General features: G+C 51.3%; 1 protein-coding gene across 4 annotated transcripts; it reads right to left on the bottom strand.

Annotated features, from left to right (window-relative positions):
* Positions 1–34,646: 34,646 nt before the first annotated feature.
* On the bottom strand, positions 34,647–59,469 carry KCNC4 (potassium voltage-gated channel subfamily C member 4). Of its 4 annotated transcripts, none has more exons than XM_036916718.2 (4): positions 58,438–59,469; positions 46,967–47,903; positions 44,662–44,865; positions 34,647–37,324 (listed from the first exon to the last, which is right to left on the bottom strand). In XM_036916718.2, the coding sequence occupies exons 1-4, from the start codon at positions 59,101–59,103 to the stop codon at positions 37,248–37,250; spliced, it is 1,884 nt and encodes a 627-aa protein (XP_036772613.2). In that variant the 5' UTR covers positions 59,104–59,469; the 3' UTR covers positions 34,647–37,247. The 4 variants fall into 4 exon arrangements, with proteins under 4 accessions (XP_036772613.2, XP_036772614.2, XP_036772616.2 ...); XM_036916719.2 differs by lacking the exon at positions 34,647–37,324 and adding an exon at positions 37,654–38,788; XM_036916721.2 differs by lacking the exon at positions 34,647–37,324 and adding an exon at positions 37,654–38,850.
* Between the last annotated feature and the right edge of the window lie 3,635 nt (positions 59,470–63,104).

Genomic DNA, 63,104 nt, shown 5'->3' on the forward strand with positions numbered 1-63,104 from the left:
GGGGACTGAAGCCACGTCTCTGCCCCCAGGAGGTTATAGTCAGGTGGGGACACCAAACTCCTAGACCTTTATAGGCCAGGCCTAAGAGCTTCTAGTCCTAAATATTACAGACGCGCACACTGCAGCCTAGACAGGGAAGCAACTGGCTCACCTGAAGCGGCAGACAAGGCTTAAGAACCAGCGTCCCAACTTCTGTGCCACGAGCATGCATGTGTGTGGACATTTATGGGGCAGGGGTACAGAAAGCACAGCTCCTCTAATTATTCCTCCTTCCTGTGGCCCCTTCTTCCTGTCTTCCTCAATTTCTGGGGTTCCTGCCCAAAGGCCAAGTCCTTCCCCATCTCTATGGCTATATCTAAAGGGAGGTGTGGGAGCACCCCCCAAACCCTCCACCCCCACCCCCAGGCAGTGAGCTTCCAGGTCCATGAACTCCAAGCCTGGAGCTTTACACCCTTGGGGAACAGGCCCCAGGGGGCAGCCCCGCACCATTTCCTGGGTGAATTCTACCTACACAGCTCATTAACCTGCCCTACCTGCAGTTGGCAAGTCTGGGGGACAAACAGCAAACATGACTCCTTTCAACCACATTGTCGGAACACCTGAAATGATGGCTTTGGCTCAGAGCCAGAGAAAATTATGAAGTTTTCCAAACCTCAAGGTACCATCTCTTGACTCATTAGCTTCATAACTTTGTAGGCCAGAAGCCCCTCATCACCCGAGGGCCGAGGGAGGACCTGAGCACGCTGAGCAAGGATGGTTCGAGGCCTATCCTCAGGGCTGCAGCATTTGCATCAAGGAGGGTGCCGGAGAGGCTAAGCTGGGTAAAGACTGCCAGCAGCTCTGCGCAGAGAAGGTGACACAGGGACTCAGGGGCCTCTGTGGGGCCAGGCGTTTCCCCTGGGGATAGCAGGGCAATGGAGCAGAGGGTGGTAGGCCAGTAGACTAGGTGATGGTGGGGCAGTAAACAGGGGATGGGGTAGCAGACAAGAAATATACCCATCTGGCACCTCTAAGGATCCCCCACCCCAATCCTTGCACTAAGTTGTTTCCTAAACTTGGGTGCTGAGAACCTGTATCCAAGCCAAGTCCATGGGAATTTTTCAGCCTTCCCTATTTTTTTCAAGCCTTCAGCTGCTCCCCTACCACCTCCTCTCTTGGGGCTCCTCAAAGTTGCCGGAGAGATGGAGCGCACATCTCCTCCCACTCTGTAGCCACTAAGCACAAGCACCCAGACTCTTCTGTCTGAAGGGTTTGTGAATACCGGCTTTGGAGGCACACTGGCCTGTGTGTGAATCTGAGCTGAGTCACCCACTAGCTGTGCATCTGGGCATGTAATTAACCACTCTGAGCCTCAGCTTCTGAGAAATGGAGGTAAAAAGAGAGCCAATCTATTGTGATCATCTAGTGGGTTAATGTTAATACAGTTGTCAGATCATAGTACTTCATAAATGATAGCTTAAAATGCCTAAAGCCCTCTGATCACCACAGGAACCAGGCAAGGGATAATAAAAAATAAAAAATGTGGAAAAATTCCACAAGTACCAAATTCTTTCAAAGTTCTCAGTCACAGACAACACCCCTCTTTTAGAAATAATGGAAACCATCATTCTCATGGTCTCCTTTTATTACTAAAAGTACAGCTCACAAAATCACCTTTCCTTCTTCCTTCCCTGCCTTCCCTGGGACTACTGTATCCTGCATTAGCCCAGAAGATGAGCCCATTTACCCCTTGCAGCCAAATAGGTGTGGACATCTTGAGGAGACCACAAGCTTGGAGGCTCTTCATTCATTCAACAACCATATATTGAGCCTCTCCTGTGTAAATGGGAATACACTAGTGAGTGAAACATTCCTTGTCTTTGCCCTCATGAAATTTATAAACCAGTTGAGGGTCTTATCTCCTTGCCTCTCCCAACCACCACCATCTTCACTTGAATAGTACAGAAACTAGGATGGCAAATTGGTTAAAATTAGAATGTCTTTTCCAATCATTTAGAAGGGGCCCTGCTGTGTCGAGATGCTCCAGTTCAATGGAGAAAAGTTTTGTGATTGATTAGTGATGTCTGCCATGGGTGCAGGAGGGAGAAGTGGTACCACATGTGCCACTGATATGCACATTGAATATTTCCCTGAATTCCAAATTCTGGGCTACAACCTTACAGCTCGAATCCTGCTATCCTCTTCAGGACTTCAAATCTATGTCTCCAGAGGGAAGGGAAGAGCTTGAGTCTTCAGCTCAAGGGAAGGTGAATCCAGAGCTGGCAGACCGAAGTCCCAAAGGAGGAAAGCAATGGACAATGAAGTAAGATCACACTCTTGGGTGCCTGACAGGCATGGCTGACAGACAGGAATAGAGTTTGCCAAGTAATGAGAGAAATCTGGCAGCAAGAAAAGTCCAGTGACAAGTGATAGCCTAGCCAATTGATGGAGTGAGATCATCACAGACTCCGTCCCAATCCCCATGAGGCTTCTCTAACTGGAAATGCTGTTCTTGATCATGAATGGTCTGCTGATGCAAGGGATGACAGATAAGGTGGCTGCAGATGGCCCTGGGTCCTGGCATGGAAGATGGGTCTTAAGGAGGTAGGGACAAAAGCAGGTTCTCTCCTGGTTCCTGAGACAAGTGCCTCGGAGCTTGCCATCAAAACTCAGGAGGTCCCAGTTATACACGCTCATGTGGGTTTTAAATACCCATGCAAAAGGGCAGATATTCTTATAGCTTGAAGGGAATTTAGAGAGCATCTACTCCAGAGGTTCACAATTTGGGCACTATTGACATTTTAGTCCAAATAATTGTTTGTTGTGCGGCCGTCCTGTGTGGTGTGGTATGTTCAGCAGGATCCCCAAATGCCGATGGCACCATATGCTCCCCCATACTAGTACAGCCCAAAGTATCTCCAGGCGATATCAAATGTCCCCAGGGAGCAAAGTCACCCCTGGTTGAAAACCACCAACTCAAATCATCTCAATTTATGGATAAAGAAACCGAGGTCCAGAGATGTGGCCTGCCTAAGGGAACTTGCGTTTGCTCATTGGTGATTCTCCCTGGAGGAGACATCTGTGACACCTCATGCAGAGAAAGGGTCTTATAGATACATACCTAGGTAATCATATAACTTAGAAAACAGCTATATAAAAACTTGTAGAGTTGTAGCCTACATTTAATCAGAAGAGAGCCCTGCTCCTGTACCTTCTCCTGGGGTTGCTGGGGCTGGGGCTTCTTACACTATTGCTTCCTACTCAGACCTTCCTGGAAATCCAGTTTAGAACAAAATGTACCAGGCTTTAGAGATGGAAACACTGCCACTCTCATATTGCATGGCAGTACCACTCACTTGAATGTCAGACCTTACTGGCATTCATGGTAAGGCTCCAGATTTCATCAGGAAGGGAACAACTCCAAGACTAGACTTAGATGGGCTATTTCAGTGGAGGGTGAAGTGACTGAATAAGAAATGTGGCGGACTATCCATTTCACCAGCAAATATTATTTTCCTTTTCTTAAAGAAAAGAACATCCCACTGTTAATTTGCTGGAGCACAGAGTTGCCCAGGGCATTAAAAGTGGCACAGGGGATAATATTACATTTCTTTTATCTTCCTAATGCAGGCATCCAGGCATGCTCCTGCTATGTTGTTTCACATTTCCAGCTAAAAGCAAGCAATTTCAAAGGCATGTTGCTGGCCCTGAACATTTTTAATGATGCATTCTTTCTGGACTTCATTTATAATATCACCCCTGTCAAGCGAGTCTAATCCTCTGTGAGGCTGTGCACTGATGACAGGAGACAGCTAAATGTAGATCTTGCCAGGTATGGAGTGGTAGGTAGTGCTGAAAGCAGAGGCTTCAGAAAAAAAGGACAGCATACAAGTCCTTTGCAATTTTGCTAAACTTGAGTCTCTAACTAATTGAAAATGTGTGAGCTACACTGGTAGATTGTATGATCCAGATCTCAGCACCGTGAAGAACTTCTTGGGGGATCTGCCCGCTATCAATTTGCTTTGGCAACTTTCCCCCTGCAGTTCCATGTTTGCCAATCTTTAGTTTGTTTTTGGCTTGGTGACACAATGCACTGTTTCTGCATGAGATATTAAGCTGTTAGGGCTGTTAGGACCTGTTTTCATGCTATGTTGAATACAAAACGTCCTGCTCTCTCTGTCTGAAGATTATGCTCTTGCATTTAGATACACAAGGGATTAACTCATGCCAACTAACCTCCTAAGAGATTGATGATAAATCAGAATTGTCTTGAGAACAGTCACTCTCAAACAGCTTGGAACCCGGAGTTGCTTGGATGGGACTGAGGCAGAATGTGGCGGCAGGTAGTTGGCCTATGTTTCTAATGGCAGTGTATCATGCCACCTCAGGAGCCAGAAACATCCATCCCCACTCTACAGGAATTCCTGCAAGGAGACCAGGTACCCAGGCTGCTGGTCAAGGCTCCCTCGCCTTCTGACAAAGCTTGAGACACTGATTTTCATTGGCCTTGTTTGCCTGGACACCAGGAAAACTGCTCCATCTCTATGAGTTTCTATGAGTTTACCCCATTTGAACTCATTCTTCATGTCAGCTATACAGGTCACAAAGCACGCATTCAGTTCTTGATGATATTTTAGTTCTGGGAATATTCAGGTCCTCTCTACAACTGGTTGGACTCTCAAGTCTGGGTGACTCCATTAGAAAACTTAGAGCACCCAGTGAACTTTAGGACAGCCAGTGGGTTTTGCCACTGGTTCTCAGCCCAGATGAGTGGCTATATCTGTAAGTCCTGGGGCATCTCTCTATAGACATCACTCACCCACACCTAGAAGGCATGTGCTCTGAGTTCTTTCCCCAATATGGATTTGAGAGCTTTCACCCACATTCCTCACCCCTCCTTGATCTCCTTTTGTGACCCAGCAGCACATATTTCCAAGATCTTTGGGTCAGGGCCAGGGTGGCCATCAGTGGACACTGAGGAGCAACACAGTTCAGACCCACCATCCACTCATTATAGAATGAACGAAGAAACCAGTTGAGGAAACACAGAGCACTTCCTCCCTAGGGACCAGGCCAGGTCAATGAAAGACTTTCTTACTCTAACTAGATGCCCTCTTCCAGCTTCTGGGCTCATTTTCTTCAGGAAATTTTCTACACAGCTGTAGAAGTGGAGCTCCCCTCCCTCCTCACCTTACTCAGTTTCTTAACAGTCTTTCATCCTACCAAGGCAATTGGCCCAGGAACTGTGGAGACAGACACCACCGCCAACTCCCAGGCTATCCCTTGGAGATTTGGAAATGATAGTTTTTATATTACATGAAGATAAGGGCATTTAAAATGGATTTATTGGATGTGAAGGACAGAAAAGCAGTCATGCAAGCCAAAGCCAAGGAGGTAGTGACTGTAAGGGTACAGGGTAGCTCATGGAAATAAAGAACACCTCAGTCTCTCGGAAACCAGATCTGGGGAATCTGAACTCTTAGGGCTTGAGGCAGACGTTCTCTTTGATTCATTCTCTGGGGCCTCCTTGGTGTCTCACCTATTTACATGCATGTGCCATTTTCCTCTCTTTACCTTACTCAAGAAGCTTCTTGGCCTACTGATAACTTCAGCCTGTTCACAGGTTTGGTTTGTGGGCAAAGTCCCCAATTCTCCATAGCCTTTAATTCTGATTCAGTTTAGGCTCTGCAGCACTAACTTAACATTTTCGAGGAGGTGAATCTGATTGGTCACCGACCAGCAATAGGTTGTTCAACACTGAGACAGAATGAGATTCGGGTCCAATCAGCTGTAGCTGAGGAGCTCATGGAACAAATACGGCAGCTTGGGTCTGTCCCTTCAGCAGCATTTATAGCCTAAGATCTTAGAGCACGAGAGGTCCAGTTATCTCAGAACAAAATTACTATGTTAGGTTGGTTTTGAAATCATCAAAGGTCCCCAACTTTAGGCAAAATTGTGGCAGGAAGGGGGGAATCTGTCCTGGTCATGGCATTGATAAGTTAGAGGAATGTAGGGTGATTATGGGTGACTCTGTGTAAGCATCAGGTCACTGTTAGTCTTTTATGTGTAAGGCAGAGCCTCCTCCACCACCACCAGCTGCCTCCCTGAGTCACTGTACTGTTGTCAGCAAAAGGGAAGATTCCCGAAGCATGTGGTGGGGACAATCTCCTCCCCCACTTCATAGCCCACCCCCTTCTGCCATACCCTAAACTAGAAACAGCCCCACATGGCTGTCTGCTTCCTGGCAAAACTGGGCCTTAATACTTCCAGGAGCAGCCAGCTCACTTTTTGTTGCAATGGTCTTCTAAAGGAGAAAGGTGTCCATATGCACCCCACTCTCAGGCTTAATCCTATAGCCAGAGCTGCAGGTATTTTGGATAGAAATGAACCAGTCCAAACAGGTCTGGGCTCAAACGAGTCTTGTTTACCGTTTTTAGCTCTCTGCTCTTTAAGGGAAATTTTCTTGTCTAGATTTTCCTGATGACCTGCCAGGATTCTCTATTCAAAACTGCTCTTGAAAAAGTCCGGAGACCTGGGTTCCAGTTTTATTTCTACTACTTTAGCGGGGTGACGACTGGTAAGTCTCTTCCCAACCCTAGGCCTCATGTTTCTCACCTGTAGGAATAGGGAATTTAGAGTAGGTGATCACTACGGTTCTTTTCTTCTTGACCATCTCTTACCCAGCCTTTACCAGGACTGTGCATCAGCGCTCAGCCATCCCCACCTCTGTGGGTACATGTCCTGAGCCCACAGCCACCCCACCTCTGAAGGTTTAACTTCTCCTCTTTGTTCAATTTCACCAGGGCCTAGGTGGCCTCTGGCCCTTGCCAGCCTGCACAAGGGGAAACGAATACCTTTGACTCTGGAGTGTTATTCACTGTTGTGTTTTCCTGCCTCTTTCCCTCCTCCAGGATGGTAGTCCTCAGCCTCCCTCCACTTGCCCCCAAACTGGCCTGGAAAGGACAGTTCTGGTCAGCCCCCTAGTGTCTAAATCTGGTGGGCTGACCTACCACATCAAAAGCCTCCTCCCTTGTCTCAGAATGTGTAACTCTGAACTGAGGTCACCACAGAGCCAGTCTCCAGGGCAGGGAATGGAAGATGCATTGTGACCGCCAGACTCGATCAGGCACCCTGTGGTCCTGCCCTGAGGGACTGATTGGCTGCACCCTCTGATACTGTGTGTCTGGGTCAGAGGACCCAGGCTCACTCTGGCAGGCAATCCGTCCCACCCTCCAGCCTTGTGTCCCCCATCGCATAGTGCCTCTGCTTGTCTTCCTCCTCCCAAGCTTCCCGGAAGCCATTTCTCCCAGAGTCCATTTGCTCACCCTCCAGTTCATGTTCACACCTCAGTGAGCAGCTGATCTCACCAAAGAAGCCCAGTAGCCCCACTGTGGGGGCACTCATGGCACTCCCCATAGATATGTGGACTCAGGGTCCCCAGGCTGCAGTGCTGTCCCTCTCTGTCCACCCTGAGCTATCAGTGTAGTCTTGCATAACTGCTTGGCTTTGGCTTGAACTTTCCAGCCAATAGACACTGTCCTTCATAACAGTTCCCTCTTCATCCCGCATTATTAACATCTCCCTGCTTGCTCATCCTCTGGAGGATCAGCTGGCACTGGAGGGGAAGGCCCTCTCTGCAAGTTTATTTTTAAAGGAATGAGACTAATGCAGCTGGCAGCACCCTAAGAGAACAGGGCCAGAGACAAAATGCTGAGGGCTGCATCAAGGAGTGAGCACAGAGGTGGCCCAGGCACTGAGCAGCAGGGTCTCTCACGCATCACGGGTGGAAATGCAAATTAATCCAGGCACTTTGGAAAACAGTTTGGCAGTTTTTTTTAAGTTAAATATATACTTACCTTACAGCTCAGAAATCCCATTCCTAGGTATTTACCCAAGAGAAATGAAAACATATGTCCACATAAAACATCTACACAAATGTTTACAGCAGCTTTATTTATAATTGCCAAAAACTGGAAACAACCCAAATGTCCTTCAACTGGTGAGTGGCTAAACAAACTACTGTAATCCATACTTTGGAATACAACTTTCATTAAAAGGGAATGAACTAATGATCCACACAAGAACAGGAATGAATCACAAAAGGATTACACGGAGTCAGAGAAGCCAGGCTCCAGATTCCATGTATGTGACATTCTGGAAAAGACAAAACTGGGGGAGAAAAATGAATCCCACCCAAATTAGAGAGGCTGTGGGTGGGGAGGACGTATGGCTGACTACAAAGAGAATCTTTCAGGGTGAACCTTCTCTAACTTGACTGTGGTGGTGGTTATATGACCTTAGGTTTTTGTCAAAAATCATAGAACTGTATGCTAAAGAGGGCATATTTTAGTTCATGTAAATTATACCTGAATAAAACTGACTGGAAAAAAAAATACTGTGTGGTTTAGATATTATGCTATAGGAAGGCCTAGGAGGCACTTGCTTTCTCAGAAGGTGGCCCTATCCTGGGGGTGAGGTTTATGGAAAGTGTAGCAAGGAGGGTTAAAAATGGCAATGGAGCCAGCGTCCTGCTAAAGGGAGAGAAGACCGTGGCTAAGGGTATGGCCTGACCCTAAGAGAAGCTGAAGTGAAGTTTCACTGGCCAAGGCAAGAAGCAGGAGCCAGATTCTAAATGTATTTATGATTCTTTGTGGGGGCATATGGGTGGGGGGATTGTCTTGAGATGGACAGATTCAGGAAGGACATTGGAGGCAGTGGGGGAGGAGGCATAGGCCTTGTATGAGCAGAGCCGGTGTATGTGAGCACAGCAGTAAGCCAGGAACGTGCTTATATGCCTCGCAGCTTGCTTACCAGTTTGCTTCCAAGAAAACCCCTAGACAGCCACTGCAGTATAAATAGCAAACAAGCACACAGGACGCTGTTCTGCATCAGAATAGAGCAAAGAGGTCCCTGAAGCAGCCTAAAGGCCTGATGTGGGCTCTGACCTCATCGTCACTTGTCCCCCACCCTCCCAGCTGCCCCCTCAGCTCCCCACCAGCGAGGGCTCCTCTCCCCAGTGAAGTTCACCCTGCACCAGAGCCTGAGCCACAACTGCAGCCAAAGCCAACTGCTCCCCAAGGGCACCACCTGCAGAGGTTCGCGGGCTGCCTGCTGAAGGGAAGCTCCAGACCTCTGGGGCTGCTGCAGTTTGTTTTGCCACAGGCCCCTTGGCAGACACTATTCACTCAGCCTGCCCAGCAAGCCAAGGAGAGAAAGTGGGGTGCCCCGGGGGAACTACCCAGGAGATGGTGAGGGACCTCAAAAAGAGCAAACACCCAAGGACGATAATGCATCAAGGCCCGGGGTCTGCAGAGGTCTAGGGACCCCCTGATTTCAGGGATCTCCTGGCATTGTCCTTTGGGGTACAAATGCCAAGGACTTTGGGGGGAAAATTGGGGCCCTTCACCATCAGTGAATGTTAGAAAAAGGGTCCGTCAGGGCCAGGAATGGCAACAACAGCCGTGGCAGTCACAGAGCTAGGACCAGGGGCTGGATGGAGTCAGATGCTTGGGTTCAAATCCCAGCCCTGCCACTTAGGGGTTCTGTGGCCCTAGTTACATGGTTTAACCTGAGTCTCCATTTCCTCATTTGCAAAATCGGGATAGTCATGGTGCCAACCTGCCAGGGCTAGGGAGACAGATGAGTTATCCACATAAATTGCTCAGAGCAAGCCTAGCCAATAAGGACTCAGTAAGGGTCATCAGCAATGAAATATTGTGGAGGATCTTACGCTTCTGGAGGATCTCCAAGGAGTGCAAGCTGTCTGGGGCCCAACTTATTTGTGGGACATGGTTCTTCTGTACTTCAGCCCTACCCTCCTTACTCAGCCCCACCGTCTCCAGTTTCAGCCCTGTGGATACGAACACTTCTCCTCCTGCCCCACAGCAGTATGGGTATCTAGAGACACAAAGCCTGTGCTTGCATCCCTGATTGGCCATTTAGCTTACTTTCTTGCTCATAACTTCTGCCCCTATTCCATGGGCTATTAGTGGGGACTGAATGAATTAAGCATAAGAGTGCCTATAGCCAGTAGGTGCTCAGTGGTGGAGCTCAGGTAGGGCTGTCCTCATGTGGAGCTTCTGCTCTCACGTGGAGCTCAGGAGCCCAACCCCACTGTGCCTCTAGCTAATACCTCTTCACCACTGGCCTAGTATCTCCATGTTCTTCAGAGGAGAGGGTCTAGTTCTGGGCAGAACTTAGCCTGTCCTACCCACCTCTCAGGGCCTCTTTCCTACCTCTGAGTTCTTTGGGAACCAGAAGAGGCTCCCTTATGCTGAATGGAAGATGGTGTCTACATGGGCTCTCTCCTTAAACCAATGAGGGTTAATATTTTGACATAAGTACTGTTGTAGTCCAAGGAACTCAAGCAGCTAGGAGATCAGTGCAGGGGGATCATGCCCAGTGCTGCCTGGGGAGAAGGGCCTGGATGATCCTCTTGGGCAGCCCCCTCTGAAAGCACCTTTGGATTCTGGCTACAGTTCTCTTTCAGCAGCCTTGGTCCCTATGGCTAAGGCCTGTCCTCTGGGTGGGGATGGCTTTTTTTGTCCTACCACTGCTGGAGACCCAGGAAGCCTGAGAGTTCTACAGTTCATTCATTGGCCATTTGTAAACCTGTTTCCAAGGCTTCTAGCTTAGGAACTGCCTAAATGCTATAAAGGAGAGATTTTCTTAAGGATCTTCAGAGAGTGTGGGGGAAGGGGCAGGTAAAAGAAGGGTGGTATAGCATCAATAAATTACATTTTGATATTGCAACTGTTTGTGTACTTTATTTTCTTTTGATGTCAAGTCCCTATTAGAATTCCAATCTGCCTTAATTTTACTAAGGGCAACTTAGTAAAGAGACTCTTTTATTCCCAACTCAACTGATTAGAGAGAAGGAGGGGCTTTGTACTCAAATGGGAGACAAAGCCCAGGGGTAAAAAATGTTTGCAAGTGGCCCTCTTCAGATGAAAACCCCCTCCCAAACCTCCTCACTCAAAACTTGGAAGAGTATGGCTCTGTTTTAGGAAAGGGGACTGTAGCCTGACAGGCCTTAACTTGGTTCCCAAAGTGGTCTACCCCATTGGAAGAACTCTTTCTTATTTTATGTGTAAAATCAGATTTTTGAACCATCAGTCCACCACATGAAAAGTCCCTCTCTAACTGGACTTCTTTATATTATAGCCACTTCAAGCCCCAGAAACAATTGTGGGTCAGGTGACATACTGTTTAGAGTGGTCCACATATTTCTGGGAGTCTGTCTGTCTATGTGACCCAGACATGCTCCTACTTACCTTGGTAATGCTTTCTGGACCAAGAGTGCCGAAGTAAATATGAGTCATTCTATCTCCAGCAACAATATTAGATGGCCAATGAAATGTCAGCCACGGGAAATAAACAGCCCTAATATTAGCCCAGACATGTGGACATGTTCCCCGAGCAGGTGTGGGGAAAAACCCTTAAATTTTCATGTATTTTTAAAGCATACCTCATGCACCCAAATCTCCCAAGATGTCACTAAATGTTTCTTGACCCAGAAACAGCAGTTACTACCGTAACACTGATTCAAGGGATGAGCTGGCATCCAGCCCTCAGTTCCTGGGCTCAGCCTAGCTGGCTGTCCCCAGAACAGGCTGAGCACCCCCATGCCTCCTGATCCCGTGTCCCCTCTGCCACCAGGCAGATGGTGATTCTAGCATCACAACACATGGCCACTCCCTTCACCACAGAAAAATGTACATGTGACAGATACAGACAGACATGCAGATCCCCATGTCACACTGTCATCAATGGGCATTTACTGGACACAGCAGAAGTACCATACAGTAAGTCATGAGGCCTGTGTACCACCCACTCCATTGCTCCCAGGGCTCTGTTCTTGATGCTGTAGCTACATGGAGGTTCTGAGCCTGGTGTTCCCAGGTTTGGGAGTCTGGAGAGACAGGTCATTCTCATCAGGATGAGTGTGGATGCTGTCCAACTGCTCAGATGATGCTGTGGAGAAGTTTGCAGGGGAGGAACAGCCAGAGGGGACTGCAGAGGCCAGGGCCAAAGAAGTGCAAGAAGGAAGGGGATCTGAGCAGGGTCTTGGTGCAAACCTAGACCTCAAATAAGTAGGAAGGAGGAAGGCTCCTGCAGAAGAATCAGGAAACGTAGGTTTGATGTGGCAGAAGCACAGCTGGACTGCATAGAAATCAGGGTTTCTCCTTTAGCCACTGGGGAACCAGGGTAGGTCAAAGAAAGAGGCCTCAAACTGAAGGCTACAAGACTTGGGGAGTCCCAGCTGGCCTGAACTTTACATTCCCATTAACAAATGCAGCACCTGCAGGGCCACGATAGGCAGTGTGACAAGGCTGGTGGGGGTGCGGGGGGCGGAGTGAGGGGAGAGGAGAAGCAGGGGAAGGGGAAAAAGAAAGTCACTGAGCTCCCAGCCACATCAGAGACAAGGTGCCCTCGGGCGGTGGCCTGAGACAGCCAGCAGCACCTGACAGTCTATCAAAAACCTCACATAATTGCTCTAACACCCAAAGTCTGTGTTTGTAAGCAAACAAACCTTTCAATAATTCTTTATCATATATATTATATAATTATTATATTTTTATAATTTTAATAAAATGGAGTCAAAACCTATGGAGACCTCTCATTTAAAAGATTTTAAAACAAGTTAGAGAATTCTGTTTCCAATTTCTTTTTAAGCATACAGATATAAGAGATTTAAAAGTATTACAAGCATGGCTTTGTGTAAAATTGTGTGACAATAGAAATATCCAAACACATGTTCTCAAGTGCTCTTTCCTTAGCATGAGTTTATTTTTTAAGAGATGATGAAGCATCACCTTTACCTTAAAGGGACAGATCAAGAGTGCTTATTCAAAAACCCTGACAGCCATTTGTCATCACAGAGAAGGGCAATAAAAATGAAACATTTGTCTATTTAAGAAAAACAAAGGATTTATCTCTAAATTTGATAACTCTTTTAAGTACTTGCTGTGAGTCAAATAGAAAACATTTATGCGATAGGAAAGATCTTTCTGGTCATCCCATATTCCATTACAAAGTGGTATAAAGACTCTCTTATGCTTTAAAGACCTTCTGTTTTATAAAATTAACAACATCAATGACAACACTTAACATTTTATGCACATCTGGCTTTAACTTCTTTGCTGTCAGTTGAATGAATTTCAAGTGTGTTTCTATCTTTATATCCTCCCCGCCAGGTTCCTCTTTTTATTCCATTCAAAAGTTTTCCCATACAATATTTTTTAAGGAAGTCATTTATTCTTCTCCCACACATCTTTCCCTTGGTCGTTCAAAAATATTTCTTCCTCCTTTGTTTCTAGTATTTAAACAAAATCTAGCAAACCCAATTAACTGAGAAATCTCTATATTTTTAATCAAATGTAAAGCACACTTTCTATAAGGCACACTTTGTCCTAATATTCACTTCTAAAAATTTTCAGCAATGTTCTCTATGCATCTTTCAATACTGTCTGCTGACAAAGGATTGCGTTTTTTATTGCCATATTTTTTTGTGTGTATTATTTCCACCATTTTTCATGGTAGAAAAAGCAAGTGTTTCCCTAAGGTCATGTGGCTTTTTGTGTTTTGCACTGTTAAGAAACATCCAAAGACTCTTTTATATGTTCATAATTACATTTAATGAAGTTTTGTTAAATCCTGGGGTAAGTATTGTAATAACTTCAGGCATCAATGAAATAATTGAGTAAGTTTATGTTCATGTACTCTATGCTTAATTTTTAAATGTCTTACCAATTGGGAGGCTTCCTGCTTTTATTAGCTAGTCTCTCAAGGCAAAAACTCTTAGGCCAATAACTTTCATTGACAATAATAAATGTCAACCATATTTCAGGGAATTATCTTGAAAATGTTAAATTTCTGTCAACTTCTTTTCAGATCCAATTAAATTGTCATTGCTTTTGCCTTATAATATGGGGATAAAGAACTTACCCAGGAGGAGAAAGGTCATTCCAGTATCTCCTTAATATTTCTTACATTTGCATGATTGATAATATATCTAACCTAGGTTTGTTTGCAAAAATCTTTTAGAGCCATTTGCTCATTTTGTGATTATTTTATAGATACACAGTAAGCACTCAAAAATAAGTTGGTTGAACTGAGAAAAATCTGATAGATGATACAGTCATCATTTTTTCCTTACAAAGCCCTAAATCTTATGTTCCCAAAGGATTGAGATTCAGAGTCTATGGAGCCATCAGTAGGGAACAATCTTATAGACTCCATGGTTTGAAATGGAGGAGAAGATTCTATTCCTGAATTCGGGAGGATCAAGTTTCTAATTCTCAGGGACATCTCGGCCAAGAAGCATTTTCCTGTATGCCATATTCCCTCTTAGGAGGAGTAAAAGCTATCCATGGGACTTAAGTCTTCACTCTCCCCCAGAGTGAGACCTACAGATGAACAACCAAGGAAGGGCTCAGCATGCCCAGGCCTGTGGGAGTTCTGCTGGGAGAATTCAGCCACAGTTTCCTTCCTAGATAAACGCAGTGGTTTGATCCAGCTGGCCTGGTTCTAACCTCAGAGGATGTGAGCCTGGGGACTGAACCAGGCCAGGAACTGCTTGTTGGTTGGTAAATCCATGATCACACAAAAAGGCATAACCTTTGGCAATCTAAGCATCAGTTAGGATTACATTTCAAGTCCCATAACAGAAACCCAACCTGGCTCATCCCTTTGTCATATAACAGGTAGTCCAGGGACGTTGTCAATAAAGTCATTACAGACTGCAGATCCTTCTAGATTCCTGCTCTGCCAGCCCAGCATGAGGCTTTTCTTTTCAGGACTGGGAGACAGTAGCTTCATTCCCAGGCATCTCTTTTTCACTCCAGGCTGGAGAAAGGGGAAGAGTGAGGCCAAAATGGTCTTCTCCTCTTGAGCCTTCTCCTTCCTTAAGGGATAGATAGCCTTCCCAGAGATGGTTACCTATATTTTATTGTCCTGCCCTGTGGACATACACAAGGGAGCCTAAGATACCAGATATTTCAACTGAGCACCAAACTAAACTTGCGTTCACTTAGAAAAGATTAAAGGGAGAATGGATTCTAAGATACACTAGGCGTGGCTGGGCTATTTCATGAGTGAACCACCCATGCTTCAATTCTATGTTGAATAGACTGACCCTTGCTTTTCCACAGCCCCCTTTCAAAAGCCTTTTCATCATGCCCTGGACAACTTATTACTTTAAAATATTGTCAAGAACCACCACATTGGGACCAAGTCTTGCAGTGGGTTCCCTGTGGGCTCAGCCATGCCCCTGCGCTGGCCTGCAAGTCACTCCTGAAATATTTCTTCTGGTATGGCAGGAGTCAGGAGGCCTGGGCCCAGACTCCAGTTTCCTGTGGGGCTCCTCCATGTCCTTGACCTACCTTCCAGGTACTTGAGGAGGACAGCTCCAATTCATAACCAAGCAGAGCCATCTGTGTGAGGCCATGCAAAGGCGTGCCTCCGTGGGGAACCAATGGCACTCCCACCCCCCTTCTGTTCGGCTTGACTCCAGGCGAGCTTGCAGCCCAGCAGCCCTGGAAGGAGGACGCTGGATTTCAGCATCCAGGAAGACTGTGTGGGAGGTGATCCCAGACAAGATGAGCTGGGGGCTGGAGGCAGGGGATGCTCAGGGCTAGGGAGCTGGCTTTGCATGAAACTATGATATTCTCCAGCTCCTTGGTGGATTCGCCCCCTGCTCCAAGCTTCTTCCAAGGGTGATATCTACCAGGTCAGTAGATTTCCTTCAAACCAAATTGAATGGTCATCAAGTGTGTTCGATCCCTGTTTTAAGAATTTTTATGCTGTCCTTATGAAAGTAGCAAAACACAGATGACTCTGAGCAGGACCATTGGTTGATAAGGAGGAGTAAGGATGGGTAATTTTGCTTTTTATTCTCATTGTCAAGTAAATATAGACACATCAGAAAATTTAGAAATACAAAAAAGCTTTAAGAAGCAGGAAACAAAACCCTCATAAAACTTGGGGCCCATTTGTAACATATAAGTTCATAATATCTCTATACAGTACCTAGCTAAGTGTCTATGGCAGAAATTACTGTTTGCTCCCAATATCATTCTCCCACTCTTCACTGCCACCATGACCCAAATTTTTAGGGTAGCAATGTGCCTGGGTAAAAGATGACATTTCCTCACCTCCCTTGCAATTGGCAAGTGCAAATGGGTTATAAGTGGAACCGAGATGGGCTTTCAGGAAGACTCCTAAAGGAGGGGGGGGCAGACAGACAGGGCAGAGAAGCATGCTTTTTTGTTCCTTTCTCTTCTTCCTTTTCCTGCCTGGAATGTGGATGTGATGGGTAGGACTCCAGCAACCATCTTGTGTATTTTAGAATTGAACATGTGTGCTGAAGACAGGGATGCAGAAAACTAGAAGGAAACTACATCACTAATTACTTTGTCGACTGTAATACGGCACAGTGATGCCTGCCTCTGGACTTCTTTTATGAGAAAGAATAAACCCCTAGTTTGTTTCAAGTCACTGTGGTCACATCTTTGTTACAACAACTAAAGGTAATTCTAAACTGACCCAGTGCCTGACACAGAGCGAATGTCCGGTAGAAGTTTGAAGCAGCACATTTCTCTGCAAAGGGCTTTGGGTGATAAGAGAAGACTGAGCTAAAGAATCTGGCTCTGCTCTGTCACCAACTCCCTGAGTGACCAAGTTCTGTGCTCTCTCAGGGCCTCAGTTTACTTTCTGTCAAGTGTGAGGGTCAGGCTATGTGCTAAGAGCTTCTTTGGGCTCTTATCCCTCTGGACCTATGGACTGGACAGACCTGGGTGCTCTTCTGGTTTCACCTCTTATTAGCTTTGTAACTGTAGGTGGGTCACTGAGCCTCTTGCAGTCTTGGATTTTTTTTTTTATCTCAGTTGCCTATCATATTAGGAATGCAGGAAACGTTTGTTGAATAAATGAGGCAAGTGGGGAAACATGCCACCTGTCTTGGCTGCCTCCCCAGATGACAGCAAGGATAAAATAAGAGAATCCTGCACAGTGCCATCCAGAAGAGTAGAGTATTATAATTCAGATGGCTCCAAGATTAGGTTGACTAGGCCTCTCCAGCCCCTCACAGAGCTTCGTTTGTAGGTATTTGCCAGGCCTGGCCTCTACTACAAAATGGCCCTGTCATCTTCCTCCCCAAGCAGCTTCCAGACTGCTACTTGGATGGCCAAAGTCCTTAGGCAAAGAAACAGGGAGAGAACTAAACCAGTCCTACGGCAGGTATAAGGGAGAAATAGAATCAATCCCTCCCTGACTGAAGTTCCAGGGACGGGGTGCTCCATCTCCCAGCTGACCACCTTCTGAGGATACCAGGGACTTCGGCCATCATTTGCCTTCAGAAGAGGAAGCTGTGGCCATCCAAGGAGCTCCTCAATTCCTATTGGCTCAGAGCTCTACCTGTGCTGCTGTTTCCTGACAGGAAGTTCAGTTGCCCTGGCACTCAATCTCCATGGCAACCCTTGCTTTTGAGACACTGAATGGAGACTGTTGGTGTGGGGAGGCCAGTAGCAGAATACTGATTTGCCTGGGTGTCTGTAACACCGACTGCATCTCAATACCTTTCCAGATACCCAAAGAACTAAAAATACATGTGGCTCTGTCTAGGGCTCTCCAGCCAGGCTAAGCATCTTCAAGTGCATCTGTGCTGACCCTGACCTGCTAATATTAGTTGTCTTAGGCAAGTTGGGCTTGGGGGCCATGAAGTGAGGCAAATGAAAGTAAACACAAAATTTCAGAGCACGGTCTGGAGAGGTATGCTGGAGAGAATGTCGAAAAGTAAGGAGGATTTCCTGAGAGGAAGCCGAGGGCTTCTGGGGAGACAGCCAGCAGAGAGCACATTGAATCCTAACTCTCTACAGAGCTCCAGTGAACTTGCTGGTCCAACTCATAATCCAGGCATTTATTCATTGGCTCATTCAACAAACATGTATTAAGCCCCTACTCTGTTCCAGACTCTGTGCCAGGCATTATGAATAAGGGAGTGTCTATGTTCCCTGGTTTACAGAATGCTTGCAACTGGAATTATCCCTGAAAATGCAGGCATACTATGCATATTCCTGGGTATCTTCTCTTCTATGCAGTGAGCAGCCTGACCTGGAGATTATTTTACTTATAACCCTGGCAGTGTTTTCAGCCCAAAGTTGGTGGTGAGCTGACATGGGATTAACTGTAGTGGCATGGAAGTGAATGGCATTGCTGCTGTGTCTGGGGCCTGTTCCACCCTGCTGCTGCAGCCCTCTCCGTGGGCCTCCCAGAGGCTCTGGCCAGCTCTGCAAAGTGCGTGCTTGGGCTGTGAGGTACTGTATTCAGGATAGATTAGATGACCGCTCCACTGACACCTGCTGAGGGACCTCTGTATAAAATGACAGGTTGAATTAATTCCTAGTCTGCTTGGCGGGATCTCTGGACAGACAGTCCTCCCCTCACCCCATCTCCCTCTTCCCGTAATCACTGCACATGTCATTCAATTAATTCTGTATTTCCCAGAGCGGGAAGCTATGCAGAATTTAGAACAAGCAGTCTGTGACAGGGCTGCTCTCAAAAAACAGGTGTTACACACTCAGCCCCATCCCCAGCTCCAACCCCAGCCCCTCCATGAGGCAGAGAAGCCACACAGCAGAGACATGCAAAGTGACCATGGCTCTTTGGGATTATTCTTGGATACGCTGCAGGTGCTGCACGGGCTCATGAGAATCCCACAAATGGTGCGCCAGGTCACGGGAGGATGCTGCCACGACCCCGGCTGCTCTCCTGAGCCCCAGGGGTTCAGATCCTGCATCTGGCTGGTTGGCTTGGAACAGAGAGAGGAGCTAGGCCCCTGGACGTACCCCAAATCCTTTGGACCGTCTGCCTGAGAATGAGAATGGTTCCATACAACCTAATCCTCCTTTCTGGCAAAGCCGGTCTAGATAGGCCCACCAGGGGCACTGGCTGCTTGAGGGAAGCTGCTCTGCTTCCGGTTCCCTCCTGCAAATCTGTGAGCAAAGTAACATGGACTTCCGCCCTCATTATCTGCTCCTCCACCGAAGGCAGTGGTAGGTCTTGTGGTTTTCCTGTCCCCTCCTGCTGAAGGAAAACTCCTGGGGCTACCTGGGGATTGGTCTGTAATTGATCACCTGTCCCTACAGGGCCATGGGGTGGCACAGGGACCCAAGACCCGGCATGAACCCTTTGGGGGGCACTGGGAGGGTCCTCTCCTGGACCAGGACCTCTCTGCCAGGTGCTGGCCTCATTCAGGGCTTCACCTGAGATGCTTCCTACAACCCCCACCCTCTGAACTCAATCAAGCTGCCCTCAGAGCCAGTCTGAAGACAACTTCAACAGGACGTTTCTCATGGCTCTGTAGAGGGAGAAATAATGGAGAAAATCAGCTGCTCAGGCACACCATTCCATGAAACAGCTGATCATGCATCTGTGGCCCAGACAGAGAAAAGAGCCCTCCCTACATGTGGGATCAAAAAATCTGGGTCCCAGTCATCTCTTCCATTAACCAGCTGGTCACCTCTACTATGGGGTACCCATCAGAACCTGCACACCCACTTCACCGGATTCTCAGGAAGATTTGTCAAGATAATGGCTATTCAAACACTTTGGACAATATTATACAAATGTGTGAAATTTGTTCAGCACCTACTTTGTGGCTGGCACTGTGCCAGCTCATGAGGCAGATACAGAAGTGGTGGCCTCCACCCTGAGGCAGCTTGTATAATCTGGGCTGTAGGCTACATGACATGTCAGATGATTGGTTGTTCTTGAGGAAAGGCAAGAGGGTGGCCAGAACCAAGTCCACACATGTGAAACAAGCCAAGTGCCCTTATGTTTGGTAAATGCAATGTGAGATAGGGAAGGAAGGTTGGGGGCATCGGCAGGCCCAAAGGGGCCAGGAGGGCTTTGTGCAGAAGCCCATTTGAAGTTGGACTGCATAGATGGACAGTGAGGATTGTCAGGGGTGGCCTCAGAGAGTTGGCTGAGAGGGTGGGGGTGGGAGAAGGTTGTTGAGGGTGGAAGGGACCTGGTAAGCAAAGGTGGGGAGGCCTAGCTATGGTGGTGTGAGGAAGACAGCATGCCCAGTAGGGCAATGAGATTGTACACAAAAGTTGGGCTTTGGGCACCAATTTGGGGTCTATCACTTAGCAGTTGGACAAACTTAATTTGCGTGTCTGAGTTTCAATTTCTTCACCTGTGAAGAATTGGTGATCATACCTACCTGAAATGACTGTGTGAGGATATTAGTTCTGGTCCTGGATTCTGCAACTCCTTAGCCGCCTAACGCATTGGAGTGGAGATCACCCCTCCTTCAAAGGTGGTGTAGGACCAGAAGAACTTTGTATGTAAAATATCAGGCACAGGGTAAATGCCCAGTGAGTGTGGGAATGTGACAGATCTTCTGTAGGGAGGTGGGGCATTGGGAAGTATTTTGAGCAGAGAGGGAGGGTTCGAGCTGAACCATCCACCCTCACCCCTGTCACCAAGGAGAGCATTTCTGAGTGATCCATATGGCCTGGGAGGGAGGTCCCAGTGGGCAGCCAAGCCTCTCTTTCCCTCTTCCAAGCTTGAGCCAGCAAGTTAACCAGGCCAGTCAGAGCCCTAGGGGGCAGACTTTTCATCCCCTGAACACAAATGATCAGTTTAGTGACTGTAACCGAGGCAGGGAAGGAATTCAGAGAGGCCTCTCCTCTGGTAGGGGGGATGGATTGTGAATCTCCTTTCTTTGTTGGAAGGAAAAAGAAATCATTTAGTGGATTTATTTTCTTGCAGGCACACTGAGTCCCAGAACCTGGACATCTCCTCCAGCCACACAGCCTCTGAGTCCCCCAAGCCACCCCTGCTAAGGCCTGGTGAAGTAAATGCACTCAAACCGCCAGGGCTACTGAGCTCTGGGCGCATGGATGAAGAGCGGGAATGGGATGCAATGGGATGCAGTGGACTGCACAGACTCCAAGTGACTGGAGCCTGCCCCCACCCCTGCTCCTTCCTGTTAGTCCTCAGAAAGCTCCTTGGAGCAGCCAGACAGCTCACCATCGTGGGCTTGGTCTCAAAGTCCCCCTAATGTAGGAACCCCTTGGACCCGTGTGGTCAGAAGAAACAGCCTGGAGTGAGCAAGAACTCTGGACCAAGGACAGAAACACTTTCCTTACAGAAGGAAGAATGTCCCTTACGATGAACTGAGTGTCCTGTTTTCTTAGACTGTACAGTGGGATGGTGTCCCACCCTGCTTGTCTCATAGGGTTGATGTGAGAGCCATTTCGGTTAATTGTCATCCTAACACCTTACAAATAATCATGAATAACCAAGTCACTGAAGTGCTTCCTTCTCTCTAGGGCAAATAATCCTAGATTCTTGCCCTCCTATTAAATTTAAATCCTGTCTCTCTTTCTGCTACATAATTTCATGTACATGGCCTGTGGAGCTTGAAGTCCTCTGAATAGACAGTCCTCTAAGCCAAGCTGCACCAGTGTGCAGTGGTGAGGAATGACCTCATGGTGCCTGACCAAGAGGTCCTGCAGGGACTCTGGACAATGTACTCCCCTACCCTGTTGGCACTGCCCCCTGCCCTCTAGATGTGAGCAGCTGCCACCCCACATACCTGACTGTTTCTCCACTTGCCTACTTTCCTGCCTGCTGCATGGCCCAAGTCCACCCATCCTGACATCAAAGGATGGAGTGTTAGCCAAGCCTCCAGGTGAGGCCAGTGCTTCCCAGTGATCCAGGGGCTTGGCTTCAGTAGCAGCCACCTGCTTCCTGCCTGTGGGCTTGGCTGACACTCCCCTGCTGCAGCCTCTCCTCTCCTCCTAGAGGAGCCCGGGCCTCTCCTCGGTGGCTGGGCCTCTCCTAGCTGAATGGCTGTGTTTGAGTGCACAGCACAGCATCTCTGGTGTGGGTCACACCTTCCTCTCCTCCCTTGGGTGCCAAGCTGGGTGCCCAGCTCAGAGCAAGCGCAAGCCCTATAAATGGAATGACTATGCAAACGAAGGTACGAATGAGTTAATTGCTGACGGTGTCATGTGTCCCCTTGGGATTGGGTTTCCTCAGGACAGGAAATGCCCACCAGCACTGCCAGCCCCTGCTCCCCTTCCTTGGACCAGCCACGTGGGTATGTTTCTCCACAAGGATAATTCTGTCTCTTTTCTTGGAATTTCCAGCCCCAAAACAGCTCAGGCTTGCGCAGTGGTGCCAAATGTGGCACACAGATGATTATGAGCAATTTGTGGCTTGTCTTACACAAATAGTGAAGTAGAAGAGGATAATTCTGGTTTTCTTCTCTGCCATTCCTGTCTTTCCGACTGTCATTGATTGAGTGGGTCATTCATTGAGTCATTGTTTCAAACAGTGACAAAGCACTAGGTGCTGATAGGTATGGGCTATATGTACAAAGGGACCGTGTGAACTGTGCCCCAGGAGCCTGCAGCCCAGAGGGGTTCCAAAGGCAAACCAACAGTGCTAAGTGCAGGGCAGCCTACTCCATGGAGGGAAGTCCAGGGAAGTTAGGAGGAGGCACCCCTCCTGGGAGTGTGACCAGAAGACTTCTGGGTGGAGTTGAGGCTTGAGTGAATCCAGTGAATGAGGGAGGCCTGGTTATGTGGGAGGAGGAAGGGTGGAGGCCAGGGGGAAAGGAGCTTTGTCTGGGAGCCACCTGGAAGACAGTGTTTCATTTGACATGAGGAAAGGGGGAGTGATGACCCATTCTTCTGGACTGATTCCTGCTAAGGTGTTAATTGTTAATTAGGGAAAGTGTGAGCTTGCTAACAGCTTTAAGGTGTGGCCCTTCCTTCTGAGGACTGCATTCATTTTCATTGCCTGCTGCCTGGGAAAAGTGTGGCTTTGGAATCAAGCCAACCTGGGTTCAAAACTTGACCGCCAGTCACTACCTATAACCATGAGCAAGTCATTTAGTTTCTGGAACCTTCACTTTCTATAAAGTGGAGACAATAATCTCCACCTCCTTGGGCTGTTGTGTGGATTGAATGAGATGTCCTGTGGAAAGGGCCTAGCTCAGAGCTGGCACAGCATAGGTACTCAGAAGTGATGCTTCTACCTCAAAAATTAAACACAGAATTACCATGTGATCCAGCAATTCCACTTCTGGGTATAGACCCAGAAGAACTGCAAGTAGGATCTTAAAGAGATATTTATACACCTATTATTCAAAATAGCCTATAGGGGGAAACAATCCAAGTGATCATCGATGGATGAGTAGTTAAACAAAATGCAGTGTGTATGTGTACATATACACAATGGGATATTTTTCAGCCTTAAAAGGAAGGAAATTCTGACACATGCTACAACATGGATGAACTTTGAAGACATTATGCTAAAGCAATCACAAATGGACAACTACTGTATGATGCCATTTACATGAGGTACTTAAAGTCGTCAAATTCAGAGAGACAGAGGTAGAATGACAGTGCCAGGGGCTGGGAAGAGAGGGGACTGGGCAGTTAGTGTTTAATGGGTAAAAAAGTTTCAGTTTGGGAAGGTGAAAAAGTTCTGAAGATGGTAGTTCTGGTGGAGATGGTTGGGCAACATTGTGAATGTACTTAATACCACCAAATTGTACACTTACAAATACTGAGTTTTGTTATGTATGTTTTACCACAATAAAAAAAGAAAGGCATGTTGCTTTAATTCTCCTTCTCTACCAACCTTTCTTTTCTTTGTAAGAAAAGTGGACAAGGGCAGGCTTGGTGTGACACATCTAAAAGGTCACCAACCCTGAGCTAGATGCCTAATTGTCAGAGGATCCTGCCCAGACTTCCAGGGGAGGATTGATTAATCAATGCTCCATCAAGGCAGAGGAGCTTATGTATCAGGCTCATTGGAAAGCAGCTGGTCATAGGCTGGAGTTGAGCAGAGAGAGGGGAGGTGATGAGCATTCACTGGAAGTCCGCTGTGCACAAGGCAAAGTGCTCAGCAGGTGCCAGGCCTGCAAATGACAAGCTTATGCCCTCAAGAAATTCACAGTCAACCTCTACCCTTACTGCCAGCCAGCCATCCCCAACTATGGAGATGGTGAGGAGCATAAGGGGGAAAAATAGTTTTGCAATTGTCGGCCTAGACTCAGGACTCAGGGATTTTTCCAGAGCCTTCAAAAGACCTGGTTCCTGAGGCCAGCACTTCTGCCGACCTCTACCACAAACATGTCTTGTGTCCAGACCTTGAGCAGCAGTCAGGATGATCTGGTGGGATCTTCACAGTGCTGAGGTTGGCAATAGGCCAGGCCATGGGCAGCAAGAAAGAGGAAACCTATCTAGGCACCCCACTTCCTGCAGCACCCTAGGAGTGGGGAGTTTAGGCCAGAGGACCTTCCCTGGAGCTGACTGAAGGAACTTGCTTTGGCTATCATCCTTCTGGGATCACAGGCCCCAGGAGTTGGGGGAATCTTCATGGGACCACCCAAATAGTTTGGGGTTCTAAAAAGAGAGTCTTATGTTCCCTACATACCTCAACCCTCCCACTGCCCTCAAGCATATGACAGATATGGATTCCACGGCAAAGTGTGGTTGGCAATTTAAACATAAGGTCCCAAGTCCAAGCAAGTGCTTTTAATTCACTGAACAAACACTCGTTGAGCCCCTGCTTAATACCCAGTATGCTAATAGTGCAGTCCATGCTCTTAAACTGGATAGGGGTTAGAGATCTAGGTATAATTTCCAAAAAGTCAATAGCATGAAGCTCTTATAGATATAGAATGAACATGTGTCAAAGATTTTATTGAACTTATTAATTAATGAGGGAACCAATAAGATGCTAAAGCTGATTCAAAGAGCATTTAAGGAACTGGACTTAAAGGAAAAGCACACCAAAACAATTTTTTCAGTTAGAGACAAGTCTGGTAATGTCCTACAGGGCAATAAAGCTGGGGTATATCTCTCTTCCTGGACAGAAGTCATTTGAATCTCTACTAGACAAAAATCTGTAAATTAACATGTAACTTCACAGTCTGAGCCCTTCATTACAATAATAGCAAATGATAAAGTCAAACAATGAAACCATCTTCTATAGCAGCACTGTCTAACAGATGTATAATGCAAGCCATGTGTGTAATTTAAATATTTTTAGCAGCCACATTAAAAAGTAAAAGTGAACAGGTGAAATTAAGTTTTAAGAATATATTTTATTTATCCACATGTCGAAGATATTGTCATTTTGAGATGTGGCATTAGCAGTGCAAATGCTCAATAGCTGCATGTTGATAGCACAGTCCTAGAGAATTAAATAATCTTCATATAGCTTTTTGAGCAAAGCTTCAGTATGACACTAAGGGAACATACAGCCATTCTCTTGGCCTTATCTAAATTTCAGAAAGTTTTTCCCAACATATCTACATAGCTTCCTGTGGCCCAGTTAGCAGGGGTATAGGACAAGTGAGTCCAAGCTATGGTCCTTAAAAGGGTTTGTGCAAAGCATTTAGAGAAACACCTAGGGAAACAAATGCTTTTGTAAAGGTGTATCGGGGGCCATGAGGGCACAAAATCCTGCTGGTGTGATGAGAAGAATGAGAAAAGACTTCACAAAGGATGAGTAGTTTTCACAAGGTGGAAGAAGTGTGGGTCACTCCCAGCAAAAAAAAAATGTGACCAAATGCAGGACAGTGCACAAGTTCAAAAAACACTGCACTTGGGTGTGTAGGGAGGGAGGGAGAAGCAGGGACTCAGGTCTGAAAGATAGGCTGGGACCAGATGGTCCAGGATATCGGGTGTCTCATCTTTATCCAGCAGCGACCTATAGAAGGGTTTTTAGAAAAGGAAGGCTATGTGACTACACTTGTCTTTTAGGAGGACCCTCCTTGCTCTGGGACTGGTGGCATCTTCTATTCCTTACCCTTTCATTACCCCAGTTGTGAATGGGGATGAAGTGTGGATCAAGCTTGGGAGCTAAAAATATTTTCCAGTCATCAAGTGACAAATGTGATGCCAATCCAGAGTGAAGAAAGGGGGCAAGGTGGCCTCAGAGGGCAGGATGATTCCTTCTGGGATCTGAGGAAGGCTGTAGATGACTTTCACGGATTGGTGGTTTAGTAGCTGATACTCTGGTAGCCTTTGGGGCCAGGTTAGCACAAGGTAAGAGAAGTCTCAGTCTAGCATTAACTCAGCCACTGGCCGAGTAGGACAAGACAGGGCATGGTTTGGGCTGTTTTATCCCCATCATCTGGATGGAGATAGAGCTGTCTCTGATTTCTCTTGCCCTTTACATCTGAGGAGCTCAAAGTACTTTATGGGCATTCTCTAATGCTGGTCTCTCCCTCCTGCCAGAGGCTGGGCAAACAAGGGTGGGGAAAGCTGGAACAGGCCCATATGGTACAAGCAACCAAGATACCCTGAATTTTTTGAAAGTCTCATTGGTCCCCCCCACCCCAATCTCATCAGTGTCACAGAAGAGGAGCATGACATGCTTCGATTCTAGCTGTACCTGAAGTGTACAGAACAAGCCACTTTAGGCTGAGACCTGTGGCCTACAGAAAAGCAAGAGATAGTGTGAGAAAGGACAGATTTCAGGATAGCTCTGCAATCAAATGTCTCTCTCAGTGGTGTGTGTAATGGAGGCATGGGCTGAAGGTCTTAAATCAACTTCCATGCAGCTGATGTTTCTAAGTGGCCAGCCTGGACAGTCAACCCTAGGGTCCTATTTCCACTTGGGGTTATATAATCATCACGTGCAGGACTAACCACACAGTTGAAACAAGAAAATCTCCATCTAATCTCCTTGGAGATAAGATGTCCCCTTGCTTTTTGTCGTGAACTGCTCGCCAGCCGGGCCTTCATGTGAATACCCTCTGGTGAAAACTGAAGTGCAGAACAGCAGAGGAAACTGAGCTGGAACTTGGGGGATGAGCCAAGAGTGCCAGCCCCCAGCCTCATGTTTAGAAATGAGCTTTACAAAATGTCAAATTCTTGGTTAAAGCCAAAGTCCAGGCCAATACCCAGCTGTGTTCCAAATATCATTCATGGACTCGGTCACCTCTCTGCTGTGGCTGAGACCTTTTGCTTACTCAGATCTCCCTCTTCCGTCCTTCCCCAGACCTGATGCTCCAGCTCCAGCCCCTCCTGGAGAGGCTGTGCAATGGCCCATGTTCTTTCTCTCCCCAGGTGAGGTCTCCTCAAAGGTCCTCTAGTGAAGTCTACCTATTAAAGTTGGAAAGGGCCTTAGAGTCTATCCAGTAAAGAAGGGAGGGAGGAAGAAAGGAAGTTAAGCTTATGAAATGTCAATTCCAGCTAAATAGTAGGGACATGGGATTGTCTTGAAGCCTTGTGAGAACCCGCTAAGGTGGGTTGTATTATCCTTGATATTACAAATGGGGAACTGCAGCTCAGCCAAGTCAAGCAAATTGCCAAAGGTTGCAGAGCCAGTGGTAGATGCGGGGCTGAAGCTCCAGCCCCCCAGTTTCTATCCATATTTAGTCCCAAGTAGAGTTGATCTGAACTCTAGAGAAATCCGTGAGGGAGCAAAAGCCCCAAAGTGAGGTGGACCCTTGAGCTGCTAAGAAAACAGCCACCAAGGGCCACCTGGCTGCATAGCCCTGTGGGCCTGTCCTCTAACTTATAGACTGACAATTCTTCACATTGGTGGGGGCGGACCCAGACTCTGGAAATTTGAAGAAAGCTCTGAATCCTGTCTCTAGAAAGTAGTACATTCACTCACATATACATACAACTTTGGCTGTGATTTCAGGAGGTTCTTGGGGCCCTGAGAGTCTACAGATTCTCTTTGAAACCCAGGAGTCTCCATGGAGCCTGGAGGGTGGGGACAGGGGGAGGAGAGAGAGAAAGTGTTTGGAATAGTGGAAGAAGATAGAAACGGAGTGTAATGGGGTCTGGAGGGAAAGGGCAAGAGGTGGTGCCGCTCTGGGGTCAGGGAAGGAGCCAGCCATGGCAGAGACTCAGGTGGCCAGGGCACCTCTCAAAGTGAAGTCTGCTGGTGTCAAGTGAGGGCATCAAAAGGCATGGTAGAGAGCTCTAGGGGGTTGAGGGGGCAGGTTCCCCCAACCCTGGCCAGTCCTGACCCACCCTGGAACTGGGTTTTGTTCTAATAAGGGAAGTGGTATCCCATTACACAGCACAGATTCCTAAGTCTCCGTTTGGAAAGAGGATTAAGATTCCATTCCCTGAAGCTAGAAGTGTCCAGTTAGAATAAAAACCCAGAGTGTTCTTGGTCTCAAAGTAACCCAAACTATCCACCTGCCAAGGATGGGTGGCATCAGGCAAACCCAGCCACCAAGACAGCCTGTTAAAAATAATGATTACGTAAAGAAAACATCCTCAGAAAAAGAACCCCAGCTAATCTGGGCAGGCTGGAATAAACACCTTCTGTTGTGACCCACCTCTGAGGTGAAATGATCTATGTCTTCCTTGGACTGCTCCCCAGTTCCATTCATTCACGTGCTCACACAGCAGACACCCAAGCCGAACGGTCAGGGTTTGCCCAGCCATTCTATTTCCAGCCTGCGGGTTCATTCTAGGTCCACAGCCCTCCTTCTTGCCGTCCTTCCCCCTGTCCTCCCCTCCTGGCATTTTCTCACTCCTCCTCCTGCTCTCTGCTCCCTCTCCTTCATCTCCCACCCTTCCGTTCTCCCCCTTCTGAGACCCCATTATCTGCCTCTCCCTTTAGGACTCTGACCTCTCTGCCCCCTGGCTCCCATCCCCAGGCGCTCACAGGTGTATGGGGCAGATCCAGACCTTGGGCCTTGGCAGGGAGAGGAGGAACAGAAGGTGGGGAGGAGGTGCCCCAAAGCAGAGGGCCTTGGGTGCAGGCACCTTCGGGCTCCTTTCTGACCTCCCGCTGCTTTGGGAAGCAAGTACACAGTGACACTGCCTCAGGGCCACCAAGAGGGAAGCGGCCATGACAGTGAGTCATCTCATGAGCACCATGTCCCAAGGCCCTACATCAGGCTGGACACGGCCTCTGTCTCATCATCCCACACTGAGTGGCCCTAACAAGGATTTCTGGAAAAGAGCTTCCAGTGCTTTCTGGTGTAGAAGTCAGGCCTGTTGACCTCCACTCCCTTGACTGTTTCTCTAAGTAGAAATGAGGAAGCACACACTCTGAGCTCTCTGAGTCTGACTAGCTATTTCATGTATTCCACCTCCATTTACTCCTCCTGGCAAAATCTGCGGGATACATATAATTGTCCCCATTTCACAGGTGCAGGACTGTGATCAGAGAGGTCAAGTCATTTACCCAATGTCACACAGCTCAGAAGTGGCAAAGCTGAGGGTACCAGAATTAGCACTGTGGGCATGAGCAGTGAATCAGTGGCCGCTGGTGCTGGTGCCATGTGGCGAGCCCCCATCTGTGGCTGTGTGTGGCTGCGGATCCAGTGGTCAGGAGCGCAGCGGCCAGAGCCAGGCTAAATGGGTTCAGGTCAAAGTCAGACTATGAAACCTACAAGCTATGAGATCTCTGCCAGGTTTCCCTCTGTACCTCAGTTTTCTCATCTGTAAAGTGGGAATGATTAAAGGAGTCCTTACTTCCTGGGTCTGTTCTAAGAATTATCCACAAAGAAGGCTTGGCCTGCACTTGATGTTACCTATTACCATTTCCAGAGGCAGCAGCTCTCTGCTTCTGGAGGAACCCCCAGCTCCTGAGACAAGGTTGGACAATAACCTTTCACCTCAGGGAGTGCTTTAAGGGTTCCAGAGCACCTGTCTACCCACTTTCTCATTTAATCTTCAGACCACCCTTGGATGAGGGCAGGGAAGTTTTAATTCCTGTTTCACAGATGGGGAACCTGGAGCCTAGCAATAGCATGGTCTGGCTTGGGCCCCTGAGGGAACAACCCTTTCCAGCCTCTCTCTCTCTGGCCCACTTATGCAGCAGGAATTTTGCCTGAGTGCAAATCTGAGCAATCACACTGGCCCTTGGGGAGCGGAGAGGGTAAGAGGCTCATAAAAGAACACCCTAATGAAAGCCAGGGAGGAGGAAGATGGAGAAAGAAAGAACCCAGGACCCAAGCCCCTGGCTGTTCCAAGTGGGCTCTGAACCCTTGAATACCAGGAAAGAAAGGCCCGGCTGGTCAGAGCCTTGGTCAGCCCCTTGGAAGCTGAGGGGAGAGGGGGCTGTGGATGGGAGTGCTGATGGTGGTGCGAGGGGTGAGGGGGACAGACTTGGCTGGCACACAGTGGTGGGGTGATAGAGGGTGAGGCCCAGCATCCCAGGAAATTGTTCTGATGAATCCTGAGACCCCGATGCAGTCTGAATTGACAGATGCAAATAACAGAAGTTAGCAGGGAACAACTAACTCATTCACTTTCTACTCATTCATTTATTTGTCCTTGAGCTTCTAGGCATGGAGCAGGGGCTGGAGATAAAAGTATTAGTAAGTAGAGCATCCATAAATGAGTAAACAAGCAACAAGCAATCACTGGGATAAGTACTAAAGGGAGGGGAATACAAGGCACTGTGAGAGCAGACAGCCCAAGGATTCTCAGAGGTGACCACTGAGTGGGACTTGAGGGATGAATAAAATTTGCCAGGTGGAAAACTCAATACTGTACCGTGGAAGGGGGATGAAAAGGAGAGAAAGGATCTTGGGTCCTGAAGCAACTCCTATTGCATATCACTTCTGATTTCTCTTTTGTGCTCCATTTTCTTTTTTGTTAATCAGAGCCAAGCCAGATTTCCTTGTAGAGCCCTGGCCTCTAGTTTCACTCACATAAGGAAGCTCCTGCTTTCTTTTTCCTCTGAACAAAAAAATTACCCACTCTGCTTGGAGCACTCTGGTGCTAGAATTTCCTATAACAAAGAACAAGGCTCTCATTCTATAAGTTGAGAGGAGGTCTAGCAATCCTATGTCCTGGGAAATAAAACATACATGAACCCTAATGTATACTAGAGTGTGGATGACTGACACAAGATACTTTCCTGTGCATAATTAGACTCTGAAGGGAGGGTAAAGAGAACAGAAGGATGCTGGAAATTGTCTTTGGGGGTCAGTAAGGGGTTGACAGTGAGAGATCCAGGCAAGGGTAGAGAGGAACCCAGGAAGGGAGATGAAGAGTACTCGAGACTCATTTTCCCCTTCTGTGCAGGAAAATCCAGCTTGTCATAGCCCAGCACACTGGGACCGAGGGAGATTAATACTACTAGAGCCTTCTTACTCACCCCTTACCCTGACCATCCCTCTCCCAAGCTCCCTGGAGCTGGTTGCCAACTCTAGTGAGGTCCAGAGAGAAATGAGGTCCCTAATCAACTTGCCGGGAGTATAAACATTGCTGTCCCCTCAGGGGAGAAGGTCCTAAGGCAGAGGCTGCAGGCAGCTGGGGTGCTGAGAAGGGGGCTGTTCCTAATCCTGTTCCTTGGTGCTGTGGTCCCTGGTACACAAAGGGTGGCACAGATTGGCCACCAGGAAAGCCAGCCAGCAGCCCAGGAGGGGTTAAGGATCTGGGACAGCTTCTCCATGGTGGTGGTGGTGCTGCGGCACAACTCTGCTCTCCATAGCAACCTGGGAGCCACCGCCCCAGGGAGGGCCACCATGGCAACAGCTGGTCCAGGAACAGCAACTCTGGGCCCCTGATCTTCCCAAGGGGCAGCCGGCCCAGTGTGGGGCACAAGGAGGAGGCAGGGTACTTGCTCTCTGAGCCCCTCTATGCCGAGGGCATGAAGAAGGTCTTTCACTTGTTTTCCTTTGCTCTGAACATTTGATCACTGATAGTGAATTTGAAGTAATTGACCTTGGGCCTGGGGCCTAATGAAGAGGAACTGATGGGGAGGGGTGCTGAAGGGAGTCTCTAGGGATGTTAGGAGTGGCGATGCAATGCACCAGTTAAGGAATCCAAGGCTCGTGTCCTCATGTCCCTGCAGAGGCCCCTCAGGGGTAATCACGGCCCAGCCACCACAGTTGTGAGCTGAAGTCTCAGGAGGTCCCTGGAGGAGCCCGCTATCCCACCCCGAGGCCTGAGCAGGACTGGAAGGCTCAGAGCTCAGTAAGGAGTGTGGGGGTTAAGGTTCTCCTTCCCTCCTCCCACGCCCAACCCCCTTCTGCCACCCTCCTTCACCCATCATCTTCGCTGCTTCCCTCCCTCTTCTTCCTCACTCTTACTTCTTCCTTTCCATCATTTTCTTCCTTCACTCAGACATTTCCCCAGCACCTACTGTGCATGCAGCTGCCAGGGCCCCCCAAGGAGGGCAGGATGAATCAGTTCCCTGGGTAGCTCACTGCGGTGAGGGTGGGGGAAAGGGGGCTTCCAAGTTCCCAACATGCCAGGTAGGAGCAAAGTCCCCCAAAGGAAGGGAAGGAAGAGCTCCAAGAACCCCCTCTCTGCCTCTCTCTCTTTCAGCCCTCCTCATTATTCTGACAGTTTCTCAGGCAGGAAACGCATAATGGAAAGAGAAAAGAGAAGAGCTTTCACTTTATTCCCCAAGGACTCCCAGGAATGCCCTAGAAGTGAGGTGCAATACAGCTTAGGAGGCATAAGAGAGGATGGAGTGCAGCAGCTACTAATGCTAGGCCCTTCTCTGCCCATTCATTCATTCATAAAATATTCATTGAGCCCCTAGCACTGTGCTAGGCCCCAGGTACTGACAGGGGGAGAGGCAATAAACAAATACGTAATACAAGGAGTGGTAATCACCATGAAGAAAGTGAACTGTCTGCAGTGATAGACATTGGCAGGGGGTGGGGGGTGCGCCAAGGAAGTAACACTTAAGCTAGACCCCTGGAAGGTGAGAACTCAGCCAAGTGAAGTATTGGTGGTGGGCAGGGGGAGCAGCGGTCACGTGAGAGAACAGCATGTGTGCAAACCACTAAAGGTGGAGGAGACTGGCAGGCAGAGAAAGGTTCCTGGGGCCGAGGGCCAGAGGCACGAATGATCTGCAGGGGCAGGGAGGCGCCTACTGGGCAGCAGGGCCTTGAGGGCCCACCTTATTTTGAAGGAGCTTGGCTTGCATTGGAAATGCACTGGGAATCCAGCCCCTGAGGGTTGTAAGCAGAGGTAACGAGCAGTTTTAAGAGGAGCTCTCTGGCCGCCAGGAGGAGACCAGGTTGTGGGAAGGCAGCTGGGACCCAGGGAGACCAGGCCAGAGGCTATCGAGGCCGCTGCGGTGTTGGGAGTGAAGAGAGTGGGAGATGGAGTGTGTGAAGGACATTTCAGAGCTGGGAATGACAGCTTGTTTCGGGGGAAATGGGGGTGGGTGATAGTATTATATATTATTTCTTATCTACTGGTGTTCTGGCCTAGCTACCCGTTAGCATGCAAGCTCCGGAAGGGCAGGAACCCTGTTGGTCTTGTTCCCTGCTGATTTCCCAGGACATGGTATAGGCATTTAATGAAGATTTCTGCATGGTAAATGAGTGAGTGAATTAAGGAATGAGAGGGGAGGAGTAAAGAGGGCACCCAGTTTCTGGCTCTGCCTCGGGGTGAACGGCGGTAGCCCGCAAAGGGAGGAGGAGCCCAGAGGCAGGGCAGTGACGTCCAAGCCGGTCAGGGAAATGGTGGCGGGCCTGTGAGGCGCCTGCAGGGGGTGAGAGTGGGTGTGGAGAGCACCCAGGTCCAAGATGGGGAGCAGTGTCTAGAAAAGAGGAGAGGCTCAATATGTGCTTGTTGAATGAATAAATGATGGAGTTGAGAGGAGAGCTCTGGGCTAAAACTACAAATACGGCTGTTAACAGTACCTAGAAGGTGCTTAAGGCCATAGGAGCTGATGACATCACCGAGGGAAAAGTGTGTGGAGACAGAAAGGGAGAGCCCCCAGCCAAGCCCTCTCCCCATAACTAAGTCAGGGACACTAACTCAGCGAAAGCAGAGCCCTGCAGTTTCAGGAAACTCAGGGAATAGGCCTAGAAGCAAGCAGATATCAGGGTGGAAGTAGGGGGCTGACCTCACAGCCCTGAGAGGAAAGACGAGGTTTCCAGCACCACCAGAAGAAGGCCTCTGGCCCTCTGACCTGGAGCCACAGCCCTCCTCCTTGCTCCCCTCCTCAGACCGTGGTGCTGTGGTCATGCGCAAACAAGGCTGCTCAGGAGAAAGGAGGTCCCAGAGTCCTTGGTGGCCCTGGCTGGCCTTCAGAGCATGGGTGTGGTTAGCAGAGCCCCAGGTGACTGAGCTAGCGTGTGTGCCACCTGTCATGTGGGCACCAAGAGTGTGCGTGCTCGAGGGCCTGAAGCTGAGAAATGAAGCAGGTGCTCCCTGTGTAGTGCTGTCAGGGCCCCGGGGCTGGGGGGGTGGGGGGCACCTGGCTACACCTTGACAGCCCAAGCCCAGGGTATCCGAGTCACTCCAGACTAGACACACCACAGTCTCCAGTCTCTGCCCTGGCAAACACCCATGACTGGCTGGAAGGAGGCAGACAGAGAGTCGAGCAGGGAATTCCACTACAGAGTTAAGGACTTTGAGGAAAATCATGCTGGAAAAGTAGATGTCTGAGTCCTATTCAGAGGACCTGGATTCAGGGTTCTGGACTTGCCCCCGCCACTAATTAGTTGTGTGGCTCCCGTATGAGTCAGAGCATCTCAGAACTGGAAGAGGCCTTCTAATGCAACCTTCCACGATGAGCAGAAATTCTTTCTACAAACCCCTGGCACATGATCATCCAGTGTCTCTCCAAATATGTGCAGAGACAGGAACTTTGCTACCCTCAGGGAAGCCATTCCTGTTTGGCAGTTTTGTTAGAAAGCCTCTGTCTTTCAAAAGGCCCAGAAGGTCCCAGCACCAGATGTTCAGAGTGTCACCTCCAGGGAAGAGAGTAGGACTCAGGGAGGGTGATGCAACTTCCCTTTGATTTGATGTGGGATGCTTTAGATGGCATGCTAAATTTGTAATAGTGAAGAAAACAACTAAGAGGAAAGTTCTTCTTTATTTGAATCCAATCTGCCTTCCTAACATTTCCACCTATTGGTCCCAGGTCTGCTCTCCAGGATCAGAGAATAATCTAAAACCACGCCCCCTTGGAATACCTGGAATGTATTCTAAACCCACAACCCGGTGGAATGTCCTTCAAATACCTGAAGGTGGGGATTGAGCTTCTTCTCCAGGCTGAGCTGCTCCTCCCTTTTCCAGACCAGGCCCCATCTCAGTCACCGCCTTCTGAGTGTCAGACAATAAAACTCAGTGGGTTGCAAAGGAAGGAACCAACAATTCCAAGTTGGGTGTTACACTAATTAATTAATGAAGCTGGAGAAGGCATCCTTCTCCTTTTTGTGTGTGTATGTGTATATGTGTGTGTGCACATGAGCACGTCAGAGAGAGAGAGAGAGAGGGGAAGTGTGATCAAATTGTTTCCCCAATCCTTGGTTTTATCTGAAAAGGGGGAAAACAATACTTTTGCTATGAGAATCAACTGAGATTAATAAAAAGCATTAAATAGCACAAATCCCTACCATAGGTGTTATGACTTTGAAGCCCCATTCCACTGAGGTAGCTGCTAAGCACTGGGCTCATGGAGCTAGACTGCTGAGGTTCGAATCCCAGCTTTGTTGCTGGTTGGCTGTGTGACCTTGGAGTAATGACCTAACTTTGCTGTTTTCATCTCTGTGTAACAAGGATGATAATAACACCAATCTTGGAATCCATTTTTAAGAGCATTAGATGTATTGCCTAGCATTCAATAAGTTTAGCTGCTTGGTATGACCACCCCGAAGAAGATATAGGCTTTATCAAAATAAGTCTAATTTGTGGCAACTTCTTGAAAGGTGAGGCCATCAAACCAAACCAAAGTGGGATGTTACTGAGGTGAGTTGCTCCACCACCCTCCCTGCTTGCTCCAGTATTTGTGAGCAATGATTACCTACTAGGCACTGTGCTAGGGCTTTATGGGCACTGCTCACTGAATTCTACTGGCAACAGCATGAGGTAGGTATTATTTCCTCGATTTTACAGATAAGGAAATAAAGGTTCTCACAGGTTAAATAACTAGCTCAAGGTCACACAACTGGGCAGTGATGGAGCCAGGACTCCAGATGGAATCTCTCTGACTCCCAAAGCCAGTCTCCATCACCACAGTGCCTGCCCTTTCAACCAGCTCCCTAATTTGGGCTCAACTCCAGCTCTGGGAAGGGGAGGAAGTCAGAGCCTTTTTCCTTGACAGTGTTGCCTGCTGTTGCTGTGAGGTGGGGAGGAGGGCAGCCTCCTGCTTCTCTCACTGAATTCTCTGCCCTCTCATATCCCACTCCTCTCCCCCTCCAGGGCTCTGTAGTTCTCACAGGGGACCCCAGCTGCCTCTACTTGGGTCCCTTAAGGACCATCCTGGCATCTGGCACCCCTGGGCTGGTAGCTGGGTGCTCAGCCCCTGACCATGAAATGGTTTCACACTGATCTACCACAAAAACAGCCATTCTGGAGGTGGGCCCTGATGTATACCATCACTATGGAGCCAGCAGTGTTCCCCGTCCCATTACTATCCATCCAGCTTCTCTGAGGCAAGCCTGGCTGCAAATGACCTTCTCCTGTCTGGAGGTGAGGAGGGAGCCAAGGGGTGGATGGCCTAGCCCCTACATGCCCTCCACTGCCAGAGGAGAGATTTTATCTCTGATTGACAGCTGGCTGCCTGCCAGTGCCTTGCCTCAGCTGGCCCATGCTCTAAGCCCAATTTTCCCTCACGCTTCAGGAATAGGCAACCCCTTGCTTTTTCCCTCCCCTCAGCCCTGCCATCCTCACCTCTGCTCCCCAGCATGCTCTGAGATCCGGAGACCTCAGACACCTGTCGAGAAAAGCTGAGGGCTACAGGAAAAGGCTGAGAACCCTTACTGTGCATCCTGAGCTGTGTCGTATGCAGACAGATGACATGGGGTTGGGTCTTTACTCTCCAAGTTTCTGAAATAGGGGCTATCAGAATCCCCATTCTACAGACAGGGAAACTGAGGATCAGTGAATTGCCCCCAAGTTACCCAGTAGTAAATGGCAGATCCAGACTTTGAACTAAGGCCCCTCTGACTCTAAGCTCACGCCTGGAGGAAGAGAGTAGGGAGTAAGACAAGAGTAAGGAGACGGAGCATGTGTCCAGACCTGGCTATGCAAGCAGCAGAGCCCAGTGCAAAATGAAAATGCAGGGCCCTTTCTTCTTCCATAATCACTAGTGATTTCAAGACCATGACAGCTAGCAGGAAGTCAAGCACAGGGCTCTTTTTGCATAGGTTGCAGGCCTGTGAAGCCAGCCCTGAGTGCACCCATGTGAGTAAGGGATGACAAAGTGAGGGCCTGTGTCTGGCCATCACCTACACTCCCCCACCCCATCTGGGGCGAGAGACATTCATTCCCACCCCTCGGTGGTCCCAGTTGTGTCACTGGTCCCTCGTCAGGGTCCGCTCATCAGCCATCCAGTCATCGCAACGCTTTGGCATCCCCAGGGCTTCGGCCCACATAGAACTGGCGCGATCTCAGGCAGGAACAGAGGCCCGCTGCACAGACAAGCAGGAACACAGTGGAATTCCTTTAAAAAACCAACACTCTTTTCTCCCACGTTATGGCAGGGGTCAGGAGGCAACAGTGGAGATCAGAACACTGCTTGGGAGCCCGGGGCCCAGGGCTCTTTGTGTGACCTTGGGCAGATCACTTTTCTTCTCTGAGCACTTATGTTTAGAACTAAATGCAGGGGTTGGGCTGCATCAGTGATTCATGGTGGGGTGGGGACATGACAAGAGAGTGTTGCATTTCTCAGGTGTTGGGGTGGAAGCTCAGGGAGATCCCCACAGACACAGAGCCAGAAAGGAGAGACGGAGGCAGTCACTCACACAGCAGGAGCAGCGGGATGCTCCACATGTCTTTATTGGGGCTCAAGCACAGCATGACAAAGGCATGTGACAGGGCGGCAGGGCCCAGCCTAGGCATGTCTCAGACACACACAAGGGGACAGCTTTAGAAAATGACTGACCGACACCAGGGAGGTGCAGGGTGGGCTGAATGTGGGGAGGAGGGCCGAGGGAGGGGCAGAGGCCAAGGTCGAAGGGGTCACCTGGCCTCTGCTATTGCACGCATCATCTGGCAACAGGCCAGGAAGTACAGTATTGCAACTAGTCTCCGCTCACCCAAGGCTTCCCCTTCTCAGACCCCTGAGCCAGATGGGCAGACAGACCCCTTCCTGCCCGTCTGCCCAGCAGCATCTTTGAAAACAAACAAATGAAAGAGTCAGAACAAAAAAAAAAAAAAAGGAAAAAACACCCTTCAGTGAAGGACACAGGTAAGGGGCAGAAAGGAGTAGAAGCTGCAGAGGAGCCCCTGGAAGTCCCCCCACAACTGGGGTGTGGGGTGGGAGGTAGAGCCCCAATCTGGGGTGGGGTGGGGCTAGTGGATTAGTGACCCTGGGGGGCAAACTGGCCTCCCACAGGCCACTGGCCCACAGGGAAACACCCCTAAAAGGGAGAGTCCAGCCTGGGACCACCCAGTTGGACTGGCGGTTCCCAGGCCCGTTTTTCCTGGGACATTCCACACACAAGTTCAGCAGAAACAAGGAATAAGTAAAGGGGAAAGGAATGGGCATCTGGGGGTGAGGCAGGGGCTTGGGGAGACGTAGCTTAACAAAGAAGACAGACCACCAATAGCACGTGCACTACACACAAGAGTATAGTATGTATGAATATAGATACTATATGTGCATATATATCTCTTCAATGTACAACAAAACAGAACATCGAACCCAGATGACTCTGGGCCCCGAGGGTCACATGGGAAGTTTTCCATCAATCCTGTGCAAACAAGGATATCTGAGTCTTTCCCAGCGAAAGATTCTTGCCTGGGTTCCAGATTTTCCCTAAGCCTCTGGCTTTCTGTCTGTCTGCCTGTCTCTCTCACGTTGGTGCCGCTTTAAGAGAGGGTGAGGACTTCAGCCTGGGCATAGTTGGACGAGAGGGCATCTTGGCAGGTCTCTGTGTTTAAAGAGCACAGGTGTGAGACACTGGGACGCACGCTTTCGGCTCAACATTGCCTTCTGGGGGGTGGGGCAAGGAGTTCAGCAAAAGAGAGGGAGAAACAAAGAATGAGACGTTAGAAGGGAGCCAGCTGCTAACCCCTGGGCTGTGGGTTAAGGAATAGGCCAGGAGCAGAGCTGGAAGGCATGCGGACCAAGGGCTAAGAGGCCAGGAAGAGCAGGGATGGGGTGAACCCTTTCATTACCTGTCTATGAATTCCAGCACGGGGCCAAGGTAATTCACAGGTGATGCTCCAGCTTATCTCTATACATGCTCAGGTAATGAGCTCCAGGAACCACTAGCCCTCAAGTCTTCAAAGCTCCATGCAGTAGGGAGAGGGACTACAGTTCTGCAGCCTGGCATGCAGGCAGTGGAGGAGGCTCCTGGTGTGGCCTGTAGCTCCTAGCTATCACCCGAGCTGCTGCCTGCCCAGTTTGGGCTCCCCCCACAGAGTTCCATCAGCCATTACCACCTGGGACTACTCCATTTTCCCAGGGGCTGCTGAAGAAGGCTCCTGGCTGCTGCCCTGTCATACCCAGGCTCCTTCCTTGGCCTGGCAGGAACAGAGTTACAGCCACTGGAGGGTGAATGCTGAAGGGGAAGGTCAGGGAAGATGTGTGTGCCCATCTCAGGAGAGAAGGCCAGAAAATGCAGAAACCCAACCCATCAGGGAGCCCTTCTCAGCATCCCCTCCTCAGCCTGGGACATCAGTGGCCTAGCCTTCCCACCCCTTATAACCCCAGGGACCCAGGTACAGCCAGCAGGGAGGTGCTTGGGGGTCAGGGGTTTCAGAGGGTGGCACTCTGGCCAGGGCAGAGGAGGCCCTCCTATCCCAGGAAGCTCTGTGAAAGGGCAACCCAGGCCCAAACCTCCTGAAGTCCCTGCCCTCGGGCTGGTACAGCCTCGCCTCTAACTCCCAGGCCCTGGGCTCCACAGGCACTCTTCTCTGGCCCCAGCTCTCAGCCACTCCTCTCAGAAGCCCTGGGGGCTGAAAAGTGGCCTCTAAGTCTGTCAGTAGCTCTGGTACAAACAGGAGGATCTGGTTAACAACTGCTACCACACTGCTTCCCTGCTCTGTGGGGAGATGCTGGGCCCCCCAAGGGAACAAAGCTTCTAGAAGCCAAAGTAATGCATACAGATCCAGTTCAGATCCAAGATAAAGCAAACTGCGCTCTCAGATTTCAGGGGGGAGGGAGGGAGAGCCTTCTCCTAAGGAGGGAGGCCCAAGGCCTGGGCAAGCCTAAGGCCCATGCAGGCAGATGCATCCTCAGGCAGAGGTCTCTGCGAACTCCAGGACTCACTTTGCCCTTTCTAGGGCCCTGGGGAGACCTGAGAGGCAGCTGGGGCAGACATCCTACGCAGCTTTCCTGTTCACCGGGTCCTGTGTCTCTCCTGCAGAAGCCAACCAGCCAGAACGGACATGTGGGAGCCATTTCCCAAGGCACTAGGGGCTCTAGCCTGGCACTCCTGCATCATGTCGCCCAGGGACATCTGTGCCCACCATAGGGGTGCTGTGAGCATTCCCATCCCTGTGGGAGGGAAGGAGGAGGTGGGTACCGTGGAAACTTGGGCTCCTGACAATTTGAGGGCTGCCACAGAAATAGCCATCTCAGTTCCCTGAACCAGAAAGGCAAGTCAGAGGAGAAACTAGCTGGGGTGCCCGCACCAAACCGGGCACCTAGCTTATCACTTTCCTAGCAGAACGAGGACCCCCATACTGGGGAGCTCTGTGGGGCCAGGTCTGAACCTGATGCTCAGCTATGAAGGGAGAAGGCACCCAGCGTCTCCATCCTGCCCCACAGGGCTTCCTGTTCCTGTCACCTTAAAGGGCCTGTCCCCTTCTGAAGGGTGGTCACATGGATGCCCCTGTATCTTCTCAGCTCTTAGGGTAACACTGCATTCTGAGAGCAGGTGGGAGGCAGGCCCCATAGACCAGCCAGGCTATGGAAAGGACGTCCCTGTGCCTGCCCTAGGCTGAAGAGAGCATTGCGACAGTGACGCTCCTGGCACAGGCTCCTCGCAGCCCCCACCCCAGGAAACAGTCGGACCTTGGTGGCCCTGTTTGCCTTTCAGGACTCTGGGACTCCAGAGTCCCAGCCTCATGTTGAGGTGCCACACCTATCTTTGCCCACCCTGGAGGGAGCAGATATGGACCTTAGTCATTCCCTCTACCAAGCTGCATAACTTGACACTAAAAATTGCCAGGTGCATGGCACTGCCGTCAGGTCTAATTCCCATCAGGTGAAACAGGAAATGTCTTGGCTGAGGTGTTCTGAGGTCCTGGGCTGAGGAGGTCCTGGAGAGCTCAGGTGCCCTGCTGGGGGACAGGCTATCTCCCTGGGAGTGGCAGGGTGCCCTGCAAGAGTGGGTGGGGGCAGGATGGCTTCTGTCCCCACACTTGCCCTCAGCTGCCCCTGCCCAGGCTGAGCCCCTGCTTACTCAGTGACTCACAAACCTGTTGTGCTCCTGGGCTCGTTAGGTAAATGAATACACTTAATTATAGAAATTAGATGAGTCTCAGGTTCTGGCAGCAATACAGAGCACAGAGGCTGGTGGGAGCGGCAGGTGACTCAGAGGCAGGGCTGGGAGTTTGAGGGAGCCGGAGAAGGAAGAAAAACTGTCGTGGAAGCAGCGTGGCAGAGATGCTGAGGCTCAGGGCACAGATGGGACATAGGCTCCGCCACTGGGTGTTCCCCCAGAGAGGAGGGCATCCCCATGCCTAGGCAGCCAATCCTGGGGCTCCTCCTCTAGTCCCCTACTACGCCCAGGGCCAGAGCTGTAGAGCATCTGGCCTCTCCTCCCAGGGTGGCACTGCTTCCCTGAGGAGTCAAGCCCCTGCACACCAGCAGGGATGTCCCAAGAGATGTCAAGCCTGATTCCTTCCTGGTCTGGGTGTGGGACAGACAGACAGACAGACAGAGACATTCAGTTGCAGGCTGGTTACTGTTTGAAGGCCACAAGGAATGGAAGTGTATTTGCAGTGATGAAGTGCAACCCTGAGGTGGAGCCGGGATCCAGAGACACAGGCCCTGGGGGTGCTGGCATCTCTGGTTGGGGCTGGGGCTGGGTGGGGGAGAAGCCTTGGGAGAAATCTCCCCCTGGCTCTCAGACTCCAGAGCTGAGCATTCTGGGAAGCTGAATGCCATGAGGGAGAGGCTCAGAGCCTGCATTCTCTTGCATGTTGCCCAGCCCTCACAGGCTGCTCGTCGGCCCCCAAGGTCTGCGGGCTGTGCAGGGCCCCGGAAGGAGCAGGCCTGAGGGCATGGACATGTGCCTGACAGGGCGTGTGAGAGGCAGGAGGGCTGAGGGAGCAGCTAAGGGGCTGCGTGCCCGGGCGGTGGGCTGGTGAGGGGGTGGAAGGGGTGGGAGAGCAGGAGCTTTCTTGGTGGGTAGGGCGAGCTGTATCGTGATGCCAGTGGAGACAGCCCCAGACCGGTTCCTGCCGCTCCAGCTATGCTGTTTAGACTCCGGGACTTTTCACAGCCTTGGTGAAGAAAAGGCACACAGGTCAGAGGGCACAGCTCTTCTCCTGAGCGGCTTCATGGGATCCGTGTTCCAGGGGACCCTGCAGGGCAGGTAGCCCCAGGCTGGTGGAGGGGTCTGGCCTGTCTGCGAAAGACTCCCTGAGTTTCCCATCTTTGGATTACCTGGGCTCCTGAGGATGGACTCCAGAGACCCCCACACACCTGACCTTTGCCCTGTTCTTGTCCCCAGGTGAGTTCCCCTCCAGTTGCACAAAGACCCCCATAGCTTCCAGCGCACTCCTTTCTCAACTGTAAGAAGTCCTAATTAGCACCTGTTACCTTCCTCCCAGGCTGCTCACACTCTGACACTCAGGCAGCTACAGGCCAATGGAGGCCTGTCCCCGTGGCTACAGGAGCCCTGGGCCCACTCACCCCAGGTCCTAAGCGTGGCCCGAGTGCAGAGAAGGGTGGAACAGTCTGGCACGTGGAGAGTTGCTGAGTGCTTACTGGGAGTTTGGCGATGCTAATTGCCACACTTGCTTAGCAGGGCCAGTTTCCCAGCAACCCACCTGTTCCCTTGCGAAGGTCACTCTAATTGGCTGAGCTACATGCTTGTTGCCAAGAAGCAATGTGGAGGCATCTAGAAAATAGAGCACTAGGTCCCACAGCGCCCAGAGAGATGTGGTGGTGGGATGCAGTCTCCCCGGCCCCATGCCAGCACATGGGTAACCCCTTCCCAGGGTAGGACCCACTCCCCAGGACCTCGTGGTCCCTCCTCTGACTTACACCCTCACAACCTCTGCCACACTGCTACTTCCACTGAGCCCCTCACAATAGTGGAAGGAAACCAGGGGTGCTCGGCATTCAGCTCTGTTTGCTCAAGTCCTACCTGGGAGGTGGGGACCCCTCCTCCCCACACTCTGGGCTGTCCACTTGGCATGCTCCAGCCAGAGTGGCTCTGGAAGCCACATCGTGTTCAGGGTGGGGAGCAGGAGACACAGGCATATCCAGAGCGCAAGGACTAGAGCATGCAGAGGCTAGGGTGACCAAGGGACACAGGAGAGGGTGTGAGGGGTCTGAGCACCTTCCAGCTGCAACCTGTTGCCATGACCTTTAGGCTGTCTCTTCCAGCTGCCAGGCTGATGCTCCTGCTCCTGCTCCTGTCACCCAACAGGACATGCCCGGCAAAGCTGGACATATACCTCTCAGGGCCTGGTTAGGGTCAGGGCACCTTGGGCATCCTGTGATAACTGAGCAGGCCAAGGAAAGGGCCTGGAAAGGTGCCCCTGGAGGCTACATGGGTTGGGCAGGTCAGGGAACACCGTTGGGGGGACAGAGGCCTCACAGACTATTCCTTCCCCAACCACTGCCCCTGCCTCACTCAACCCAGTCTTGATCTGGGGTGTGGGGATAGTGTGGAAGGGGAGGGATTTGGCTAAACTAGGGCTGGTTAAGAAGTGGCCTGAAAACCCAGCTCTGAGCTTTGTTTTGGGGGAAGTCAGGGTGTATCCTAGAGGCAGGTGTGTAGGTCACAGGGACAGGGCAAGAAAGACAAAAAGTGATCAGACCTGGGCAGGAGTGCTGATCTTGAGATTCCTGTTAGCTGCTGCAGGCCCTCCACCACCCTTGATCATTTCTGCCCCACTAAAGGCCAGGGCCCGCTGATGGCACTTCAGCCTCCCCGCCGGGAAGGAAGGTGCTGCTTGCCTGAACTCTCCAAATCCTTTAGCACCCACCTCAGAGGGGACCCACTCTCCCTGCCCACCCCATCCCCAAGTCACCTCTGGCTCTGCCTCAAGAGGACAGGCACTTTCCAGGGACTTGCAGAGCTGGGTCAGCCCCATGGGAGCCCCAGTGCAGGATGGAGGAGATGGGCCTGGGGAGGCTCTCCGAAGACCTCACAGCAGCTGCTCTTCTTACCCAGACTCCTGAATGCTGCTGGCATCTCCTGGGACTATGTACTTGGGGAGGCTTTTGCTGGGTTTAAAGGAGGCTTAGGGAAAGTTTGGCAGAGACACTGTGGAGCCAGGCCTAAAGTTCACATCAGGAACCAGAGGAAGAGAGGGTGATACAACGGGGGGTAAGGCAGGAGCCCCTGATCTGTGTCCCTTCACTCTCTAACACTTGTCTTCCCCTTGGGCACCGAGGTCGGTGGTGGAGGGTGGAGGCTCTGCGTACCTTTCGGGGATGTTGCAGGCTTTTCTAATCCAGGGACTGTGAGATTGGGGTGCCCATCTTAAAAGTAGGGGTGCATCCAAGGCAGAGGAGATGGTGGCCATGGCCTCAGGGGGAAAGGGGATCGCAAGCTTTGTGGGGGACACTGGGGAGACTCAGTTCCCCAAGGCCTCCCCACCTGCCCAGCCATACCTTTCCGGACACTACCATCAGCACAGGCATAGTCCCCAGCGCTGAGCAGGAAGCAGGCAGCTGCCTTCTTGTTCTTGTCTCGTGTTCCAGAGCGTCGCAGGGCCCTGCGCTCCTCCGGGGTGGGGACAGAGGCCAGGGGCTGGGTGAGGCCCACCCCCTCCTCATCTGACAGCACGGCATTGGCATCCCCGTTCTGCTTGGAGTCTAAAGGGGACAGACAGACAGAATGCAGGCTGCATGAGGGGCTGCCTGGGCCTTCTTCATGGGGTCACCAGGGGTCTCTCAGGTCCCAGACCTACAGTGTCACTTCCCCAACCGGAGGAGGGGGCCTGGTATCCACCTGGGAGGGATTGTCACCAGAGCCAGGGAGTGGGCCTGGTTTGGGGGTCAGGGGCAGCGTGCTGTGCTTCCCTCCCAGCCTTGGTCTAGAGTTTTTCCTGGGAGATGGGGCCACAGATAGCCTAAGCAGGGGCTCCCCAAATCTTCCTTCAGCAGGCTGCCCCATGAGATCAGCCCAAGGCAGGTGACGGCCTCTGCTGGCTCCTCGGGTCAGACTCAGGCTGACCCCTCAAAGAGCACTCCCTCAGGGAGTGGCTGACTAGCTGGAGTAAGGGGTGGCAGAGGGGCAGCTGCCAGCATTAAACTGATGGAATGGCTTCCATGGTTATGTCCTCAGAACCCCCTGAAGACAGTTATTCTTGTTCATCAGGCAACTAAGCCTGGGTTGAGTGCCTGAAGGATGTAGAGCCCTCTGCTCTCAGGCTCACCTGTCTGGGGAAGACCCTGGGGCAAGAGGCTCACATTCTCCCCCTGCTGTGGGTTCTTAGCCCCCAGCCCCTGCCTGTCAGGCAGCAGCACAGGTGGGTCCTTGGATCTGGAGAAGGGGCTCTCTGTCTGAAGGCAATGGCCTTGGTACTGGCCAGAAACACCCTTCCTTACCATGGCCGAGCTGCATCATGCTGAGGCATGGCTGGTGGGGCTGTGTACTGAGGAAATGGCCTAGGGACTTGTACATTTTGATATTAGGTTTTCCTCTGAGCCAGGAATGGGCCTCGTGGTACAGCTGAAATTCACTGGGGCATTGGCTAGGGGATGGATACTCAGGGATTGGGGAAGAGGGTACCACTGGGTGGGAGGAAGAAGGGAATTTTATGGGTGCTGTTCTACCCAGGTCTTTGGAAGACCCAGATGCCTGAATGACCCCAGTGAGTGGCCCCGGCATATCTGATGGGCACCCACCAACAGGCCACAGGTGAGGGTCCCAAGGAAGGCACTTTCCCTGGAGGACAGGTCCCACTTTGCCCCCAGAGCTTGGCTCAGAGCTGCTACCTTACTCTCCTCACTCACCCCAACCCCCTGATGGCCTGACAACCAATGCACCCCACATTAGAAATCCTCCTATGCCCCTCACAGCCCATCCCATACCTAACAGGTTCCCAGTCTCCAACCTAACTCCATGTGACTATGGAGTAAGCCAGTTTCTTTTCCCATCTCTTGACTCAGGTGGAAACAAACTTTCCTGGGGTGGCCTTCCCATCCTTAAAGAACAGGAGTCAGACCCTCAGGCCCCCCGCTTCCAGGATGCAGTCCCAGTTTCTCACCTCTCCTTTTCCCCTTCTAGCTCGGACTGGGCTACTCCCTCTTGGTTCCCTTCCATCCCATGTTACACCCTGAGCCCAGGACTCATCTAGCTTGTGCTGAACAGAAGGCTGCCTCCCACTCCTGTTACGTTATCACATTTATTAGGCCAAGAGACACCAGACTCGAATGTTTGAAAAGAAATGATTCATGTGTTGATGCACCCTGGAAGCACAGCTTGCCCTGCCCTCTAGCTAAGAGTGACAGAGCCTGAGATTTGTAAAGTGGCTTTAACCTCTCAAAGTACTTTCATATCTGTCATTCTGCCATTTGGGTCTCATCAAAGTCTTGCGGGTGGGATACTGCTATCACTCCTGTTTTACAGGTGAGGAATCTATGACTGGGGAGGGTAAGTGACTAGCCGTAGGGCACACAGCACGGTGGCCAAGGTGGGATTAGAACTCCATGCTTCTAATTTATAGCCCCACACACTGCCCATCGCAGCCTAAGTTCTGGGAGGGATACTTACTCCACAGACCAAAGTTCAAGAAACTATCAATAATATATAAATATTTGGCCTCAAGTCTTAACCCTCATAAAGGCATGTCTTATACTTAGGGAAGCCCAGAACAACAAAGTGTAATCCTAAATCCCAAGAGCTGAGGCAAACCTGGGGACTCCTTGGGGACTGGGAAAGAGGTGGCTTTCCTTCCCAGCCCAATCTCACCTGCCCGTTTCCTCTCAACCATAGCCCCTTCTGGGGCTGGGGGGCTGGTATCGCTGTAGGTGCTGTCCCGGGGCGAGGTCTCCTCAGACTTGCAGTAAATGGGCGACTCAAGCTGGGGCGGCCGTGGCACATGCTTCTTTCGTTTCTTAGGCAGCTTCTGCTTGGCCATGGCCAGGGAGTAGTACATGCCGAAGTTGTTGACAATGACTGGCACAGGCATGGCAATGGTGAGCACACCAGCCAGGGCACACAGCGCCCCCACCAGCATGCCTGACCACGTCTTGGGGTACATGTCCCCATAGCCCAGTGTTGTCATGGTGACCACAGCCCACCAGAAGCCAATGGGGATGTTCTTGAAGTCAGTGTGGTCATTGCCCCGCGGGTCGGAGGGCCTGGCGCCAATGCGCTCGGCATAGTAGATCATGGTGGCAAAGATGAGCACGCCCAGAGCCAGGAAGATGATGAGCAGCAGGAACTCATTGGTGCTGGCCCGCAGGGTGTGGCCCAGCACGCGCAGCCCCACAAAGTGGCGTGTCAGCTTGAAGATGCGCAGGATGCGCACGAAGCGCACCACGCGCAAGAAGCCCAGCACGTCGCGGGCCGCCTTGGACGACAGGCCGCTCAGCCCGACCTCCAGGTAGAAGGGCAGGATGGCCACAAAATCGATGATGTTGAGCAGGTTCTTGACGAAGTCTAGCGTGTCGGGGCAGCACACGATGCGCACCAGGAACTCCAGCGTGAACCACAGCACACACACGCCCTCAATGTAGGTTAGCATAGGCTCTGTCTCCACCTCCCGCCGGAAGTGCACGCTGGTGGTGTTCCCTACTCGGTGGATCTCTGTCACATTGCGGTCGATGTTGAAGGCCTCATGGGTCTCCAGGCAGAAGGTGGTGATGGAGACCAGGATAAAGAAGAGAGAGGTGAAGGCCACAACCTGTGGGCGGGGAGGAGCACGGAGCAGCTGTCAGACAGGGATGGACGGCCCAGCAGGGACAAGGACCTCTGCTTGGTGGGTGGAGGGGTAGGGCATGGGCCACCAGGGAATCCATTAGATGGTGAAGTGGAGTGAGGTGCACTCGGGGGCTAGAAGTCCCTCCTCAGAGGGCCTGTATTCCCTTGCTCGGGTGCCATAAAGCAATACTCCCCAGTCCTTGTCATCACAGTGGCCAGATGGCAGAGGCTGTTCTTGTCTGGAAGCAACTGAACAGGGAAGGATAGCTGCCTGGCCCCGCCTACTGCCTAGCCCTGCCCACCTGTAACCCAGTCGTGCTGTAAAGCTTCTCAGACTGTAATGGGAATATAAATCATCTGGGAATCTCATTCAAATGCCATTCTGATTTAGAAGGTTAAGGGTGGGGCCTATGATTCTGCAGCTCGAACAAGCTCTCAGGTGAGGCTGCTTGTCCTACTGGGAGTAAACAGGCTTTAAGGCAGTGTTCCTCCAAGTGAGGTCCTGGCCAGCAGGATCAGTAAGCACCTGGGAACCGGTTAGGAATGCAAGTTCTTGGACCCCACCCAAACCTACTGAATAAGAAACGTTGGGGGTAGAGCCCTGAATTCTCTTTCAACAAACCTTCCAGGTAATTCTGATGCACACTAAATTTGGAGGTCCATTGCATTAAGGATATACTCAGAGGGAGGGAACTGGACAGAATGACCCTGGGCTTCTTTTTGCCAGCTAAATATTTAAGCTCCTGCCATGGTCCACCTCCTCAAGCCCCAAACCCCTCTCTCCCACCTCTCAACTGATATGTCCCAGTCAAGAGCCCAGACAGAAGTGTCTGAAGGAAGACAACATGCTCCATGGCAGGAGACAGGGTGGTCCACCCAGAATAACCATAGCTGCTCCCTTCCGGAGAACTGACAATTCCTGGGACACAGAGGTCCAACAAACAATAAACTGTACCCACAGGGGTCAGAGAATGGCACTGGCTGGTCCAGACAGCTGCAGGGATCTCTGGCTGGAATGATGACGGTGGCCCTCAGCAGAGGAATGGCTGGGTTTAAGTGTCCAATCGTTGTGAATGGAGATGAAATGCATGTGTAATAACACCAATTACAGAGCGATCATCTGTTATTCATGCAATGCCATTCACCACTGTCAGGGTACCTGTTGCTGGGGTCTATATTCCCTGCTGCTGCTGCTTCTGCTTTGGGGGTAGGGCTTCCTTCCTGAACAGAGGGCTGAACCTAAAATAGGTTGAGGAGAGCTGTGGCTCCATAACCAGCTGGCAGCCCCAGTGCCTGCCACACCCTGATTTCCCCCTGGCCGTGGCACTGGCCCTATCTAATGATGTGTCTGAAATGCTTTCCTCCCTGGGAATCTTCGGTGGTGGGTCGGGGGGTGGGAGGAGTTGGATGGCACACCTCATTCTTAGTACTGCAAACACCAGTGGAGCATACAAGGGGCTCTGGGAAAATGGAGGAAGCAACACATCCAGGGCTGCTGGAGCAGGAGCAAGGCTGAGGAAGGAACTCAGAATGAACATACATTTAGCTGTCTATTCTATGCCTAGCACACTTGGGTATTCTGTGAGTGTTACCACATCTGGTCCTCCCAGTGACCCTGTGAGGTCAGCTTCATCATCCCATTTCACAAGGACGAACTGAGGATCAGAGAGGGTATGTATTTGCCTAAGGTCGCACAGCCTAGAAGGGTAGAAACCAGACTTGAACTGTTCACTTCCAAGGCTGTACCTTCTCTTCACAGGACACGGTCTTCACCACCTCCCAGGCAGGATCAATTCATAGGCCAGGAGAGTTTTCTTTGCATTATCAGTACCACTCTCAGCCAGCTCCCTGGTGACTGTTATTTCACCCTCAGCAATGTGTCTTTGGCTTAGAACAGACAACAATCCACACACCAAGACTTATGTTATTTACACTTAAATGTGGATGGTTTGGACAGATACAGAAGGGAGAATGTGAGCAGCAGACCACAGATACACTTTCCCCACCTGACAACTCTGTCTGCAGTTCTCCTGCCTGCTTCTCCCCCGCCAAGGTAAATTTCAAGTTCCTTTTCTGGTCTCATTTTTCTTCCCCTGAGAAATGAGCTGTCAAAACAATACTGGCTGATATGGGCATTAAGCAAATGAGTCCAACCTGTGGGCTCTCCAGGCCACCCAGAGATGAGCTTCAGAGGCACCTGCCCAGTGGCTGTAGTGATGTCGGGAACTGAGAGCCCTGCCACCACTCTCCTCCCCCAGAAAGGGGGTGGGGGTGGGTAAGGGGTAGAAACAGTATCCCAGCTCTGCCAGGAAGCATGGGAAACAGGAGCTTGCTCCCTCCAAGGAAAAGTTAGCTAAGAGAGTTGGCCCACCTGGGAGACAAGTGTGAAGTTAATTAGTGATTTGGAAAAACAAGTTCAGGAAGAGCTGCCAAGCAGCTGAGCAGAGGGTGCAGGGAGGGGGAAGGGGAGCAGCACCGAGTGGCCTAGGCCACTCTCTCACCTGCAGTGCCAGGTAGACTGTGCCTTCCTCCACTGCCACCCCACAGGCTCCATCTGTAGCCAGCCCACAAGTACAAACTACCCTTTCTGCATTAGGAACACCTCTGGGTTCCTGCAGTGTTCACTTCGTTTGCTTTCTTTTTTAAACATAAAGCTATCCCATCTATTCATTTCTACCCCTCTCATCCACTCTCTCAGAAGATGAGGGAAGGTAAAGGGTGGCCACATGTTATCCAGGGGCACCAGAGAGGGCACATGACTTGCTCAGGACCAAACTGAGGCCCAGTCTCCTGACTCTCACTCAGCTCAGAGTTCCCACCACTTGGCCCTCTAACCCAACAAGTGGGGACAATCACTCTTCCTTTTTGAGATCCTGATGGGGCCTCAGACTCCCCTGTAAGCTCTCCAGGGCCGGGGCAGGTGCCAGGCTGGGCCCAGGAAGCCCTCACTCCCTGAGGAGTCAGGCAGACCTGCCACTGAGCTGTGAAAGATTCAGGGACCTGGGCTCTGGCAGGTAGCCCCAGGTGGGTTCTAGGTTACTGACCCACCTTTAAGGCCCAAATTAGTCCTTTCTCCCCCACCTTACTTCCCAAAGAAAAATTGTGTGAATGTTGGTCCTGCTTGCAATAGGGGCCTTTCACCAGGCCTTCTCCTCAGGTGCCAGGGACACTGCTTTTTTTCTCACACTCTTTTCACTGGGGAGCTCCTCAGGACACAAAGGGACCCAGGGAGGAGGTGGGTGCTGTAGCAATGCTAGAGGTCAAGGCCTCATGCTCCAGCCTGTTCAGCCCTGGTCAGGCTACCCTGCATGGCTGACAGCGTGCATCTGAGCCTTCTTCCCATTAGGCCCTGCCAAACTGGGCTGTTGGGCCTCAAGGGAGCCAAGACTGAGGGCAAAGGAGAGCGGAGAAATCCTGGAGTGACTGTGTTCCCCATCCTGGCCCTGCCCCTCAGACAGGTAAGCAGCGTACTCTGTGCCTGTTAAATTGCTGCAAATTGGGGGCAGTACTAGTACCCACCTGGTAGCATTACTGGAGGATTAAACAGCTTCTTCATGGCAAGTGCCTGGCACACAGTAGATGTTTAATAAATGGTGACATAGCTAAGGAGACATGCAGCTTCTGAAGGAGATCTGAATCTGGAGCCAAAAATATCACAAAATCTTTGGTTTTGGGAAATGAAAGGACCTTGAAAAGTTTTCTAATTCAACTTCCTTTCTGCTGTTTTACAGATGAAGAAACTGAGGCCTGGAAGAATGTGCTTCACCCTGGTTTCCATGGCTGAACTGTCAGTTCTTTCCACTTCCTGAAGATGCAGGGCATGGATTCTGCTGGGAGTCAAAACTGCCCAGGCAGAAAATTGCTTGTGTGAACTGCTTTGGCTGGGAGCGTACAGGACGGTCTCTCCACCCCAAACAGGAGGTTCTTAGCCTCGTACAAGGGAGCACCCCTCCTTTGCGCTCTGTCCTCTCCTTGGACCCTTCAGGTTAGCTGACTGTATCCTGTTGGGGGAACCACCTGTCCCTAGAGACTCAGGTGTTTCAACTGGTGGGTCAGCCCTGTTACCAGCCTCCTTGACCAATTTCATCCTGGGACTGTCTTAGTGGACTTGCTTCCTTGGGAAACCTTGGGCAAGTTTCTTAACCCCTCTGAGACTTAGGATCTTTGTTCATAAAATGGAAAATTGTGGGCCTACTATATGCCAGACACTGCTCTGGGTTCTGGGGAACAGCAGGACACAAACATCCTGCTGCTTAGACCTTATGGAGGGAGACAGACAACAAATAAGGAAAATACATAGTACATCAAATGGCATAAGTGTTAGGGAGAAAAATAAAGAAAAAAGGGAGTAAGGAGTGGAGGATGGGGGAACTATTGGAAATAGGGTGGTCAGACAAGACTTCAATGCCAAGGTGACATCTGAGTAGAGACCTGAAGGAGTGAGGGAGTCAGTTACATGAAGATCCAGGAGAGCTCGAGGCAGAGGGAACAGGCAATACAAAGGCCCTGAGGCTACAGCATGCTTGATGTGTTGAGGGCATAAGAGTAGTACTTACCTTATAGGGTTGTTTAAGGCTTGAAAGAAATGATATTTGTAAAACTGAGCAGAAGCTTGAGTGTCTCAGGAATCTGGCACAGGCTGGGTCAGGGGGCGGGGGGAAGGTGACAGACACGTCATTGGGAACTGAACACAATCAGCGGGGGCAGGAGGGGGGAGCCCAAGGAGGAAGGGCCAAGGAGACAGATGGACAAATAAACATAAGAAGACTTGTGCCCAAAATCCTATATTAAGGATGGAGTGTAGGAGAAGAGAAATTTGAGAATGCAGCTAAAGACATTTGCAGAGGAAGATCTGTGGGGATGGGATGAGGAGCTTAGCCTTCCAGGGAAGCGAGATTCTGGTGCCCAGGCAATACTGGAAAGGGAGTGGGCAGCCCTGGGGGCTAAGAGGCTAGAGAGGGGAGATGCCAGGCAAGGCATCTCTGAGTTGTTCTTGGACTCCTGCACTCTGAGGCCCAGGTCTAAGCTGAGGGACCCCCACTCCCCTCTACTCACAGGCTCCTCTAGGAGAAGAATTCTGAGCCAGAACCCTTGGGTTTCTGGGTCCAGAGCCAGCCTCTACTATGCCCACCCTCTGCCAGGCCAGCACTTGGGGCCTCTCAGGGCCACTGGGCAACTAGGGCTATTGAGTCGCAGCTCCAGAAGAAATTCAACCCAGCCCAGATCACTGGCCAAGAATTTATCCAGCCAAACGCAGTTCCTGGTTATTGCCCATCCATGTCCCATGTGCTGTTTCTGCTCAGGCTGTTCCCCTGGCCAGGAAATTCCCCTCTTCCCTAACTCTGCATGGTTAAGCACTACCCACAGTGAAAACTTATTTATTTATATATTTATTTATAACCTGCCTCCTTCTAGAAATTATTTAAAGGAGCTCAGTCATTATCCTGCAGGACCTACCCAGCTTAACTTCTGTCTCCTCATTGAAACTTTGGCATGCCACCCTCCCCTCCCCCAACCTCATCCCTCATAGAGGTAGGATTTATCACTTCCTCCTCTCACCTCCTATTGAACTTTAATTTTTAATACCATTGTGGTTCCTTTCATGATCTATCTTTTATTATTACCATTTCTTGTCACCTAATTTCCCCAAGTTGTCATCAACTCCACCAGACTTAGCTCTGTTCTGGAACAGGGACCACTTCTGACTTGTCTTTATAATTTTAGAGCCCAGCTTGGTGTCTGGCATGTAGTAAGTGCTCAATAAATGTTTTCTGAATGACTGGAGCCAAGGTGACCACCTGCTTCCTCTCCTAGTCCTAGGGACCCTATCACAAAGAGAGATGGTCAGTCCCACTAACTGCGGCTAGAGGTGACAAAGGTAAGCCCAGAATACCTCTAGGCGCCTGGGCTTTCAGACTCTATGGCTCTCCAGGGTAGGCCAAGCCCAGTACCTGAGGGGCTGTGTCACCATCACCCAGCCTGAAAAACCCAGAAAGAAGCTAGGTCAGAGGTCGTGGCAGGTTGGCGGCCCAGGAACAAGGGTGCCGTGAGTGCCCTGCAGTCCAGCATGCCAGGCCTGCACTGCCTGTGGACAACAGCAGAAGACCTCAGCTGCCTGCCTCTGCTCCTGCGTGCTCTTCCCCCAACTCTCTAAAATAGCCCAGGTTTATCTTATCCCTTCCCCCATCTTACACCCCACCCTAAACGGTGACAAACAGAAACACCTCACCATCCAGAGACAAGATGTTCAGAGGCAAATGTTGGTCTGTTCAGAACAAGAGAAGAAAACACAAAACAGACCCAGGAGGAGACTGGGAGGCTCCTCCAGGGAAAGGCCAGAGGCGGCCTGCAGCCCTTGGCCTGATGCCACTTCTCCTGGGAAGGAGGCAGACGGGCTGTCCTCAGGCATGCTGGCACTGCCCCCCTAGAGGGCTGGGAAAGTCAGGGCCCACAGACTTCTGGCTCTTCTGAGCCCAGAGGCACGGGACCAGAGACTCCTACCCTCACTCCAATGCCTGCCAGGCCCACCAATTGGCTGGTCCCAGGTAGAAAACACCAGAGCCGGAAAAGTCTGGGGCCTGCGGGGCCTTCAGAAGGGGTGAGCAGGAACAGAGCTCTGCATTTTCTTCCTAGAAGGCCTTAGGTCAGCAGACACCTAGTCTCCTCTCCTGACCAAAACTCCTTTCTTTTTGTCCTTTGAAAGTCCCACAGTGAGAAAAACGAAGAGCAAGCTCAGATAGGAGCAATTCTAGAAATGGAGGAGATGGGAGCTTTAGTTTGGAGGGAGAAGTGAAGGAAGGGATGGGAGGAGAGCAGAAGGGCCCTGTCTGAGCCACCCTGAAGTCAGAAGCCTTCTCCAGGCAGAGGCCGCAGGAGGTGGGTGCAGCTGTGACACGAGTCCAGACTGGGAGTCACAAGGTCTGGCTTTGGATCCCCCAGCTGTGTGACCACAAGCAAGCCCCTTAGGGCTTCATTCTCCCCCTCTGTAAACTGAGGCTAATAGTCTCTGCCTCACGTGGGCCAGATGAGATATTGGAGAAAAGCACAGGGGACAGCCCCTGACACCCCAGAGAGGCTCAGTGTGAAAACCCCACCCTGCCTGCCTGCCTGGGGCAGTGGGAGCCTGTAGGTCTTGCTGTCCTCAGAAGGGAAACAGCATGGAAAACTCAGTCCGGGTACTGATTTAGCCAGAGGAGAAGGATTAAATCTTGAATAGGGCTGATAACTAAGCTTAAGGCAGCCCAGTCTCTGGGGCCTCTGGGGATGGAGCAGAGTGTCCCAGGGTCCCATTCATCAGGCCTCCTGTCAGCCCTCAAGAAAGGAGAAAAGCCTTTGATTCTAGAGCTCTGGTTGCTGTCAAACCCCCACTGGGTCCCTTCATTTTAGGAAGCCACTCCAGCTGTTGCTGGCCCTCACTCTGTCTGGGACTGTGGGCAGGGGCAGGTGGGGACAGGACCAGCCTGCCCTTGGTGCCTGCTCCCAGGTCAGGCCACAGAAATGGAACTACAGCAGCAGTAGCCATGGGGCTGGCCACAGGAAGGGAGCAAGAGTGAGCACCCTGGCCTGGAGTCAGCCTGAAAGGGAATGGCTCCTAGAGCCAGGCCGGTAGCTAGGCAACAGGCTCCCATAACCAGTCCAGTTCACTTTCCCTTTGTATCTGTTTTATTCCTGCCATAACACACTACTCAAGGAGCCGCCTGGGGCAGAGGGCTCTGCCCTGTAGCCCTCAGTGAGGCCCCAAGCCCATACAAGGATGGCAGACCCCTTCTAGGGAGGCAGCGGGAAGAGGCCCAAGGGAGGGAAGGTATGCACACAGACCCAGGGGACAACACACTTCAGGGTGGGGTGGGGTATTATTGGCCTGGGGTAAACAGAGGGGGTTGGGCTCAGCCCAGGACCCCTGAGCCTCAGGCCCCAGGCCTGGAGGGGTAACAGAGTAAGTGCCCCTTCTGATGTCCCCACCTGCCCCTGAACTTTTTGATGTCATCAACAGGAGGTACAGAATCTGAGAACACCTCCAGGCCAGAATTAAGACCCGAACCACCTCTACACCTCGAAAACAGGCTCCTTCAGTGGAAAAGAACCTGTTGAAATTGGAGGAGCAGGGGCTTGGGAGACAGGGAGCCCTGGCTATGATGCACAGCTGCCACTATCTGGCTGTGTGATCTCAGGCAAGTTGTTTACCTTCTCACAGCTTCAGTCTATTAAATGGGGATAATACCTCTGCTGTAAATTTACTGGGAGGATTAGAGATTAATGCAAAGTAAACTACCTTGCATAGAGTACTCAATAAATAGCAGCTATTAATTTTTTTAAGTGATGTATTCTCACTTGTATGTCCCATGAACAGCTAAAGGCTTGCCTTTGCTGTGCTCCTTACTTAGCAGGAGGCAAGTTCTCTTTTTAGGCTCCATACAGCTGTGCACATCAGTATTTACGACCCTCTAGAGGGTTGGAAACTAGGGGTGGTTTGCTGGCTCTGCTATTAGCTATGCGTCTTTGACCCTAGCTAATAGCAGATGTCAGATGACCCCTGCCCACCCCAAACTTCAGACCTCAACTGGTATGCCCTGGCTGATGGGATTCCACTTCAGAAAATCAACATATCTTGGGGTCCTGGGGGACTTCAAGAGGCCACGAGGCTCTGAGTTTACAGAGCCCTCGGGCTGGGCCACTCTGCACTGAGTTGAAGAGAAAATACATTCATTGATGGCACAGCCCTTTGGAATCTAGGAGGGAAGAACCTGAGAAAGTGAAAAGTTGCCAGTGGCCCTAGAATGCTCAGAAACAGGGCCTAGCTCCCCTAACCCACCTCATCTCCTTCCTGCCTCCCTATCTTGTCCCCTTTCCCCAGCTCTATCAAGCCAAATTTACCTCTCCCTCCTGCCACCCCCAGCTTGGAAGGAACCTGAATTATCTGTACTTGTCTCTCTCCTCTAAGTGCACTCAGCCAAGAGCTGACACTAATATGGTTAGTGACCTGCAAGATCCCTGCAGCTGGCCCTAGCTTCCCTCTCAGTCCTGATGCCTGCAGCCCCAGCCTAGTATGCCACAGCCATTGAGACTTCTGCCCCTCCCTTCTCTTCCAGGCAGATACATCTGCCTTGGTCTAGCATTTATGCCAGCCTGGGCCCTCCCTGCAGCCCCATTTCCCTATCTCCTTCCCTCCCTTGGGTGGGGAAGTGGAACTTTTCCTTCCATGACTGGGTTGAGGCCCCACACAGGAGGTGCTGGGGAGGCCAGAAGGGCCCTGAGACTCATTAATATGACAACCTGCGATGCCAGAGGTGAACCAGCTTCTGGGGCAGGAGGCAGTCCCTAGACTCAATATATTATGTTGCTCTTTCCTGTCTCCCAGACAGATCCCAGCCAGGCTTCAGGCTGCCAGCCATGAGATCAGACACCAGCCCTGAGGGTTCTCTTTTTTTTAAGAATTTAAAGCCATCTTTCAGGATTTTGTTTTATTTTGTTATTATTTATTTATTTTGTTTGTTTTTTTGCTGCTCAAGCACATGCCACACACCCCCACCCTTCTACCAAAGGGGGGTGAAAGGAAACTGTATTAACTCAGGGAGGCAGTGGTTGGAAGGGACTAGATCTTGCTTAAATCAACCTATGCCATCCCCTTCTCCCTCCCAATACACCCATTTCAAGTAACCTGAACCAGGGCTTTTGGGGAAGCCAATCTGTGCTGCAGCAGAAGAAAAGAAGTGGCAACAAATATGGGCTCATCACCAGGCGGCCTGTGGCAGGCCACCGGTGGTGAGAACCTGCAGGGCCCAGAACATCAGGCCCTTCCGCCTAACTCTTCCCTCCTCCCAGCTGAGGCCAGGAAATGCCAGTTGTCCAAAAAGCCTGGAGGACATGGCATGGGGCAGGCATCTTGACTACTCTTCCTGAGAAAAGACCACTCCCAAACCTGGATGAGAGGCCTGGGTTCTGGTCCCAGCTCTGCCTGTAAATGAGCATAAGGGGCTGAAGCCAGTGTTCCCCTCTCTGACACCCACAGTTCCTAGCACACTGAGATGCTGGGAGGATTTGAGTGAGGTGGCATGCATGGAAGCAGCTAACACAATAGCCTGTCATAGAGTAGGCGCTTTAACACACTCAAGGTTTCTTCCCCTAAGCCCTACCTGACCCAGGCAGAAGGCCTAATTCCAGCCTTCCAGGACTCTGGCCATGTGAAAGATAGGGGGTAGATGAAGAGAGGCGGTCTGTGCAAAAAGGGGGTGGAAGAGCTCAGCTATAGGCACCCCACTAGCTGGGAGGGGATGTGGCAAAGCAGGCCCCAGGGATTAGGTCCATGTAGTGAGTCTAGTATGTGCAATCTACTGATGAGGCTTCCAGGGGAGGGGAGGGGGTACCAGGTGATTCCCCTGGGGGCCCATGGAACACACGGGAAATTGGAAGGGATCCCATGGTAAGTCAAGTCAGTCTCCTGCGCCCCCTGCCCCTACCCATCACCGCCAAGCACCCTCATGCCATCCCCAGAAGAGACTCAGACTCCTGCCACTCACCCTGGCTGCCCGGGAGGAGTAGGGATCCTCGAAGAGCGCCCACATGCGGGGTTGCCAGCCGCGGCAGCCCCCCGACCCGGCGCCGGGGCCCACGCCTCCCTCGTGAGGCCCCAGGCGCTGCAGGGCCAGCTCCCTCTCGTCGCCGCCTTCGTCGCAGTGCCCCGCGCCACTGCCGCCTCCGTCTGGGCTCTCGAAGATATCGAGCGCCTCCTCGGCGTCGCGGTGCTGCCGGTAGGTCATCCAGCAGCAGGGCTCCACGTCGGTCTCGTCGATGCCCCAGAAGGTGAGCTCCTCCTCGAAGAGCGGCCCGCACACGTCGGCGGGGCAGTGTAGCTTGCCGGTGCGGTAGTAGTTGAGCACGTACGCAAAGACGCCCGGGTGCCTGTCGAAGAAGAACTCGCAGCTTCCGCCGCTGCCGCTGCCCACACCGCCGCCATCGGACTCTGACCGGCCCCCGCCATTGGGATCAGCCAGCCAGGCGAGGCGGGTGCCGGGTAAGGTGCGGAGGGTGCTGCGGTAGGTCTCATGTCGCGTGCCGCCCACGTTGATGATGATCTTCTCCGACGCCTCTCCCTTGGCCATCTCCTCCTTCAGACATGTTTTGGACGGAGGCTTGTTCCCCGACTTGCGCCCGCGGTAGGAGGAGACACACACCGAGCTGATCATAAGAAGCGCTGCGGGGCTTCGGCTTGGGGCGGCCGCTGCCCTCCAAACACCCTTCCCGAGGAGGCAGCGTCAGACGGGGGAGGGGGAGGAGACGAGGAGGTGGCGGCCCCCTCTGCGACGTGGCCCTGCCCCTGCCTTCCCCCCGGGGCGCTGAGCGGGAAGAGTTGGGCTTCTCGGGTGCACAGGTGGTTGGGATTTGGGCAGGCAGCGCCGGGGAGGGAAGCTGGAGGGGGAAAGGGGAGCCAAGTACCCAAGTGAGGGGCCCGGGCAGGCACGGGCAAGCACACACACGCTCTCCCGCTGGGACTGGACACTCAGACGCTCGCGGCCCGGGACACTCCCCTCTTTCCCCGAAAAGACGAGGAAGCGAACAGTCCGAGCGCACTGCGAGGGTCCCGGGCGCGCGCGCTCTCACACTCACACGGGCCACCCTCGGGATCCCAGCCCGCGCCGATCCCCGGGAGCAGAGGGCTTCCCCGCAGCGGCGGCAAGGCAGCAGCAACAAGTCCTCGGAGCGGCTGCCGGGGCCGAGCCGACACTCTCACGGCAGCCAGAGCTCTAGGGGCCCGGGCTGCGTGCGGTCAACAGAAGGAGGCGGCGGTGACATGTGGCCTCTTCCCCCCATTCATAAATCCAGCGCCGGGCACTGATGGCGGGCGGGGCTGAGCAGAGCTCGGCGTTCGGGCGGGCGGGGGCTGCGCAAGGCGAGGCGGCAGCAGGAAAACAAGCGCGCCCGCAGGAGCGAGCCTCGGCTCCTGCGTCCGCGGCTCGGCGGCTGGCAGCGGCCCTGGGCCGGGCTGGGCGCTGCGCTGCGGGCGCCGTGCTGGGGCAGGAGGGCCTCGGATGGGTCGTCCCGCACGGTGCCAAGCCTCGGGAGGCGGGGCCGCTCTGGGGATCGGGTCTCTGGGCACAGGCGAAGGAGGCTCCCTCGCGGCGGCCGAGCGTCCAAGGACACCTGCAGGCTTCCCCGGCTGCGCTGGGCGGGAGCTTCAGCGCAGCGCCCCGGCGCCGGGCTCCTGAGATCTGGCGGCGTTGGGAGCCACGCCATCCACGCGTCTGCCCATCTCCGGGCTGGGCGCCGGCGTTGGCTCGCGGCAGGGGGCGGGCGAAAGGTGGCCTAAAGGAGCTAGCGTCTCGGCGAGAGTGGACAGGGGGCTCAGGGGGCTCTCCGTCCCCCTCCGGCGACAGTAGCGCGCGCCCCTGTCCGGTGGCGCCTTTTCCTTTCGGTCCTGCCTCGCCCAGGCGCTCCCTCCCTGGGGCGGGGCGCGGCGCGGACAGACCGGGCTCTCTGCAGGGCCACCGCCGCCGAGCTCAGCCTTCCTCTGCTAAGCAGAACCGAGCGGAGGTGCGTAACCCCCTCGCCGCCAGAGCCCAGGCCAGCGCGCCGCCCCTGCGCGCCTTCGCCATCGCCCCCTCCCGGCCCGCTCGGACCGGCTCCCCGCCGCCCTCGAGCTCGCAGCTCCTCCCGCTGCAGCCCGGGTGACAGCCAAGCGCTCTGGACCCCTGACTTCTAACCTTCGCCCATTCCGGCTGCTCCTCTCATCTCCTCTCAGCCAAGCTGATCGCATTGTTGCGGTTGCGTTGCAGTTGACTGGAGGCCCGGGAAGAAAGAGAATGGAGAGAGCCTCGAGGAGGCTGCCCCCTTGTACCCCAGACACTGTGCCGGGGACTCCAAACCACCCCCTTCCCATCCTGCGCCTTGGAAGTGCAACCAGGCCCAAGTTGCCTGTGGTCTTGATGCGTCTTCTCTATCACAGTCTCCGAAGCCCCCGGGGGGTGGAATGGTGGACCCAGTGGCCTTGGGCAGAGAATTGGCTCTAGGAAGAAGAGCCAGTGAAAGGAATGGAAAGAGCCCATGGTGGAAGGAAAGGGAGTACTGGCTCTGTTACTGGGGTGGGGTGGATGACGCTGAAAAATCATTAGGTTAAAGCCAAGGCCCACCGTTGCCCTGGGGGCACATGGGAAGGGCCCCTGTCCTGCCTGTGGCCTGCTTCTGGTTCTGTCGTTTCACTCATTGTAATTTGACTTTGCCTTTTTATATTTCATCTCCCCTCTCTGACCCTGAACTCCAGACTGCACTGCCTTTTCATCTTGATAGCTCCTACAGTGCCTGCCTCTGAAAACCTGTTTGCTAAGTGATTGAGAAGCTGCCATACCCAAAACATTTAAGCACCAGCCCGATTTTACTGGCCTTATCTCAAAAGCAATTTCCAGATTCATTTGTTTTCATTTGTGTTTTAAGTCCAGAACCTCTTTTACATCTTTAAATTAATCCTCATTTTCTTTTTTTTTTTTTTATAGCATCAGGCAGCCTCCATGTTCATCTGGATGATGTAAGGAGGATTTTCAAGCAGAAATGCAAGATGATTGACACACCTGCCCTGGATACCTGTGCACCACCCAATTTCCAGATCGTCAGTACCTGGCTATACTGGGAAAAACAAGACGAGAGCCCGGGTGTGCTCTGAGGAAAAGTTAAAAGCCCACTGCAAATACAAGGGATTCTTATAAGTAAAAGTCTCATTAATGAGGTAGGAAAACCAAAATGACATTGATCTTTGCTATCTTTACGAACATGCAGAGGGAGGTAGGTTCCTTCCCAGGCTGTAGTCAGAAACATACATTTGCTGGCACCCCTTTTGTGTCCAGTCCCTCCACTCTTCAGACCTGATGTCTGCATTTCAGAGTTTAGCTGGCTTTGAATTTGCTACAGCAAAAAAAGAAATATAGCAAATGTGACTGGGAAGAGAAGATCCAGGACTGGCCAAAAGCTGGAGTGAGGAAGAAAAAAACCTCAAGGAAGATATTAAAGAATTTACTGTAATGAATAGCTTTAAGGTCCTATCCAGTTGTGTCCTGGCAAACTCCCTTGGGGTCTCTCCCCCATTTTCCATTCTAAGGTTTCCATTCTAAGGGTTCCAGCCTGGCTGAACTCAGTCATTCTGGGAAGGAGGAGAAATTGATGGCAGTGGGGTGGGAAAGGCAGAAGAAAACCATCCCAACATCCCATACCTGAGTCATTTATTCATTCAATAAATATTTCTTGAGTGCCTACTATGTGCCAGAAGCTGTTCCAGGAACTAGAAATAGATGGATAATTGGTGCTTCCGTTCTGCAGTGTTTGTAGATGATAATAAGGATGTGAAGAGAAGGGTGGAGGGAGAAAGGGGGCCTGGGGTGGGGGTAGGGGAACCTAGGAAGAGCTGAGAAAAGCAGAGGGCTCAGCCTGGAAGAGGCAGCCGGGCAAAGGTGCACTGGGTGGGAGGAGTTGGGGGGCCCCTGATTCGGTGCACTGACCAGCTGCTGCAGGAGAGCCCAGCCTCAGGCCAGAGGCCTCCAGAGGAGGCCTTGTCACTTGCTTAGGTTTTATCCTAGAGCTCTGGACTAACCTGTTATCTGGTCCTCTGGAATTTTCTGAGGGATCCAGTGTACTGCATTTGGCATCTTAGGGCCTGTCTCCGTCAGTTCTGTGTGTGTTAGGGCATGCTGTTTCCCCAAGCACTGAACTCAGGGAAGAGGTGGACCCCCTGCCAGGAGACCTTGCACCAAACCTCACCTCATCTCTGGGCTGTGGTGATGAGGAGAAAAAGGGCTTATAAGCCTGGGCTGACAACTGGTTCTGGGCTTCCAGTCCATTCCAGGACCTCAGGTTTCTTTCCCAGCCTCAGGCCCCAGTGGGACTGTCTGCTCTCTCCCTTTTCCCATTCCTCCAAGATCTTGGTAACACAGGCTTAGGGAAGACTGTGAAGCAGCTGCCATTGGAAATTCGTAATTCCACAAACCTCTTTCCCTCCATTACTGCCTTTCTCTGCCTTCCTCCCCTGAGTGCCAAGGTTCCTTCTGGCTGTCAGGAAAGAATGTCTGTCTGGGTGCTAGTTCACACTAACAGGTGAGCACAGTGTGTTTCCCTCACCAGAAGTGAATGTATAGCAAAAGCATAGATGAGGGCAATGTTTGATGCCAGAGTGAGACTAATGGGGGGCTGGCAAACACCTGTGGCT

Source organism: Manis pentadactyla, chromosome 4, assembly GCF_030020395.1.
Source record: "Manis pentadactyla isolate mManPen7 chromosome 4, mManPen7.hap1, whole genome shotgun sequence".
Taxonomy (NCBI): domain Eukaryota; kingdom Metazoa; phylum Chordata; class Mammalia; order Pholidota; family Manidae; genus Manis; species Manis pentadactyla.

Bases quoted from the DNA above. Each gene is read 5' to 3' on its own strand.
- KCNC4 (XM_036916717.2), bottom strand. From the start codon at position 59,103: ATGATCAGCTCGGTGTGTGTCTCCTCCTACCGCGGGCGCAAGTCGGGG. The intron at 47,904-58,437 runs GTGAGTGGCAGG...CCCCGCCCACAG, and splicing joins ACTCCTCCCGGGCAGCCAGG to GTTGTGGCCTTCACCTCTCT. The intron at 42,315-44,661 runs GTATGGCTGGGC...TTCTTCACCAAG, and splicing joins TGATGGTAGTGTCCGGAAAG to GCTGTGAAAAGTCCCGGAGT.